Source organism: Vidua chalybeata, chromosome 2 (genome assembly GCF_026979565.1).
Source record: "Vidua chalybeata isolate OUT-0048 chromosome 2, bVidCha1 merged haplotype, whole genome shotgun sequence".
Classification (NCBI taxonomy): Eukaryota; Metazoa; Chordata; class Aves; order Passeriformes; family Viduidae; genus Vidua; species Vidua chalybeata.
The window spans coordinates 59703289-59768582 of NC_071531.1; the positions used below are offsets into that span (position 1 = coordinate 59703289).

At 45.9% G+C, this 65294-nt stretch overlaps 2 protein-coding genes and 2 long non-coding RNA genes across 11 annotated transcripts; 2 read left to right on the forward strand and 2 right to left on the reverse strand.

Moving 5' to 3' along the window:
• Positions 1 to 33686: 33686 nt before the first annotated feature.
• LOC128783883 (somatotropin-like) lies at positions 33687 to 38887 on the forward strand. 3 transcript variants are annotated; one of them, XM_053935034.1, is made up of 7 exons: positions 33687 to 33736; positions 34620 to 34783; positions 35403 to 35519; positions 35742 to 35819; positions 35893 to 36054; positions 37481 to 37625; positions 38610 to 38765. In XM_053935034.1, the coding sequence occupies exons 1-7, from the start codon at positions 33727 to 33729 to the stop codon at positions 38669 to 38671; spliced, it is 738 nt and encodes a 245-aa protein (XP_053791009.1). In that variant the 5' UTR covers positions 33687 to 33726; the 3' UTR covers positions 38672 to 38765. The 3 variants fall into 3 exon arrangements, with proteins under 3 accessions (XP_053791009.1, XP_053791011.1, XP_053791010.1); XM_053935035.1 differs by lacking the exon at positions 33687 to 33736 and adding an exon at positions 33903 to 34031; XM_053935036.1 differs by lacking the exon at positions 37481 to 37625 and having other exon boundaries at positions 38610 to 38887.
• Positions 38888 to 40032: 1145 nt separating this feature from the next.
• LOC128784827 (uncharacterized) lies at positions 40033 to 43780 on the forward strand. The gene is made up of 3 exons (XR_008429638.1): positions 40033 to 40267; positions 42940 to 43010; positions 43692 to 43780. It is a non-coding gene; the product is annotated as an uncharacterized LOC128784827 (long non-coding RNA).
• Positions 43261 to 49777, reverse strand: LOC128783885 (uncharacterized). 4 transcript variants are annotated; one of them, XR_008429260.1, is made up of 4 exons: positions 49673 to 49777; positions 44172 to 44292; positions 43908 to 44090; positions 43261 to 43812 (listed from the first exon to the last, which is right to left on the reverse strand). It is a non-coding gene; the product is annotated as an uncharacterized LOC128783885 (long non-coding RNA). The 4 variants fall into 4 exon arrangements; XR_008429258.1 differs by having other exon boundaries at positions 44166 to 44292; XR_008429261.1 differs by lacking the exon at positions 49673 to 49777 and adding an exon at positions 47676 to 47765 and having other exon boundaries at positions 43726 to 43812; positions 44166 to 44292.
• Positions 49778 to 58165: 8388 nt separating this feature from the next.
• Positions 58166 to 60375, reverse strand: LOC128783931 (uncharacterized). Of its 3 annotated transcripts, none has more exons than XR_008429289.1 (2): positions 58563 to 60375; positions 58166 to 58455 (listed from the first exon to the last, which is right to left on the reverse strand). XR_008429289.1 is itself a non-coding variant. In XM_053935108.1 (2 exons), exons 1-2 carry the CDS (start codon positions 60373 to 60375, stop codon positions 58452 to 58454), a joined length of 1221 nt encoding a protein of 406 aa, XP_053791083.1. In that variant the 3' UTR covers positions 58166 to 58451. The 3 variants fall into 3 exon arrangements, 2 of the variants coding, with proteins under 2 accessions (XP_053791083.1, XP_053791082.1); XM_053935108.1 differs by having other exon boundaries at positions 59159 to 60375; XM_053935107.1 differs by having other exon boundaries at positions 58166 to 58893; positions 59159 to 60375.
• Positions 60376 to 65294: the final 4919 nt, after the last annotated feature.

Sequence of the window (65294 nt, forward strand, 5' to 3'; positions counted from 1 at the left end):
GCATTCCACAGAGAGTAAGCCTTATTATGAACAGGGCACTCTGCGAAGGAGGCCAGAGACATCAGCTACAAGGAGGCAGGAAAAACAGGGGTTTATATGGGAAAGGCAGGGGGCGGGGGAAAACACGGGAGTGAATGGGATGAGATTGCGGGGGCAGAGCAAAGGGGAAAGGCCAGTGGGGTAGAAGAAATCAACATACAGTTGCAAAGGTCTCTGGGGCAATTTTCTTGCTCTTCCTAACTGAAAGGGTTGTAGCTCAGGGGTTGGCCCTCCAGGGGAGTGCAGGAGGCTTTCTCTTTGCCGGTTCTCCAGCCCCCACAAAAGATATAGTGGCAATGTTGGTAGGGCAGATGTTAAGGTACCGTGGGGGAGCTGGAGTCCAGCAAGACATTTCTGTCCTGGCCCCTTCTGTGTAGGAGGCATTGTTGGATATAGTCAGTACTGAACGTTATTGGTATTACCAATATTGAGGATGGGACGCACCTTAGCTTGTCTGGCCCCTGCGGCTGAACCAAATAGCAGCAACTGTGGTGTTTCACCCCAGAGACACTTTCGGCTAGCTGGATGTTGCTAGCTGGGCTCAAGGAGACAAGTCCAGACAGGCCGGAGCGCCGGTGGCAGCGGGATGGAGCTTCCTCTCGTAGAGGGTCGGCTCCCTCAGGTTTCCCTCTGCCGGAGAAGCTTTTAAAGCAATAGTGAAGGAAAAGAGTAGATTCTGATAGAGGGTTTTAATCCAGGGGTTTTATTCTGGCCCACAGGCTTCTGAATCCAGCAACTACTCCAACAGAACTCCCGGACTGCATGGTTGCTCTCCTTTTTACCTGGGGGAGGGAAGGGGGGAAGGGGTAGGGAGCCCACCAACCAAGTATGGGAGAGGAGGTCTCAAGGGACAAAGGACACCTGGATGGCCCAATGCCCCCCAGAGGTGGAAGGCATCTTTTGAATCTGCTCAATCACTCGATGCCCTTCTGGAATTCCAGGAGTGACAGACAGTGCTCGGCAGGGGTCAGGGTGGGAAAAGGAGGAGTGATTGACACACATGGGAGGAAATCTTCAGGGGAGAAACCTGGGGTTCAGGGGTGAACCATGAAATCACACTGCAACAGGACGTGGTATGCAGCTTTCACTTGCTAACTTACTGAATGAAACGGCATTGCTTTCTCATGGGAAGGAAAGATCGTAGCCCCAGTGTTGGAGGTGCAGATAAGAACCTGTGTTGTGCAGCTCGAGGGCAGCAGCAGCTTTCTGTCCTGGCATTGGTTTGGAAGCACTGACTCAATTTGTACAATCAAGAAGTTGGTATCCATCTTTGGAAGACGGTCACCCTCCTGAAAGAATCAATTTGGCATGTGTTTTCCACTTCTCAGAGGTAGCCTTGTTGAAATTCTGCCAGCACACTTCTTTTGGACAAGGTAAGCAGCTATGCTGAGTCTTGGTGTGCAGTGTATATAGTGCTTCACACAGCTAATACCCAATACCAGTGTTCTGACTCCTTTGTATAGGACTTTTTTTATTTTGGAGAAGGAGATGCCATTTCTTTTGAGATGGGCTTCTAGTTCCTCTCTTTGGCAAAGAAAGCAAGTTTGGAGGACACTCTGGGTGGTTGCAGTGAATTTAAAGGCTTTTCCCAACAGGAAGTTCTCTGGGTTCGAGCTGTTGAACTGTCAGTTGGAATGCTGTCATGGTTTGACACTGGCGCAATGCCAGCGCCCCCATGAAAATGCACCTTCCCCAAATAAATGCTGTGAGATGTTATCAGGAACAGAGCAGAGCAGGACCAAGCTTAATAACAAAGGGAAAAAAAAAAAACTTTATTAAACTACTACTACTACAGAAAACACATAAACTAAATCCAGGATGAAGACCTTTTAAAACACCCCTCCTCCTCCCAATTTCCAAAAACACCCACCATGAAACATCACCCGGGATTCCTGATCAAATTACCACCCTTCAGATAATCAATACTCAAGCTATCAAGGGAGACAGAAGTCTCTCTTGCACCACAGACCCCCCAGGAAACACAGTTGCCACCTTCTGTGTTTCCCTGTCACACATGGCAACCGCCCGGAGAAAATCTGCCAGTGTGACACTCTCCTTTCCATGTCACAGTGCTCTCACCACCGTGCATGGACAGACTGCTCATAGGGCTCCTTTAAGGATGCTTTGCCATGGACCCAAAGATACAACAGTTCAGCTTCTCATCTTGGGACTACAGTCCCCCCCATTTTCCCCTGGGGCCAAGGGTCCGAGAACAGAGATCATCTTCTTTCCCGAAGACAGAGGGCATCACCATTCCCTCCTCAGCTTTCTTCTGTTCTTGCCATTCCTGTGCTGTTAGAAGCTGAAGCAGGTCTCCTTGGGTCACCACTGCATCCCCCTAAAATGCAGTCTCTATTGCAGGAGATTTTGGTTCAGTCCATGGCTAACAAGAAAAGTCCAGCCAAAAGCTACTTCATCATCTCCTCCCACCTAAATATTTCTTCTTCTAACATCTCAGGTCCCGGACTGTCTCTCTTCCACTACAAATCAAGGAGGAGTGATATTTTACAAAGCCCTCATTTCCTGGAAAGGGTTAAAAGTTCAGACTCCCTGGACAGCTGATATCTCGGCCCAGCATCCCGTTTCCCACGCTGGACATCATCTCCCCCCGCTTCTCCTTCTCCTCTGCCGGCAAATTTCCAGGTGCCGCCAGGCTCTCTGTCACTTTCCCTCTGTGCGGGGGGAACAAAGACATCTCCGCTTCTCTCCACCCTTCCGTCCGCAGGAGCTGGCTCAGTTCCAGACCCTCAGCCCCCTCGGCCTACCTGGACAAGGCCGCGTGGCTTCCCCTCCCCCACCCAGCCGATGGCTGGGCAGGGGAGAGTCTGCACTCTCTGACGACCGGAACCCAAAGAGACAGTTCCCCTGGGAGTTCTTGCTTTTAACCCCTGTGTTCTCAGAGGTGTGTCCATACTTTCAGTGGTCACTCCAGGTGCCAATATCCAAACCTGACCACTGATTGGTTTGACCCAACTTCCTGAAAAAAAAATTCACTTCCATGTCAAACCACGACAAATGCAGATGCCAAGCTGTGGAGTTTTTGTCCTTGTAGCTTTACTGTGAGCAGTCTCTGGTGCCATTCCATTTGGATCCTGACTCAGTGAGACTGAAGACTTATGATGGTACCTAGAGCTGAGAAGGAAAGTGGCAATAGCAGGGTGTGTGCTCGTAGTTTGATGGATGCAGTTGAAATTGTAGGCAGCAAAGAGCTTTCTCCACCAACAGTTTTGTGAGCTTTGGCAGATATTTTCAAGTTTGTTGCCAGACTCTAGGAGAGTGAAAAAAGTTTGTTAGGGCAGAGGAGTTGGTGTTGGCCTTTGAGTGTGGTACAATGGAAGCATCCACTTGGGAGGGGAAGATCAGCAAAATCTTTTTGTCCTGACACAGTTGATTTGAAAGCAGGGATGTTTCCAACTTGGCTGTGTCCTGGGGGTGGTTTCAAGCTGGGCTCGGTGTGTGTCATTGTTTTGTGCATCGACAACGCCATGGTGTGGTTATTTTGATGAGCGCTGACAGTGCCTAGGAAGAAGACAAATGCTTTTCTAGCCCGGTCCCATTTGTGTGGGAGCAGTGTGGAGCAAGAGCTCTGCTGTGGATCCTGGCTCTTGAGAACTGACAGAATGTGATCCTGCATGTAGAGGAGAAGGAAGAGAAATCATGTCATTGTTGGCTGTGCGGTTTATAAGCTGCAAAATAAAAAGCAATTGTAGCATGGCCTCTTCCTTTTAGAACCTTTTCTGTGCCATCAGCTGCTCAACATGTAACTTCAACCCACTGAACTGCATCTACCTCCCTGGAGATATGCACTTTCTCTCAGGGTCTATGTGCCGCCTTGCGCTCTAACTCTTGCAGATCCCAAACCCTTTCAAAACGTCTAGCAGCTGCTCACATAGAAAAAGTTCTACAACAAAAATGCAGTGCTGGCCACAATAGTCTCTTTGCAGTCTGTCAACTAAACAAAACACACTAGTGATTCGCACGTTCCTTCTCAACTATATGTATAATGTCAGCACATTCTCTCAAAATGACAGAGTCTATCATTACAGCGAAATGTTTCCAGCTGCAGTTCAGACTGATAGATGTGCCAGGACAAAAGCATTTGCTGACCTACCCTCTTCCCTGTGCAACCTGACATTAGCAGCACAAATATTTTCACACACTTCCATTGTTACCATGTCCATAGAGCTAGAGAATACAGAGATGGAATTGTCAAGAGGGAAGATGTTCTTAAAGTACCTCCTATTCTTAATAGCTTTTAAATGCTGTGTATCTTCTTCCCCAGATAGACCTGCTGTCACGTTTTTTCACTCTCATGTCTTCGTTGCAAGCGTCCAGCAGCTACTCTAATAGAAAAAGGCTCTAGAAGTAAAAGCCAGTCCAGGGCTGCACCTTCTGTGTGCCCCACATAAACCACACTAAACTCACTGGTGCGGTCTGTCCTTCCCTTCTCCACTGCATCTACCATTGTGTTCTCTAGATCTTGGAGTCTAAAGGTAGACACAATTGTTTCCACAGAGGGGTTGGCAGAGGCATAGGTAGCAGCACAAATAGCTCTTGCTGAATTTTAATCCTTATGATTGCCACGGTGAATTCAATTGATAGGCCTGATGCCTTGGGTTTTAGCTTTTATATTTTTCAGACTCTGTACTGCTTTAGTGCGTAGTTCTGAGCTTCATATTAGGGCATAGCAAGCTCTCTTCATAATGTAGGCAGACAAAACAATTCCTTCTCTAGCTGGGGACCAAGGACAATAAAATCCAAATCTCAGGCCAAAGAGCATAAACAATAGAGGAATGAAGAGAAGAAAAACAAGGATGGGACTTCATAACCTAAAGCTATAATTGGACAATTAACTCCAATATGCTAATGGACTAGAACTTACAGATGTGAAGACCTTGTGACTGGTCATCCATTTTTGTGACCACTTTGGGTTCATCTTGGGTGTAGCCCTGGCTGGGCTCTTGTCCTGCATAAGCTGTATCCATTGAGGCCTTTTAATAAATACCTACTTTATTCTTTAACTCCATTGAGTCTCTGTTCTAGGTCAACCTTCACAAGGCATCAGGCCAGTGACAACCATGGTCCTTTTACAGCTGGTATGCTGCACCTACCAGCCTGGTGATCTGCGGCTTCGTTCTTTGCCTCTTGTAACCCGTAGTGCTTTTATTCTCCTGGAGGTGAATAGGTGTCTACTTCTTGCTATGAACACTGTACCGGCAGTGAAGGGCTCCAGTGCACTGCTTCTGCCGAAAGATGCTCGGGCCAGGCACTTTCCTTCTCAGCGCTCCTTAGCCCTGTATTCTGCATCTCTTGTTGTCTTACAGAAAAGCTTTTTGACTACATCTCACAAGGAGAAATTGTGCCAGGACAACAGATTTGCCCAGAGCTTGCCCCTGCATCTTTTATTTGCTCCACAATCAAGGGGCAGTCTTCTTTCCTATACAACCTGCAAATTGCTGTAAGATTGTGGTGCTCTCTGCCTGGTCCTTCTCAGCTTGTTTTACCAGTGTGCACATTACAGCCTCCCAAGGACAAAAGATCTCAAGAGATATCACAGTGCATGCATGTAGCACAGACACTGAAAAGCAGCAAAGCTGAATGCCTCGGCTGAGCATCAATTTTGTGCAGATCACAGAGGCACCGCGTCTTGTGCGCTGTTTCAAAGCTCCTTGGAGAAGGATGACTTTAAGGACACCTTGTGTTCCACAGAAGACTGCAGCACTGAAGGTGTAAGAAAATGCTTATCTTCATGTTTTGTCATGAGGTCCCACAGCTCATGAGAACAGCAAGTGTATTCTCAGCTGACTCTGTGAATGAGCTGTTGCTGGACTTCTGTAATTTGGTACATTGCTCACACAAGCCCTCTGCTCTGCTGCTTCATTCTTCACCTTTAGTGATCTGGACAGAAGTGAAGTACAGCGGTGGCATTCCACTTTGATGCTTTTCAGCACGCATACTGCAGACAACCACTGCATGCTGTGCACAGTTTTCCTCAGCTCGAAGCTCAACGGGCCATATAGCTCTTACATTGCAAAAGAAGCCAGAAGAGAAACACTTTTGCTGGATTAGTCGTTCCCTATCCAAGACTTTCAACAGCACCACAATCTGGGCGATGAGAAGGGGACATGAGAATGCCTTCTGTATTGATGCATGCTTCTCAGTGATTAATAGTTGCATAGCCTTTGCAGCAGTGAAGGTGTAAGAAAGTTCTTATCTCCACGTTTTGTGATGAAGTCCCATGGCTAAAAGTGTATTCTCACCTGACTCTACAAACAAGCTGTTGCTGGATTTTTGCAATTTCTGCACACAAAATCCCACTGGTCTGCCATTTCAATTCTTCACCTTCTGTGATCTGCACAGACTCACTGCACAGAAGCTCAGCAAAGACATTCAGTTTTGCTGCTTTTCATTGTCTGTGCTGCACGCCTGTACTGTGAAATCTCTTGGGATTTTTTATTTTTGCAAGGCTGTAATGTGCACACTGACACTTCAAACTGAGAAGGACTGTGCAGAGAGCACCACGATCTTACAGCGCTTTGCAGGTTGTATAGGAAAGAGGACTGCCCCTTGAATGTGATGCAAATACAAGTTTCCACAAGTTCAAGGGCAAAGCTCCAGGCAAACGTGTTGTCATGGCAAATTTTCTCTGTGTGAGACGTAGTCAAAATGTTTTCCATCTAGATTTATATGTCAAGAGGGCAGATCATGGGGATATGCAGTGCTGAGAACATTTGCATGGTCTAGGCGTCTTTTGGCCGATGCAGTGCGCTGGAGCCCTTTGCAGCTGACAAAGTGTTCTGTGGAAGAAGGAGACAATGAGTTGTCTCTGGGAGAATGAAAGTGCAACAGCTTCCAAGAGGCAAAGAACGAAGCCACAAAGCACCAGGCTTGTGTGCACAGCATTCAGACTGCTAGAGGAGCATGCATGCCACTTCCCTACCTGCCAAATTCATGTTAGCATTTGTATGGAGGAAGTTCATGGCCAGCTTTCTGGTGCTTCTACCTAGTACTCTTACTCTCAGAGGAAACTAATGTGCTTCCCTTTAGTCTCCAAGATGCAGAGAACCCTATGACAGATGCACTGATGTGTTTGATGTGGATTAGTTGCGGAAGAGGGAAGGCGTAGCCCAGCGCTGGCTTTTACTTCTACAGCTTTTTTCTGTGGGAGCAGCTGCTAAAAGTTGCAAAGAGAGTTGTGAGAGTGAAAAATGGGATGGCACTTCTCTATTTGAGGAGAGTACAGAGCCACAGTGTGTTGTGAGCAGTTTCAAGGCTGCTTAGAGAAGGGGCACTTCAAGAACGCCTTTTGTCTTGATGTGTTCTTGGTGATCTCCAGCTGCAAGGACTTCGCAACAGTGAAGGTGGAAGAAAGTGCTTATCTCCACATTTTGGGATGAAATATAATGGCACGGTGTTACTTTCCCAAGCAGCAAGCGTATACTCTGATTCTTGACATGCTTTTGCCAGAGCTTTGCAATCTAATACACTGTGCACACAAGCCCGGTGCTCTGCTGCTTTAGTTTTCACCTTCTGTGATCTGCACAGTATGGAAGCCAGGCAATGACACTCAGGTTTGCTGCTTCTCTGCATGGATGCTGCATGCATGCACTGTGATATCTTTTGGGATCTTTAGTCCTTGCAAGGCTGTAATGTATGATGGTACTTTGAACTGAGAAAGACTGTGCAGAGAGCACCGCGATCGGAGGCTGTAAATGAAAGGGGACCACAATTTGATTGGGGCGAAAATATACTTTTCTATGAGTAAGTGGCAAGCTCCAAGCAATCTTCCTGTCCTGTCACCAATAACTTCTTTAGTTCGAGTAATACTAGAAGACTGGTAGAGCAGAGAAGGAAAGTGCATGGTACAGGCATGTTTCCACAGAAGCAGTGTGCTGGCACAGTGTTCTGTGTGAAAAGGGGTGGGCATTTCACACTTTGGGAGAATGAAAGCGCACCTCTTCCCATAAGGCAGAGATCGAAACCACAGAGCACCGTGCCTGTGTGTGCAGGGTACAAGCTGCAAGAAGAAGCAAGGCTGCCACACGTTTGCTTGCCAAATTGAAGTTAGCTAATGTAAGGACAAAAGTCCAAGGCAGCTACATCTTCCTATCCGAGCCCTGTTTGGAAGCACTTACATTTAGTTTTAGATGCCAAAATTAAAAAAAATATTTAAGGCAGAGGAGATTGAGAAGGAAAGTATATAGCACAGAAGTGGGTTTGGTGTGGCTGACATGCAGCAAGGGGAAAGTGCAGACCAGTGCTGGCTTTTTCTAGAGCTGTTTTTAAGGAAGCAGCTGCTGGATGCTTGCAAGGGAGCTGTAAGACTGAGACCTGTGAAGGCACATATATGTGAGAAGGAAAGTACAGAACTGCGGTCTGGTAGATGCAGCTAAATGGTTGCTAAGAGAAGTGGATAGTTTAGGAATGCCTTCTGATTTGACACTTGCTTCTCTGCGCACATAGAGCCACTTGGACTCTACAACACTGATGGTGTATGAAAGTGCATATCCTCAACTTGTGCAAGGGAGTTCAACAGCTTAGCTGTGAGTTCCATGGTGTACCAGCAAAAGCATTCTCAGCTGAGACTGTGAATGAACTTTCAGCTGGACTTTTTCAATTCCGTCTCTGGGCTTCAAACAACACGCACTAAGAACTGAAAAGGAATGAATGTAGACTGATCCTGAGGTGTGTAGCTGAAAAGCTGCAAGGAGATATGATTATCCAGCAACTTTTTTTTCCTGGCATGGGAATTCTTCTAGCGCTTGGATCATTGCGCTAGTTAAGGCTTACAAATAGAAAGGGGAAGTTTCTTGTAAGGGTGTGTTGAATCTCACTTGCCCAGAGACCTTCAGGATCTGCTGCCTTAAAGAATACCTCCTAGAAGAAAAGAGGCAGTGCTAGCTTTCACTTTTCTTATGCTGCTCTGAACTGCACAACACGTTTGTATTACGCTTCTTGATTTCAGCTGCATGGGCCATTAAGGTTTTGCTCCCTCTCTGTCTCCAGCTCCATGATTTTCATCTGGAAACAATAGACCGGGTTTCAGAGTCACTTCGAAGGACAGCAACATTATGTGAACTGGGACTACTAGCTTTTCTTTCAAACTGAATATAGGATCACATTTTTCTTTCAATCATGCAGCACTCCTGAACCTGGACCTACTCAATCAAGCGTAAATATTGGCCACAAAAGGGGCCTGCACAGCATGCTGTTACTGACTCTACTTTAACTAGTCTTCTGTGAAAAGCAACACAGCCCCTGGAGTTATGCACTTTCCTGCTCAGCTACACATCCTATCACTTTCCTTCACTGTTGCAGAGCCCACCTTCAAAACTTACAACATCCAGCTCCCATACCAAAGCGCCTACAGCAAAAGTAAGCGCTGGCCTTCACTTGCTCCCTGCCTCTGCTAAAGTGTAGCACACACAGGCCTGTGTGCTCAACTCTAAGCACCCTCGTGCACTTTCCGTCTCACAGAGTCCAGTTACAAAAGATGAAATGATCAGCAACTGGTCCCACAGAAAAATGTCCTAGAAGAAAATGAGCCGAGCTAGAATTCCCTTTTTTTTTTTTGCAGCCTACCAGCTGCACAGCCAACAATTAAATTATTTGTCTTCCTTCCCAGTGCTATACGCTATCATGTTATTTTGGTCTCAAAAAGCCGGGATCCACAGCGGAGATCTTACCCTAAATGCTCCCACACTAACGGGACAAAAAAACGCTTGGCTTGTTCCTGAGCGCCATGAGCGCTCATAAAAATAATCACACGATGGCGCTGTAGACTTAAAAAAAAAAAAAAAAAAAAAAAGGACGTACATCTTGCCTAGCTTTAATCCACGCCAAGTGCAGATCCAAGTTACAAACTTGAACATATTGGGCAAAAAACACAGCTCATAAATGTGTCAGCTGAAAAAGTTCTTGCTACCTACAACTTCAACCAAACCCAGCCGAACTGCATCCATCGAAGAGAGGAACTTCTCAAAGCCCTTCTCAAAAGAAATGGCATACCCTCCTCCTAAACAGTCATCTTCCAGGGACTGATCCCATACAAGGGTGCCAGAACACTTGTTACCAAGCATTCCCTGCCCCCGAGCCTATATCAGCTGCATACCAAGACAGAGCATGGAAAGTGCTTACCTTGTCCAAAGTAAGGGCACTGCCAGAATTTCAGAAGACTGTCTCTGAGGAGTGAAAAGCACATGCCAGATTCAATCTTTCAAGAGACCTTCCTAGCCCTTTCTTTCCTGGCCTTGCCTTGCCTGCACCTCCTCAGGTTTTTCTAGATTTGTTTATCCCAACCCTGCATTCCCTTACTTAACCCTCAGTGTCTTTCCTATGCTCTTCATTGCACTCCATTGCTTTGCATTGACTTGCTCACCCATCCCCTACTATGGTTTGTCTACCACTTTTTTCCTCTCCTTGCTGTGCATTTCCTCTTCCTCTTAGGACACTCACTGCCTTGCTTATCTAGCATGTCCCTTACCTTGCATACTTACACTTTTCCTCACCTTGCACTGCCTAACATTCCCCCAGTTGGCTTCCTCACCTGGCCCCAACCTTGACTTCCCTACCACTTTTTGCCTGGCCCTGCCTTGTCTTGCTTGCTCCTCCTTTGACCTGCTGCCCCAACTTTGAATTGCCTTACTGACACTGAGACATCCTTCCTTCACCTCTCCTACCACTCCTTTGCCTTGCATTGACTTGCTCACTTATCTCCCACCTGTACTTTCTTACTCTTTTTGTACTCTCCTTGCTTTGCCCTGCAGCATTCTCATTTGACTTGCTTTCCTTGCCTCCTGCAATCTTGCCTTGCCTTCCATTCCTTTCCCTTTGTCAAAGTGGACTTGAATGCTAAACTTCCCCTTTTGTCAAATAAACCTGGGGGTTTTCTGGGGTAAAAATGTACATTATTGGAAATTGGCTGCCTGGCTGGGGTGGGAGCACACAAATAGCTTCCTGGGGACACAGGTGAAATCTGGCTGTGCAGCTCAAAGATTGGTCCCATTGAAGTGATACATGGAATAAATAAATAGACTCCACAATCTCGGGAAATTATGAAGTGGGTATGTATGTCAGCGCCTGGCACAAGTGAGATATCTCTCCAAAAACTTGTGCACCGAGCCTCAGTCTGACCCACACCTTTATTCACAAATGTGTTCTATATGCCACACATTACCCAACTTTTCTATGTATATTCAACCCCTGGCCCTGCCTGTCTTTGCCTCTCATGCTAAGTAGGTCTACGCCCTTCTAGGCATACATGGTTTGCTGTGGTGGCCCTGTGGGGGTCTCTGGTGGTCTCTTGAGGCTGAAGATCATGGTCTTCCTCATGATTGAACTTTTGAACTTTTCTCCTTTGCGCGTGCGCTTCTGGTCCTTTGGTGCTTATCTGAGTACGTCTGTCAGCCTCAATAGGCTTGGAGAGAGAGGAGCCTTTTTATCTGGGTTCTTTGCATCCTTGGTCCCCGCTGGTATTGTTCTTTATGTGCAAGAAGCTTCAGAAATTTGCATTTTCCTATGCCCTTTGTACCATGGCAGAAGTTTCTTAAGTAAAAGATTAAAATTCAACACATAACTCTACAAGCTAAAATATGAATGCTTAATTCATTTTGTTAACTTAAGTGAACTCCAAAAATCTCCATTTTACCATCTCTGACTTGGAGGAGGCCAGGATTTCTCTGTGAGAAAGAAAAAGTGGGGAAAATAATTCTACTTCAGGTTGTCACAATACAATTCAGATAGGAAACTGAGGCACATAGCCTAAGAATGAAAACATTTTCTCCAGTTCTCAAAAATCTTAAAGAGCTCCAAGATCCACTTATCTCAGCATCTTAATATGCCACGCAAATGCTGACAACCTCTGCTTTGTCCATTATATGTTTTGCACCAGACAGGGGTGTGGAATCCAGCTGGTCACTAAGAACACCTCATGAAAGCCCTTGATAGACTCAAAAGTATAACCTTATGGGTTTAAACTCTGCTTGGGTCCCCCTGTGCCTCTAAGTCCTGTTTTTTCCCTGATCTGGAAAATCAGTTTTGAATACTGACATTCCCATGCATGTAAAAATCTCCCTGGACTCTTAGAATCATTAAGTGATTTTGGTTAAAAGGGACCTTAAAGACCTTGTTCTACCTCCCTACCATGGGCAGGGACACCTACTAGACAAGGTTGCTCAAATATTGTCCCTCTTGATATTTTTTAATGGTTCATTCTTTTCCCCTATTTTTTTTTTTTTTTCTAAATCATGCACAATTGGTTATTTGTTCTCTCCTTGCTTATAGCTTTTCTGGAGCAGGAATCCCTGTTCTGTACAAAAGGTGACCATCTATCCTCATTGGACAGTATGAGGATGATTGCCCATGCCTAGGTCTTTTAAATATTCTGTTGGTAATAAAATGAAATAATCACTACAAAACCACCATAAACATCTCTGAAGATGGAATGGATAGGCAGTTCCAGACCAGCCATAGGATGAAATTACACCTGCATTCACTTTTTAAAAAAAAATTATTTTGATGTTCCAGTTAAATCTGGTATCTTTTAAGGACACTTTGCACACTTAAGGTTATTCCAGAACACCTTAGCTGCAGTCTTGCTCCACACCATTGGGTGTCATCTTAACACCACCAGTCCTGGACTCTCTAGCTTTATCCAGGCTGTATTTCAGTCTATTCTTTCTGTGCTTTCCAATAGGAATTTCTCAAAAGGGTGCTGTCCTCTTTTCCCTACTGCTATGGGTATCATTAAAATGTCAAATGCAGGCAGAGGTCCAGCAGTCTGGGTTTGTACAGCACGGAGCATGGGAATAAGGAGCCTTGTAAGAAATGGAGGCAGAGATTTTATTGGACCTGCAGTAATAGAATAGTGTGAATGGTTTTAAATGGCAAAAGGATATATTCAGACTAGATATGAGGAAGAAATTTTTTCATTCTGAGGGTGGTGAGGCACTGGCACAATTTGCCCAGAGAAGCTGTGGCTGTCCCATCCCTGAAAACATTCCATGTCAAGTTGGCTGGGGCTCTGAGCAATCTGTACTAGTTAAAGGTGTCCCTGCTCATTGTGTGGGGTTTGAATTGGGGGATCTTTAAAAGTCCCTTCCAACCCAAACCATTCTGAGATTCGATAAAACTCACAGTAATGGCAGCAAAAGTCTGGAAATGGCTGCTGGGGAAAGAGTGTGTTTGGGGCTTTTTTTTTTTTTTTTTTTTTTTTTTAATTCCAGATGAGGCTTTGTTCTGGTTTGAAAGTAAAACCAGTGAGTGACTCTAAGTCAGAAATACAATTTATTGGGAAAAGGGAAAAGAAACAAAATACATGTAATAATACAAAAGGAAGACCACTGACAAAGTTAGAATACAACCTGACACCCCTTTGTCTAGCGTGTTGGTAGCAGTCTAAATTGGAGTGGCTGCAGTCTTCTTGGAGTGGCAGATGTGGTTTCTGTTGGAGCAGTGGTTTTGTAAAAAAGGTGTAGTTGTCCAGTGGAAACCCCAGCTGTGTCCTCTTGGAAACCCATGGAAAGGCTGCCTCTCTGCCTAAAAATCCCAGAATATATCTAGGTGGGAATGCTTAGCTCGTCCCCCCCTGGGTGGAGCATCTCACAATGGGCTGATGTCATTCTGAGTCATGCGGTGAGTCTTTGATCACCTGTTAAACAGAAAGGGCTCCTGGAGGGAGTTATCTCTGAGTCATGTGGTAGGACATTGATGGGCCTATTAATAGGAGATAAGGAAAACTGCCCAGAAGACTACTGCTACACAGATGGTAATAGAAAAACATCCTGCTTCTCAATCTCAGACAGGTTTGTTTTAAACAAACTTAGGTCAGAGGTGGCTTTCCTGAAGTAGAACCAGTAGCGGGGCCAAGACACTGGAGTCTGTTTTAATCCAGATTACTGGGTGGTGGAGAATGGTCTACATGTGAATGTAAAAACCCTTCATGGGTGCCCTGTGCTGTTTGTACAGAATTCTCAGTACAGAATTCTCTGTATAGCATTTTAGCAGCTTGAGCAGAAAAGTTTGAAGCAGACTTATGTCCGTGCTTTGTAGCAGATGGGTGCCTGAGAGCATGGATGTACTATGGGAAAAAAGAAGGGTCAAAGCTGGTGTTTGATTGCAGCCCAAATATTGAACATGATTCTTCCAGATTCTTTACCAAAACCAAATCAAGTTCACCTCTGGTTACATCTGTCTAAAGATACGTAGAGCTGAACACGAGAGGTACATGGAGGGGAGGAAGGGTGGCTTTTGGGCCCCTAGGAGAAGCACTGAAGCTCATCACCCAGCTCCACTACAAATCTCACCTTGGTCGACACTCTCAGCCTCATTGCAGATGGGTCCTCACCTGCAAAAAAGGGACTGTCACAGCAGCATGTAGGCATCTCGCAGAGAAGAGGATCTACAGCTCAACAGAACCTCCTTCCTTGAAAAAAGCCTCAAGTTTGTTTATGATAGAGGTTTCATGAAAATAAATACCCTAACGGTTGAGGTGGGACAAGTCACAGGACAGAGAGAGAGGCAGGGAGGTATCTCAGGACATGACATCTGCATCTGTTTTTGTCAGCATCCCACTGAAGGAAGAGCCTCTAATATACATCTCACTGTTTCTTGTCATGGTGTTGCCTCTGCTGAGGCGTGCCAACCTGGTTCGGGAATAGCACGGCAGCCACCCCAGACTGCTCGGGTCAATTACTCGCAGACACCAATGTGGTGGACGGCAAATGGCATTTATTTCTGACTTGCACAGCCCTATATAGCCTGGGGCTGCGTCACTTCCGTCGGCTCCTGCCGCAAGCTGCTCGTTCTCAGCTGGCTCAGTAAATAAACAGCAATGCTAACAAACAAAGGAAAGATCCTATCTTTCCGTACAGCACATAATCTTCCGATTGCCAATCGCTATCTCTCCACATTTCCCCCCTTTTCCATGCTTAATGAAATGCTGTAACATAACCAGGACAAACATTATGGGTTTAACACTATTAACCTCTGAGTTATTAAGCTACTAAAGCCATTAAAACTTGAACTAACAAACTGTAATGTCACTGTTAACTAGGACCCACCTAAATGGCTGGTGAGGGTAATGCTCAGCATTAGCTGTACTGACAAGCCCTAAAAGCAGAATAATACAAAGGTACCGTTGCCATTTCCCTTTCAACCATACAGGGCTCTTGGGTGCTATCGGGCTGCCAGATGGCTTGCTGTTGATCTGTGGCCCTCGAAGTCCTAGGTGTCGCTGGGGCGTTTTATTTTCTTCCGGCTCGCGGGTATATGGGCTAAGAGGGCGACCGCAGATCCAGTCCTGTAAAAAGAAACTCACAGCTTTCATTAGCTCGATTCCATAACTCCAGCTTAATGGACTTGACTGGACACCACTTAATCTTATTGCCTTTTTTAACTGCAGCATAGCCCCGTCCCATTAGGACTGCTTTCCACCCTGATTCCCATTCTCTAAGTTCGTTCTTGATAACCACTGGCAGATCTTCTTCTAATGCTCAGGTAGCCCAATGTTTTTGGGCTGGGCTTTTTGCCTCATCACCTCTAGAAAACTGATTTAATGCTAACATTGCAGTGGTTAGCACTCGTGCTTGGTCTCCGGGGGGAATGGCATTAGTGAAACACTCTGCTCTGGCTAATACCTCTAACTTATTTTTTAAGGTCTGGTTGGCTCGCTCGAATATGGCTTGCCCTGTGCTATTGTGCGGAATGCCATGTACTAAGGTGATGCTCCATTTGAAAGCGAATGCTTGGACGGACTTAGAGACAAAGCTTCAGCCATTGTCTGTTTTGATTTGGTTTGGAAGGCCAAGCCATGCCATGGCTGTCAACCAATACTGAATAGCTGCTTTGGAATTAGTTTTGAGGTGTTGTGTGGCTACAATCATCCCACTGTATGTGTCTACGGTTACTGCTAACCAGGCTCAGGGCTTTAACAGTTGGCAAAGGGTAAAGTCTGTCTGCCACACTTCTGCGGCTTTAAGGCCCCTAGGGTTGACACCACTGGACCATAGTGGGGTCTTCTGGCAGTGCGGGCAGGTAGCTACAACATGCTTTGCGTCAGACATGGGGATTCCACACTTCTTTGCTAATGCCTTGGCTCCAATATGAAGTGTTTCGTGTAACTGATGGGTGTCTCTGAGTGTCCACAGCCCTTTTGCAGTGGCATCTGCTTTATCATTGCCAATTTGAAAAAACCCTTTAATTGGGACATGGCTATTGATATGGATAACTGATATGGTGCCCTCTTGAGAGTATAGTGCTTCTTCAATCTTCACTGCCATGGCAGATGTTGACACACCTGGTCTGGACATGGCTAGGCTCAGCTTTGCAACGAACATCGAGTCGGTCACTATGTTAAGATGCTGCGTTGTAAACAGTCCGCATGCCAGTACTAGGGCCGCTGCTTCTAATTGTTGAACAGAGAGTGCAAGATTGGTCATTTTCACGCAGTGCCATTGTTCTCCCACTTGCCATACTACCGCTGCAGTCAAAGTCGCAGAGGATGCGTCAGTAAAAACCCTTGGCCCTGGCAAAGGTCGATCTATCACTTTCTGTGGGAGATCAATGTCTACAATTCTTAATAGCTTATTCCATGGAGGCTTTGTGGCATATCGAAGCTCACCAACAAACCCAAAGAGAGCTAAGGCTAGGTGTTCTGACATTGCTGTTGAAAGAGTAGGAAGCTGCTTGCGGAAAGGTAGGTATATTCTAGCAGGCTCGACGCCTAAGTAGCTCAGGGCAAGTTTTCTACCTTTCATGATGAGGTTGCCAAGACACTCAACCCCTGGGGAGAATGTTCGTAGCGGCTTTCCTAAAACTACCCACTGTATGGGCCTGGCTTCATTAGGAGTTCCTTGAGCTAGCACTTCTATCCCCCCTCCTTCTGTAAAGTGGACGTACAGATCAAGCGGTACACCTGGTTGCCATCTTGAAAGAGAGCCCGAGGACATCTGACGCTCAATAAAATCAAGCGAGCTCAACGCTTCTGGGGTTAAAGACTTTTTCTCCCATGGCTGCTTTCCTTGCAACAGAAGACATAACGGGGACATGATTTCTGGGGGAATCAAGATGATGTTGCGGAGCCATTGTAGAGATCCTACTAACTGTTGTGCATCATGGGGTGTTTTGCTGTCCCTACGGATTTTTATTTGTGGAGGGGTTATATAAGAGCCTGTGATTTGCACTCCCAGAAAGGTCACGCAGGGTCCCTTCTTTATTTTTGCATCTGCAATTTCAAACCCATTTGCTTGCAAGGTCTGCGAAACAGAAGACACTAATCGGTCTACTTGACTCGCCGATGGTGCAGCGATGAGGATGTTGTCCATATACTGAATGATGGTAGCAGTGGGATCTTCACCTCGGACTGACATCAGTGCTCGATCTGTGGTGATTTGGCAGATAGTGGGAGAGTTGACTATACCTTGGGGTAACACTGTCCATTGGAAGTGCAGGTTAGGGCGCTGACCATTTGGGAACACAATGGAAAAAGCAAACTGCTCTCTGTCTTCTTTATGTAGCGGTATGGATTAAAAACAGTCTTTGATGTCAAGTACTGCACAAGGCTGTCCTGGTATCATGGAGTTTGCAGGCAGTAGCGTTTGGACAGGGCCCATTGGTTGGATTTTCTTGTTCACTTCCTGCAAATCATGAAGGAGCTGATAGCCTTCTCCTCTTCTTTTAGGAATTACAAAAACTGGAGTGTTCCAGAAACTAGTGGAGGGCTCTGTATGGCCTTGTTACAACTGATGACTAAGTAACTCAAGAAGGGCAGTCAGTCGAGGCTCTGGCAAGGGCCACTGCCTGACCTACACTGGGCCATGGGACTTCCATGTCAGCTTGATTGGGTAGGGTGGGTAAGCGGCAGTGGCCCTCAGGCTAAATTTGTCACCCTAACTTTTATATTTGAGCTAGGGCATCTCTTCCTAGCAAAGGTGGAACTCCTGACATGACATACAGGAAGAGGGTGATGGTTTTTTCAGGTCCTTTTTCTGTATAAAGTGTTATGGCTATTAATTGAGCACTCTTTCGGGCTTGAAACGATCCTCCGACTCCGTTTACTGAGGGAGCTTCTTTCAATTTCCAGCGTGAAGGCCAGTTTGCTTCTGGGATAACTGTGACGTCTGCTCCACTGTCGATCAGGAAAGGAACGTTGATGATAATGTTATCAGAAGGGGACATCTGGGAGAACTTATGAAGGCAGCAACTTCCCCACACTATAGGACGGTTATTGCACTCTAGGGCCAAAGCCACCCAGGGGTCCCGTTCCCTGGGAACGGTTGTTGTAGATTCGAGGTTGTTCCTGAATTTAGTTGAGCCATCGGGTAGGTAGAAGAGCTGGTTGCCATTGGGGGGGGGTGGCAAATCCGATAGCCCCCCGTTCCATTCAGGGTAGGCATGGTTGGGCCGCTTCGCATCCCAAGTGGGAGGGGGCTGCACACAGCCCACCCGCCCCCTCCCCTTCCCGTTTCCTTGCACCTTAGGTCTGCACTCTTTTGCAAAGTGCCCCTTTTTTCCACAGGCCCAACACGGTCCTCTAGGTCGATTTTGACGTGGGGGTAATGGATGGTCTGGAGCTGGTGGGTGACCTGGGAATCGCGAGTCATCCACTTGAGGACAATTCAACGCAGCATGGCCTGGCTGACCGCACCTGAAGCATACCATCACGTTAGCTATCGCTATACAGACAGCTACCTGAATTGGTGCTAAGTGCTCTTCTTTTGTAATGTGTTTGATCATGGTCGCGAGGCTTGCTCCGGCCGGCAGTGAGCGTAGAATTTCTTTGGTGGCTGAATTGAATTGTTGATGTAAGCATTCTTGCACAACTGGGCCTTTTGCTTCTGCAGGTAGTGCCAAGGAATGGATCACTGCCTGTAGGCAATCTATGAATTGAGTGAAGCTTTTGCTCTCAGCTTGTTTTATGGTAGACCATGGTGCCGGTTTGGCGACTACTCTTCAAGCTATGCGGATAGCTTCTCTGGCTGCACGAGTGGTTGCTGCAACTTTAGGAGCCCTTAAGTGCTGAGCTTGCGCCTGAGGTGTGATCATTGTTGGGTCAGTGCCCATTAGTCGCTGTAAGCTAGAGCCATGCAGCACGTGATCTGCACCAGTTACTTGAGCAAGCAGCTTTGTGCAATTATCCTCCCACTCTTGTTTGAAAGCGATCATTCCTGCTCCATCAAAAATCATTCTGCACGTTTGTTTTATGTCAAACGGGAGCATGTCCTCATTCCCAAAGACACTGTCCACGAGAGTGGAAACCATGGCAGAGTTGATTCCTTTATCTGCTATCGCTTTAACGATCGCCTGTATATCTTTGGGGTTCAGAGGGGTGTAGGACCTTTGCCCTCCCTCCATGACACGAACTGGGAACGCCAATGTGGCAGGCAAAGCCCAATCGGCACAAGCTATCTGTATTTTTTTCCAGTCTGTGAGTGGAGTACCCTCGCTTGTCCCCTTTCTGTCGGTGTATGAGAGTTATTACTTCTATTTTTATTTGCATTAATCCTTTCATATTCTGAATCTGAATTGGTGCTGGATTGGTAATCCAACCACTCATCCCGGCTGGTGTCTGAGTCAGAGGTGGAAGTCGAGTGACTAGACAGCTCCGGGCTCTGGTATCTTTTTGCAGAACTCTGCCCTCACTCCTTCTTATGACGGGCAGGCTGCTCCCTTCCCCTACAGTTACTCCGCCCCTTCCTTCTGGAAGGCCTAACCATATAAAGGCATGTTCTGTGGTGCATGCTCTGATCAAGCTTATCGCCTTTATTCACACTCTCCACCCCTCCGCGGCTATCCTTGCTGTTCCCCTTTTCGCGAGCCTCCTCCCACTCCCGCTCACACACGCTCACCGCACTCAATGGCCCCTTTTTCTGCCCACCCGCGGTGCCTGAGCCCCACCCATCAATCTGCCGCGCGGCGCCATTTTTCGGCGGATATGGCAGGGGTCTGTCCCGCACCTCCTCTGACTCTACGTTATCAGCAGCATTTCTGACTTTGTTAAGCAGGTCATCCCACAAAGATTTTTGCTGCTCTATGGATGGGGACTTGGGAGTGGGGCTGGATGGGGGTGGCAGCGACAAGAGGTCGCCCCACTCTTGTGAGCTGCTAGGCTCAGTCAGCAAGTCGTTGACTGAAGTCTGTGTTGTTGCACCAACCCCCAGCTTGGGGGTAGCGAGCAGGCAGTCTTGGGCAGTGGTCTAAGTCTCCTGCTCTTGTAAAGCAGTTCGCAAAACCTGCATGACTTTACCCCATGATTTAAGGTATTTCCCACTACCGGAGGACATAGTGTCCTCTGCTAAGGCTTTACTGCACCTGTCCCACACGTCTGAGTGGAATATATCCACCGGGAGATCAATGACACCTAATTGCAAAAGCTTAGTAACAGCAGAAATAAATTCTTTAGGCCTACAATTGATCCCCCATTGCCTATGTAATTGTGATACAACCTTTGCGAGGGCTTCCATTCTTCTCGCTGGTCTGGGAGGGTCCTCCCCGCCATGCTGGTCCTGCCGCTCTGGCTGCTGTTCACCCGTCCAGGCGAATCCCGATCCCCACTTCCCGGGTTTCGGCACCACTTGCTGCCTCTGCCAAGGTGTGACGACCTGGTTTGGGAACGGCACGGCAGCCACCCCAGACTGCTCAGGCCAATCACTCGCAGACACCAATGTGGTGGACGGCAAATGGTGTTTATTTCTGACTTGCACAGCCCTATATAGCCTGGGGCTGCATCACTTCCGTTGGCTCGTGCCGCAAGCTGCTCGTTCTCAGCTGGCTCAGTAAATAAACAGCAATGCTAACAAACAAAGGGAAGATCCTATCTTTCTGTACAGCACGTAATCTTCCGATCGCCAATCCCTATCTCTCCACATTGTGGAAACAGCTGAACCAGGACCATGAGCAGGTAGATGAAGCAGTGCAAGGCGATAATGCTCAGGTACAGCCAGGCCTGAAAATGAAAACAAAGCCCAGCATGCTGGGCACCTGGGTGTGTGTTGGACTACTGTCCCTGGTAAGGAGCAGATAGTTGGAAATACTCAAATACATATATAATTTCTCTTTTTCTCCCAGGAAAGAATTTTTCTCCCAGGAAAGGGAGAAAAAGAAAACAAGCAAACAAATATTGGAACACTTCTCTATTTCTTTGACCCTGTGGCTTTCAATGAAAGCTCAGAAGCGCTCCATAGCAGAATGTGGATCTTCCAGTGCCATCCCTCAAACAGAGAGGGTGCCCTGAGCATCCTAGAAACGGTGATCAGAAAAAGGAAAAATGAAACAGGAAGATTAAACAGGAAGATCAGTGCATGTATTACCCCAAACTCCCCAAGTATTACTAGAAAAGCATGAAGTCAGCCCAAAGATGTTTGGAAGCCTTGGACCAAGGATCCTCCTTGACTTTCTGCTTTCCCTCCCCTTCCTTCTCTTATTCTGTCACATTCAGTGGTCCCCATGACTGCCTGGATTTTGTAATGATGATTAATGAGGATATTTGCACTGTGGAAAGGCTGCACACTTTGTCCTTGTGCTTGTTGTCTCTGCGTGACCAGCCTCCTCCACAACGGGACATTTTTTGCCTGGTCCTCTCTTAAAGTTAATGACAGAACAAACTCTGGGCAAAGAGTAAATGACACTACTGGGTTTGGACAAAAGCAGGTCCTCATCCTTGAATGGAAAAATGTAACAGGGATCCTTCCCCTCTGGGGAAGAAAGCTGTACCATGTTTTGTTTCCCTTGTGAGCTGGCTCAGACCATGTTTGAGAATCTATGGGCCAACTCTGGCAGATATCTGGCTCACAAGGACCCAAAACTGCAAATCTTGGGCACTGATCGACCTCCCATCCATACAAAATCTCAGGAGCCTTGCAACCCACAGGTACTTCAATGGTGATGCCCAAGTCTTTCAGCAAAGATGCCCCGGCAGGATGCAGTGGAGCTGGCAAGGAAAGCAAGCAGATGTTGGTTTCTTGCAGCCAGGAGGTGATTTCTGGACTAAGTACAGGATCCAAATTTGCAGGAAGGTGTTTTACCAGGGAATGTCAAGGGGAAAATGCTGTGCTATCGCAACCCATCCTGATCAGTGCTGTGCCAGCCTGCTTCTTCCCAGCCTCTATAGCTGCATCCCTAGAGGTGCAGACTGGTGTCCTCAAAATTCTACCCAAGCCACCAGGAAAGGAGGGAGTTTCTTCATCCCTGTATTATTTCACTGCAATGCAGCAAAGGCACCTGCATTAGGTTTTTCCGTTAGTCATCCCTCAATTACACCTTGACTGGCTGACTCCTCTCTTCTGTCCATTCAAAAGCACAGCATTAACAAATGAGAGACCAATTGCACTTCACCTAAATTCAGTCACCTAATTTCAGAGAGGAAAAGGAACCTTTTCCTGTGCTAGATTTACTTCCCTGAAAGACCTCTCTCCCCTATCCTCACCCCCCTTGCCATCTGCTCATGGCAAGTGCTCTCAAGCTCTCCTTTCATCCACCCTCAGCCATCTTCATCTCCATCAGCACAGCTGAGCACAACACATGAGATCTTGTGCTCTGTAGCCCATGGAATTCTGATTTCCTAACAATGGAAAAAACAGAGATAAAGGGGCTGGAGGGTAGGGAGTGTGAAGGTAACTTTTCCTCAGATACCTGTTTCTATCTGTAGGGCTTGCTACAGAGCAGGCCAGAAAGGAGAAAATCAGGAGAAAACTGGAGCTTTTTTTTTTTTTTTTTTTTTTTTTTGGTTCACTTCTATGACTTTTCAGGCTTTGGGAGAGGATTTGTTTGAATTAGATTCTTGCACTCAAAATGAGATTCCTGGTGCAAATATATGATCCAAATTAGGGTTTATACATTGGTTGAAGTGGAAGGGTGATGTGGGGTTGCAAGTGAGCTGAATCCCGCTGGGATGAGAAGTGAGGACAAGGGGTGTGCAGGGATTTTAGATACAGGGCAGTAGTAGTTGCTGTCAGAGACTGAAATAGTTCATATCTCAAACATTGATAGAAAGTTTTGCTCATTATAGCAAAAATTGTATAAAGAAGCTAAAACTGTAAGTCAAATGCTGAGATTAGATAAAGAGAAACCCATTCTTCAATCACCTCAGGCCTGGGAAGAAACAAACAAGTAAACAAGGAAAAGAATGTGAACCAAACACAGCAGCCATGCTAAGAATTATCTTTGCCTTTCTTCGGGGTGGGGGAGGCAGTAGCCCACAGACCCTTTTGCTGGGAGCAAGTTTGCACAGATTTCCGCCTGAAATGAGGTGGGGGAGGAAGTTTTGGCATGTTGTAACCTCTGCTCAGGGGCAGTGAACCCATCCTCCCTTATGCAAACTGGCCCAGCTATGGAACGCCCAACACCACGTGAGAGTCAGCTGAGGGATTGTCATAATCCATCAAAGACCTCCTGAACTGCCCCGCCCCCCACCCCACCCCAATTAATTCCTAAAGCCTTGCACCACAGAACTGCATGTGATGCAACAAACCCAGAGTCTGTTGTAAGAGACAATTGCAAACTCCCCGCTCCCCCTCCAGGGAGGTGCCTGGGTTTTCCTACCTAGCCTGAGAGTATATTAACCCATCGGATTCTATGCATTCTGGGGAGATGTTCACCACCAAGACCAGCTGGAGAGGATCAACAGAACATTGTTGGGATCCACGGAGTGGTGATATTTTCCTTGCTCTGTCCCTATCCCTCTCTTTTTGCTTCTCCCTCCCCCCTGCCCCCCCTTTTCTAGTTCTCTCTCTTTTTTTCTCTCTCTATTTCTCATATTTACTATCAAATAAAATCCAAACTATTGTCACTGGCATATGGTTTCATTTGTACCTTCATTTGGGCAAAGGCATTTCTAATAACTTTAATAACTGTATCATAAGAGTTGTGTATCCTGTTTTGAAGGGATTTCTTTGAACCTGAAGAAGAAACTCTCTGCAACTCTGGTGTTAGCCTTTCTCTTGGGTCTCAGTCACTCCAAAGAGAAGGAAACTACCTACCAGTAATTTTTCCTCCCTCTCCCCCCACTTTTTTTTTTTTTAATTTTTGACAACTGTGAAGGGATTTAAATTTCTTAAGCAGCAGAATCTTTTAACTCTTTCTGAATAAGGTGGTATCTTTTTTCCCTTGAAGAAAATACTTGCTGTCTTCTAAATAATTGTAGTGAATCATGTGCCCACCCAGTAGGCACCCCTCAGTGATGTCACAACACATCTCACCCTCAAGCTAAAGCCATAATTTTGTGGATCATTTATTCTGTGGTCCTCATCTGGCCAGCAATGATGATATGGAATATCTAGGACTTTATGTACCACATCAAAACCAGGCCAGCTCCTGCAATGCAAAAAACTTATTTTTTCTTCACAAAAACTCAGAATGGTTTGGGTTGGAAGGGGGACTTCAGGATCATCTCATTACAACCCCCTACACAGTCCTTCTCTTAAGCTTGGCTAGCTCTCCTTTGGTTTTCCCTTTAATAAGTTCCCCCTTAGGGCATTGCCTCTTCTCCTGTCCAGATTATCACTTCCTTCATGATGCCTGTGGATTTTATCCCTTTATTTATAGAGTTGATCTATATTTCCTTCCATCTCCCTAACTTCCCCATATAAATTAAATATAAAATTTTCTGGAGTGTTAAATACAGAATGACGAAAAATATTATGGCAGGGGGTGGTAGTTAGGATGAGCCCTACATGTGAAGGTCTGTTACATACCCTGGCGCAGAACATCAGCATGCCTAGGAAACTTGCAGTCATGTTTTGGGAATGGGCAGGGTGAGACATAGAGATTAAAAGGCTCCTTTCCCTGTGACTATCAAACCAGAGGAACAAGAAAGGAGAGGGAAGAGCCCATAGGGGTGGCTGGGGTAGGTGGCTCTAAATGCTGATGCAGCTGAGAGGGTATTCCCATTAGCAGCTCTGCTTCACCAAGAATCTCCAGAGCTTTTCCAGTTCAGGTCCCAGACCTTTGCCATAGCATTCTCTGCAGAAATCAGGAACACTGGGCAGAAACTGAGCTGTCTTTCTGCTGGTTTTTTTTCTACAGAGGAGGGAAAGATGCAGCCACACAGTTGCCAAGAGGTTCAAGGATGCATGGGAGAACATACTGCCTCCTCCTCACATGATGGGCATGACTGCAATTTTGGGATCATCTCTACAAAGGTCTTTTCAGCCATCAAATTACTGCATTGCACTTTTTAAAAATGTATCTTGGAGCTTGCACAGGCTGTTTGAATTGTACCCAGGAACAAGCACAGGTATCTCATATGTGAACATGAGTTTAGAAAGCAAACAGGGAGCAAGCCATGGCCTCCAATAGTTATTTAACCCACAAGTTCATCAATGTTTAAGCCCCATCCCAGGTACAGATTGCTCTCAGTTTTACTATGATGGGGAAGATAAATGGAATTGTTCTCAAATACACCTGGGAATCCTGAAGCATCTGCAGAGGGAAACCCACTGAAGAAGAGATCTTTGTGAGCATATTTGGTAGCAGGAGTATGCTGAGAAATGACACAAGGCAAAAGAGGACTGTTGATGGCATGTTTTCAAAGCCACTTCTTTTTTACTTTGTTTAGGACAGTTTTTATCGCTCATGTATTTATTCTGGATAAGTAAAGGATATGGGTGTAGTTTGCTAGTGCTCTCTGACAGCAAAATGAAATTAAAAGTGAGAGAGGCTTTGGTTTCTTATGCCACTAGTTGGTCTAAGAGCAGTCTAAATAATAATTTTCTGGGGACACTGGAAGGAGCTGATGAGGATGGACTAAATTCCAGATTAAAATCCAGCCCCTCCTGGGCAGAGACCTACTGTGACCACCACACCAGCACTCTCAGGGCAACCCAGGCTGCTGGGTCTGGACTGGGTGGTCTTTAAGGTCCCTTCCAACCCAAACCATTCTATAATTCACTTGCATGTGTCTTTACCCTCAGGCAGTGTTTCTGCAGGGATGATTTCCAGAGAAACATTATGATTGAAACTAACTCTGTGGGAAATTGTAGGAAAAAAGTGGGATGGCAAGAAGATGTTCATTGAGGAAAGTTGTGAGGTGATAAAAATAAAGCATGGCACAGTTAAGAAATGGGTTTTTAAAAAACCCATATAAAATGTTATTAAAAACCCTATATAAAATACCTTTAGGAAAAAATATCTAATTTAAGATGAAGCTTAAATTGCTAAATCCAGCAAGGCAATCTGTCTGATGAGGGATGGCAGGTTTTACTAGAAGCCAGATCTTTCTAGATCTTTTGCCTGCCTAGACTCCCAGCTTAGATGGAGCTGAGAAGCTGTAATGGGAATGAATTACAGCTTTGTTTTGCAGCCAGTTATGAGTTGAGGGATGAGAAAACATCTGTCCATTCCCCATCTGACACTCATCTCCCCCCAGCCTCCAACAGATGTGCTGAATTATAAATTCACAATGCAATCCTGTCCAGAAGAGCCATGATAAATGAGGACAATTAGACAGTTATGTCAGCAGAAATGACCAAATACTTAAGCAGCTGACACAATCTGAATAGATTTGTATTAGGGGACGGGGATGGAAAGACCATGTGGTCCACAAACAAATCAGAGGGCTTGTTACATGAATTTTCACTCTGAATGAACAGGGTTATTCATGGCTGTTGCTGTAAAAAGACAAATCTTGTAAATACAGGCTCTTTGGGGAAATGTTTAGACAGCACAATCCAGTTTCACCCTGACTTTCCAGCCACTAGGTGTGAGTTGGCATTCCCTTTCCATTTGATCACTGTCTGACAAGATGTTGGATGCACAAACAAGTCAGCAGCAGCTCCCAACCTGCGGCAGTCCCAAGGGCCAAGTTCACTTTTGCAAAAAATCCTGCCCTGCTTTGTCAGGTAATAAATATGTTTCCTCTGGAAAAAATTAGGTATTAGATTCTTGGTTTTCCCTAAGACTCTGCTGGGTCAATGCCTCCCTCCTGCTTTCTCTTGTGGTGGTAAAAGCAACTCAGACTCTCCTTAAAAGGGAGGGGAAATCCTGACTGTAAAAGCAATGACCATTTCAGCCATTAAAATTGTGAGTGATCAACTTGCAAAAAGCATCGTAAAGGTGTCAGCTGTGCTTAATAGCATTTGGATGGCTTTATGACTCTGTTCTGACACATCATCAATGAAATTACCCTAGAAAAAAGCAGATGTGAGCAGAAGTATCTCATGTGGTAAAGCACAGGCTCTGTTGCACTGATCCAGTGTTAATCTGTGGTTAATAGACCACTAGTGAGCTATAAAATGAGGTGTTTCACAGAACAGAAACAATGTGTGTTGTATATTAATACATTACTGAACTCTGGAGACATCATCAATGGCTGTTCCTGACTATCATCAATATCTGAAAGCTAATGTAGAATTGTACCAATGATCCTTATTTAATTTATTTTTATAGTCATCACTGTGTAATTGTGCTTTTCTAGAGCAATAAGCTTATTTCCACGAAGGGGGAATATTCTGTTTATTCTCCCCAAATTCATCCAGATTATTTCATTGGTTGCCAAACAGCAGATACAAAGTGCAGTGTATGTCCAAATTGCTTGGATGCTCTTAAGATTGAAAAGCATCTGGGAAATCTTTAATTCCCTTATAGAACATTTTGAACAAAGCACCTTCTTCCACCCAGCCTGAGTGAGTGTCACAGTTGGGACTTAAAAGAGGGATCAATAGGTGAGAGAAGTCAGTGGCATGAAGTCCCCAAGCAATTTAGTTGTCATGTCCAGAGGAAATGAGCCGTGCATGTAGGATTCACAGTGGGAGTAGGACATGTCCATAGCACATGTGCCATCTCTGGAAATATTAAAGACCAGATTGGTCAGGGCCTGGAACAACCTGGTCTAATGGAAGGTGTTCGTGTCCATGGCAGGGATTGGAATGAGATGAACTGTCATGTGCCTTCTCACCCAAACCATTCTGTGATTCCATGGTTCCTTCAAAGATGGCATCTTAGAAGAATTCAGCAGCCAGGGTTTCCTGAGTGATGCAATATCTGATGCAAATATTGTGGGTTTCCCAAGAATTTGCCAGTGTCATGGAAATTCAGATAGCTTTTCCCTGTGGAGACTAGTGGTTGTAATTGCAAGATTTTAGTACTGAAATTAGAGCTGCACATTGAAATATTGATGTGCAAGGAAGAGAGAGGAAAGCAGCTCAGGCAATGGTGTTTGAAGTGCAAGGCAGTAAAACAGGGTGTTTTCCTTGCCTCTTCCTGGGGAATGGGTTAAACATTGGGTTGAAACTCACAGCAAAAATAAAGACAATTAAAGGTCCTGGAAATCTCAGCTAAGGATTTAAATGTAATAAATAAATAATGCTTTAAGAGAGGAGCAACTGAGAGTTCTTGCTGCACAGGATCTGGCTGGGTGCATGAGAACCCTGAGGAGTCAGGAAGGGTCAAATTTTGAATATGTCACATTCTAAACAGCTCAAGATTTTCATTCAAGCTTCTCCCTAAGCAAAGAATAAGAAAAATCTCATAGTTGCAGAGAGTCTTGCTAATGGAAATATTCAATAACCATAATTTGAGCTTGGCTTTCTCATAAATTGAAAGCAATTTCCCCATAATATCAGGAGAATATATGGCCTTTCTTTAGGCAGCAGAAACACAAATAAATCAAATTTTAAATTCACTTGAAAACATTCGCCAGCATTTCAGATTTAATTTGTCTGATGAGAAAGAGTCAGATTGAAAACAGTGATGCAGGGAAGCAAGAAGAAAATCAGAACAGAAAACCAAGCAGATATTAGGCCATGAATATGCATTAGTGAATCATAGCAACAAAAAGGAGTCACAATCCTAATGCCCTAAGAAGCAGTCTACCCAGAACACAGCTTGAAGGACCAAATCTTTGACTTTTGTGGTTTTTCCCTAAAAATGTACATTTTAATAAATGGGTAATATATTACTACCTCTGAGCTTGTTGTTGTAAATGGATTGAGAAATGCACAGAAGTCATGTACGTGGTCACACAAGATCCTTTCCATCTCAGGGCTGATCCAATACACCCCTTGAACATCCTAGGAAAAGGGTTTTTCCTAACTCTGCCAGCTGGGAGCTGAAGCAGTGGGGAATGTTTCTGAAAGTGAGTCTTCTTCAAAACCCCGTTTCATACATGGGGAAACTAAGGCAGGCAGTAACATGACTTTCCCAAAATTAAATTACAAACTGTGTAAGCCCTTTCACAGACTTATAAAATTGCAGTTGAACCATGCTGACAGTCTCTGTATTTGCTGACCACCCCGAGTAGCACCACTGGAGTAGAAAGTGCCTTTTTTTGGAATGGAAGCCACCAAAATCAAGCCAAAACTGAGCACCTAGCAATCAGCAGATATGTGACATCTTGTGCTGAACACCCTAAGCCATGGAATCACAGAATGGTTTGGGTTGGAAGGGACCTTAAAAAACATTATCCACCCCCGTGCCATGGGCACACTTTTCACTGTCGGAGATTACTTCAAGCCCCATCCAGTTTGGCCTGACAATTCCAGAGATGGGGCAGCCACAGCTTCTCTGTGAATTCTGTGCCAGGGCCTCACCACCATGGCAGACAGGAATTTCTTCCCAGTAATCCCATCTAACTCTGCCTTCTGTCAATGTGAAGCCATTCCCCCTTGTCTTGTCACTCCATGCCCTTGTCCAAAGTACTTCTCCAGGTCTCTTGGAGCCCTTTTAGGCACTGGAAGGGCCTCTAAGTTGTCCCCAGAGCCTTCTCTTCTCCAGGCTGAACAATTCCACCTCTCTCAGCCTATCCCCAGAGTAGAGAGGCTCCGGTCCTCCTCATACTGTGCGCGTTGGGATGGTTCCTCTCCACACCCTACATAAAATCCTTCAGCAGAAGCTGTTTTGGGAATCTCCATGGGACTGTGGCACTGCTAGAGCTGGGGCTTGACCTCAGCACCTTCCCTGTCCACCCCACTGGCATCCCATAGGACAGTGCATTCATTTGGAGAGGCACTGACCAAGCAATTCAGCCCAGGAAGGCTAAGGCTGATGGTTCCTGAGAGGCAGCTCATGCTGGGAGACACATGATGATGTCAGATCCACTGGTGGAGAGAGAGACTAAAAAATGGGAATTAATTACTCTTCCCGGAGTCTATTTTTATTCCCTGCTGCTGCCTGTTCCTGGACAACTTGCTGTTGCTGCATTTCAATTTAAAAGACTTATTAAAAAAATCACTGGAAAGGGGCAAAATTGACTGACTTTGCTTTGTTTTCAGCAGAAGAGATGAGATTTTTTTTTTTATTTTACCTGTGTTTCTGCAATCATTACCTGCTTTCCAGCTGTGTTGCTAATGAGTGTCAGGACCATCATTTTACTAATGGAGAAACTGAGGCATGAGAAGTGATTGTGACATTCCCCAGGACATAGGTAGGGATTATTCCTGGAATAATCCCTTTATCTTGTTCCTGTGTTGCAGCCTCAAGCCAGTCACATGGAAATTGCACTTCATAGATAACAGTCTTACTTTTGCACCCTTCTCTGTATATGATTTTTCTTATGAGTAATTATTATGGAAAAACAATTGCAAAAACAAAGGAGAGGGGTAATGGTCCATGTGGCAAATGAGCATGAGCAGTAGATCTCCAGGCTGACTGGTAAAGCAGAAAACCAGCATGTTTTAGATTGGTTTAGTAAGGAAGCAGGCCAAAATCTCCAACCAACATTTATGAATGCAGAAAACAGGAGGGTTTTCAGGAAAAATAATAGTAAAATACATTTCCACATGTTGGAAACTACAATCAGGGCTGCTTGAACAAGAGTGGGTGGTTTTGCATAGACTGAGTTGCAGTCCTGGACCTCTTTAACCTAAAAGAGACTACAAGAAGGATTGAGAGAGACTATTTACAAGTAGGCAGTGTAGTGACAGAACAAGGGGGAATGGTTTCACGCTGACAGGACTAGGGGAATGGCTTGACACTGACAGAGGGCTAAGTTAGATGACATATTGGGAAGAAATTCTTGGCTGTGAGGGTGGTGAGGCCCAGGCAGAGGTTTCCCAGAGAAGCTGTTGCTTGGAAGAATTCCAGGCCAAAATGGATGGGGCTCGGAGCCACCTGGTAGTGGAAGGAGTTGTAACAAGATAATTTTTAAGGTTTCCTCCAATCCTGGTCATTCTATGAATTTATGTTTCTAAAATCTTTCCAAATGGGTTCAGTGAAATTGCGCAGTCCTACCTCCAGTAAGCAAAACCCATACATTCCTGAAGGGATTTACCTTCTGAGCAGTGAGCTAGAAGAGGTATCAACTGCCACTTCAATCCTCTGTCAATCATGTTGTTGCCTTCCAATGTACAGATACTAGACTGTGGGCTGGCAGTGGCTCCTTACCAGCTGTGCTTACCCGAGAAGGTCCAGGTAAGTAAGGCTGGGGTTGGAAGGGAAGGTCAGGCTGGGAAGGTCCTCTCCACACAGCCACCCCAAGATGGGGGGTTTCTAGGAATCAGGGAGCACATACACCTGCAAGAATAGTTTAACTTCTTCAGTGAAACTTGTTAGAGTAGTTGATGCTCAGGATAAGATGAGTGGATGTGTGAACATGCCAAAGAGAAATGGGGTTTTTCTCTCTTTCAAAAAAGAAAAGGAACTTGGAAATGACATGTGATTTTAAGAGATACTGCTTTAGGTTGCAAATGCCTATGTCTGAAATCTAGAAAATGCTAAATTGAGATTTAAGAGCTTATGCAACTATAGTTTTGCCAGTGGTGTGCTCAGCCCAACACTTCAGTCATACTGCCTTCCCCACAATGCTTCTTTCTCATTTAATGCCCAGAAATGATTGGGGACAACCCAAGGCTCAAGGGAATTGCACAGGCTGATCATCCCAGCATCTCCATGCTTGGCTACAACATAAAAAATGTTGACTTAGCACCAAGCTTTCACTAACAAAACTAGAGAGCCAGCCAGTGACTGTGAGAGGCAGTAGAACATAGGTGCAAAGTGCTGCAGTGTTACATTGTCATCATTCACAGGCAGCAGCTCGTGGGTTGTGTTGAGGTGCTGCTGCTCTGCTCATCTCTCATTAAATATTGATATATTTAAACATAATCTGGAGTAGAAAAACACAAGCAGATGTTGCTGGCTTTTGGGTGACAGGATACCTGATAGCCATTCCCACTTCTCTAAGGACTGACATTTACCTTGTCACACCACTACATCTCTACCCCAGGGGCTTTTCAGAGTAGACCATACTGTCCACAGCATGTTTATTAACCACCTCTCTACCTTATGCTCTAGCTGCCCCAGGGATGATGCTGCCTCTTGGAAACTGGACCCACAGTGAGAGGCATGGCTAATACAGGGTCTGGGGGAGGCATGGCAAACACAGGGTCTGGGAAAGACAAATCACCACTTGACCAGAAAGAAATAGACCCTGAACTCCAACAAAAGTTCAGATCAGTGTGGTTTGGGGTAATCAGTGCCTTATGAGGAGTAAAAGGCCTTTAAGACAACCCCCCACCCCCACCCCCCCCCAGCTGCCCATCTGAGGTTCTGTTTCATTTTGCTCAAAAGAAAGCATAGGTATGCTGTGGGGCCAGGCTGGAGTGGGCTTGGAGCAACCTGGTCTAGTGGAAGGTGTGCCATGGCAGGGGCTTGGAATAAGATAAGCTTTAAGATCTCTTCCAACCCAAACCATCCCATGATTCTATGATTCTCTTCCCCACCTTTTCTTCCCTATCTCTTCTACCTCCTTTCCACAGCAACCCTCTGCTTAGTCTGTTTAGGAGCAGAAAGATGTTCATAACCAGATCTTCTCACAGACTGAGGAGGAGAGAAACCTCCCAGACCTCTGGCAGTTGGATTTGCAGTGGGCAGGCTAGAACCCAAACAAGCACCTAGGCATGACAGCTCTTTGTCACACCCACAGCAAACTAGCTCAGCAATACTATTTGCTGAGTATTTTATATTTTTGTAGACATTGAAAGAAATAGGATTAATCTGACAACATCCATCCAGCTCTATCCCCACTAACAATAAAGGGGAAAACATCATAGGATTCACAGAATTCTTTAGGTTGGAAAAGCCTTATGAGATCATCGAGTCAAACTGTTCCCCCAGCACTGCCAAGCCCACCACTAACCTATGTCCCCAAGTGCCACATCAACAAAGCTTCTGAATCCCTCCAGGAATGAGGACTCCACCACTGCTCACGACAGTCTGTGCCAGGGCTGTACAACCCTTTTGAGGAAGCCATTTTCCATCATATCCAACCTGAACCTTCCTGCACAACTTGCCATTTGCTTTAAGTCAGAAATCTCCCAAAATGGTCAGTCAGGCCTGTGAATTGTGAGCCAAGGCTGTAAAGCCAGACAGGAAAAAGCAGGTGGACAAAGCAAATTCCACCATATAAAAGCATTGATATGACTTGGGATGGGTATTCCAATGACCAGAAAACTTCTATTTGCGATAAACAGCAGGATATGGTAAAATCATTGAGCACTGATTTTATCCTTCCAGCAGGATAACAGGAGGCAAACAACCTTCCCAACTTGTACATTTGTGTATAAATTACTACAATGAGGCATCACCACTGTGAATACCTGTGCATTTATGCATGGAGAAGATGCAGAGTTGTGATCATAGACACACAGATCCATTTTAAACAGACTCCCTGCTATATAAAGGGTGGCTCAACAGTTCCCCTTGCCAGATGAAAGGAGGAAATATTCACTGTCAAGCAACACCTGAGCAACTCACCAGGCAGAAATGGCTCCAGGTACTTTTTATTACAGTTTAAAAGGATTTGTCAATGCTGCCATGTGTGTAGGCTGAGAGGAGATGATGATGGGGTGGTATGTGGTGGGATACACACACTCTGTGATAGCCCTAACTTACAGTATGGCAATTTATAAACCAATGAAAATGAATACCTTTCCCTGCAATGTGACTTTAATTCATCAATTAATCTTTAGTCTAAACAGGCCAAGTCCTACAGTCTCCAGGGCATTTCTCCTCCAAGGGGTATGTGTCTGAGATTAAGTTTGTGGTCTTCGCAGCAGACAGACACTAGGGTGAGTCAGATGTCAAAGGCTGAAAACATTTACAGTTGACAAAGATTACCAAATTCTGCAGTCATATACCAGAGAGCCAGTCAGAGCACAGGTAATGTCACCATCTCTCACCCCAGCGAGGCAGACAGCCAGCATCACATCAGCAGTACAGCATAAACCATGGCAACAGTGAGGTGCTCCCAGACTTTCACCTGGCATTCATCATCCCCTGCTTGCTCATGTAATCAGAGTGCACCATGCTCTTTTCACATGGGCAAGGACTCATGAGAAAAGAAAAACCATGAGTGTATCAGGGAAAAACATTGGGACACATACTAATTTTCATGGAGAAACCATGACTCCACCCAGGAAGACACTGCTGGTAACACTAGGACAAGCACAAGCTCTTGGTGGGGGCAGGTGTTGGTGAAATGGTTTCAAAGAATTTTGTAGAAGGCTAAGTTTACTCTTGGTGCCAAGAGGCACCAAGGAAGATGAGCCTTCAAACAGCATGGACCGAAGAGACTGGGAATTAATTCCCAGGTGCCACTCCCTCCTCAAACCAGTTTCTTGAGGACTACTAACACCTTCCGCTGTGCTTTGCTGCAGGGTCATGGTTCTCTCTTCTCACCATTGCCATGATCACTCTGGGACTGCAGTGGCCACAGCAAGCTGTCACCTTTCCAGCCATACCCCTTTCTAGCCTGTTTGCCAATGCTGTGCTGAGGGCTCAGCACCTTCACCTCCTGGCTGCCGAGACATACAAGGAGTTTGTAAGTGGTGTGGTCTCTGGTCAACACCTCCACTTCAGTTTGATGGCTTCAGGACTGTGTAACAGACACCTTTCAACTATTGGTGTCTCCTTTGTCCTCTTTTGATGAGGAGAGAAGGTGTAAACAGGATAGCATAGGTTACGTCCCATCAGATTAGACCCTATTTCCTCCTCTTAGCCCTCTGCGCCCCTACTCTGATCCTGCTTATCCCCCCCTCTCAGGACTATGGCTGCACAGGTTCAGCTGGGACATGGCACAGATATGTGACAAGACTTTCCTGTGTTCGTCAGCTCTGGTCCTGGGAGAGTCTGAGTGCTTAAAACTAGCTAGTTTCTTCTGCCGATAGGAGCTGGCATGAGCTGTCCTTTGGGGTCATTTGTTCCTTGGGAGAACCTAATTCAGATATGGTTTCTGTTCACCTCAACACCTTGGCTTAGGAAGACCTTTAGGCCCAGTAGCTATTGTGCCAACACCATATTCCTACCTGCCAATTCTGTCCAAAAGAACCTCGTCATTTATTTATTGCAAAGAGTAACCATTCAGAACAGCTTGGGAAGTGTCTGAGGTCTTCTCCAGAACATGGGCAATAGATCTGTGTGTATTTGGGATGTCTCCATAGGAACGCACCTATATTCCAGAGGACCAAAGACACACAAACAAGAATTCCCAGGTAGCATTTTGTTACTCGGAAACCATCCCTGCTCCCATGAAGAAGGATGATGTTCAGCAGAAATCAGTAAGTTTTTTTCACCCTCAGGGCAAGCACAGACCTTCCTGAAGAGCCCAGCTGTGCTTCACTGCAGGAACAGAGGGTTTCCATCTGTGAACACTTGAGTGATTCATTCCTCTCCTCCCTTTTTGATTACTTGAACCCTGCATAAAGAAAGAAATACATTTCTGGGCTACACTGTAAATCACATTCCCACCCCAAGCATGAGAAAAACTATTGTCTGCACAGGACACAGGTCTGGGTGGTGCTCTTCAGCCTGAAAACTTTGTGTCTGCTGAAGCTGTAGGAGTGGTGGCACATTTCCAGGTATTCTAGAGGGAGCAGGACTTGCTATCAAATACCCCTGCACAGCTTTGACCCTTTCTTGTCCTAATTTCAGGACATTGAGCTTCTTCAGTTTTCCCTGGTTCTCATCCAGTCCTGGCTGACCCCGGTGCAGTACCTAAGCAAGATGTTCACGAACAATCTGGTTTTTGGTACCTCAGACAGAGTGTATGAAAAACTAAAGGACCTGGAAGAAGGGATCCAAGCTCTGATGAGGGTAAGTTGCAGCATGTAGCATGACTATAGAATTGCAGAGATCTCCCAGACAGAGGGCACTCAGCTGGCATGGATCCTTGAGAAATCTCACCACCTTCCACTCTGAAGACCAGTGGCAACCTTAGGACTTTGTCTGCCTTTAGATAATGAGATCATGATACTGCACATTGGGTTTCATCACTAGGGAGGATAAGAAAACACAGAACAGATGTTAACGCACATCGCAAAGTGCTACTGCTCAGGAATTCAAACAATTCACATCCAAAGTCTTCCCAAACCCAGCAACAAAGAAATATTCAGTTGTAATAACAGCAAAATAATATTTGCTACATCTCCATGCAAAATACTTTGAAATGTGGCAAATTTTTGATGATTCACAACATTTTATAAAAACATCTATGTACAGATGGAAATCTACACTTTGGTGTTTCCCTCATACATCAATGCATCCAGAGAGCTGAAAGCTGTGGGGTGATCCTCTTCAAGGAAGAATTAATCATAGATTCACAGAATGGTCTGGTTTGGAAGGGACCTCAAAGCTTGTCTTGTTCCAACCCCACACCATGGGCAGGGACACCTTGCACTAGACCAGATTGCTCCAAGCCCCGTCCAACTTGGCTTTGAATACTTCCAGGGATGGGGTAGCCACAGGTTCTCTGGACAACCTGTGCAAGGGCCTCACCATCCTTAGGAAGATTTTCTTCCTAATACCTAATCTAAATCTCTCTTTTAGTAAAAACCATCCCACCTTGTCCTGTCTCTATCTGTCCATGTAAAAAGTCACTCTACCTTTGCTCTACATCCCCTTTATAATCTACTTAATTTTTGCTTTGTTGCTTTAAATGAAGTTGTGTATTATCTGCCAGGACACCTTTTCAGTTATGTTTATTCTGTAATTAAGTTTATCTTGCAGGCTTACCCTGTAGCTAGAGCTCTGAGACCTGCAGCTGTGAGAAATAAGTCTGGAATATTGTTTATATCTTCCAGGATTAAAATTACTCTGAAAGTCAGGCTCAGTGTCCTGGCACTTCAGCAGGAGAAAGTAGGGATAGGTATCAGTACCACATCCAGATTTTTGTGTGGGTGAGAAATTCTTTACTGTGAGGGTGGTGAGGCCATGGCACAGGTTGCCCAGAGAAGCTGTGGCTGCCCATCTCTAAAAGTGTTCAAGACCAGGTAAAATGGGGCTTGGAACAATCTGGTCTAGTGGAAGGTGTCCTGGCCCATGACAGGGAGGCTTCAAATTAGATGGTCTTTAAGGTCCCTTCCAACCCAAACCAGTTTGTGACTTCACAATTCTATGATTTTGGTCCCCATTTGATATGTGCTTGGGCATTAGGAAATGGTACACAGAAACCAGCCAAACAATCATATTTCACCCATTTGTGGGTCCTTTTCCTTAACCAAAACTTTCCTGTTTGTGGCAGCTGGTGACCACAGCAAGGCAGGAGGAGAGTGCAGCTCTCAGCTCCAGATGTACATGGCTTGGGTCTGGGTTAGAGCTTTGTTTTCTGGCAAAGTGGGAGAAAAGAGAGAATTATTTGCCCGGTTCCATCTCCTTGACTGGAAGAGGTACAGAGAGACCCTGCAACTTACTCTTTATTTTAAGACCCCAAAGACACACCCTACCTCCCTGCAGCCCTGTGCCCAGCTCCCTTCTCACTGTAGCATCACCCCTGCATCACTGCTCTTCCTGCAAACACATACACTCAAAAATATGTTTGAAATATTCTTTAAGACTGGAGGGAGCAACCCCTGACCTCATTTAAAGTTCAGTGGGAACTGTGGCACTAGGCCTGTGGAAATCTTAGAATCACTGAGGTTGGAAAAGACCTCCAAGATCACCAAGCCCATGACTGACCACTACCTTGTCAACCAGACTAGAGGACTGAGTGCCATGTCCAGCCATTCCCATAACACCTCCAGGGACAGTGACTTCACCACCTCCCTGTGCAGTCCCTTCCAATGTTTAACAATCCTTTCTGTGAAGAAATTCTTCCTGATGTCCAACCCGAAACACCTCTGGCACAGCTTGAGGTTGTCCTGTTGTCCTGTCACTTGTTCCCTGGGAGCAGAGCCTGATCCTCGCCTGACTCCATGGTCCTATCAGGGAGTTATAGAGAATGAGATGGTCCACCCAGAGCCTTCTTTTCTCTAGTCTGAGCCTCCCCAGCTACTTCAGCTGCTCCTGGTGCTCCAGACCCTTGCCCAGCTCCATTCCCTTCTCTGCACATGCTCAAGCACCTCAATGTCTTCCTTGTCAGGAAGGGCCCATAACTGCTCCTGAGACTGGAGGTACTCCAGCAGTGCCCAGGACTAGAAGGCCATCAGTGCCCTGGTCCTGCTGAACACACTATGGCTAATGCAAGCCAGGTGCTGTTGGCTTCTTGCCCACCTGGGCACACATGGGCTCATGTTCAGCCACTGTCAACCAGTACTCTCAGGGTCATTCCCAGCCACTCTGACCCAGCCTGGGGCACTGCATGAGGTTATTGTGACCCATGCCCATTCCCAGGCCCCCACCACCTCCACCAGCACCTTGCAATCCTCTTGCAGGATCTGCAGGACCGAAGCTTCTGGGGTCCCCAGATCCTCAAAGCTACTTACGAGAAATTTGACATCCACCTGCGCAGTGAGGACGCACTACTGCAGAACTATGGCTTGCTCTCCTGCTTCAAGAAGGACCTGCACAAAGTGGAGACTTACCTGAAAATGATGAAGTGCTGGCACTATGGAGAGGGGAACTGCACCATTTGACACTGGTGACAGTTCCATTCCTGCTCCAGCCTCTTGCTGACCATGGCTGCCCTACTCCTCTGAAAGAAAACTGGAGAATAAACCTGCTACTACCAACATGTCTGCTTTTTGGGGTGGGACAGGCTACTGTGAGGGGCTGGGAGGGAGGAGTGACCAATGGAATAGGGTGGATTTGGGTCTTAGGATGTTGTATTTGGTATTAAAGAAGCGTATTTGGAGTTTGGGGGATAGGGGAAGCAGATTTAGGGGTAGATTTGTACTGGGGAGTAGGTTTGGGAATGTGGGTAGATTTGGAGCTGGGGAGGAATTTGGGAGTAGATTTGGGGCTGAAGTGTGGATTTGAGTCTGAGGAGGGTGGATTTGGAACTAGGGGTGCAGATTTTGAGCTGGGGTATGGATTTGGTGCTGAGGATCGATTTGAAGAGGTGGGTTTTGGGTTGCAAGGGATAAAGTTGGACCAAAACACGTGGAGGTGGTACTGATGGTTGGATTTAAGGCTTGAAGGACCAGAATGCAATAAAGTGCAAGAGAAGGCAGAATGGGCTTGTATCCCCAACTTTGCAGAGACATTTGTTTGGAAAAGGTTCTGGGCAAAGGTCCTCCTGTGTTTTATCTTTATTTTTCAGTATGAAGGTGGTGAAGACATGTCAAAGGTACTCAGAGAAGCTGTGATTGCCCCATCCCTGGAAGTGTTGACAGCCAGATTGGACGGTGTGGATATTCTCAGCTCAGTCAGAGAGAAAGAGAAAGGTTTTCTAACCAAGCAAGAGCCTGGGAAACAGTTGGGAAAGAATGTAAATAATTCTCTAATCTATCTTGTTATTCACATTGTTTATAGATATGCTCTGCCACTGTGCGTCATTCACTGCATACCAATGGTGTGACATGTTTTCACTCTAAGACCAATGAAATTAGTCTTCTCAATGTTCTCTATATATAGAGCGGTACATTTGAAATAAATCGGAGCTCATTTTCTTTGCCTTCTGATCTGGAGTTCTCTGTTCCCGTCCTGCTCGACAGCGACAGGACGGGGCTTGGAGCAACCTGGTGTGGTGGAAGTTGTTCCTTCCCAAGGCAGGGGGGTGGAATTGGACAATTCTTCTTAAGACAGACTGTTGTAGGATTCTATGCTGTGGTTCTATGAGTATGACATAGTCTCTTGGTGATGGACATTCTCTCCTCAGAGCCCCAGTCCTGCTCCAAGCTGTGACATGAGCACCACCACAGCAATGCCTGTTACCAGGTGACTCCAGGCAGTCATTGTTCAGACCTGCTCACACATCCCATGTGTGTTCTGCTCCTTCTGGCCTTGCTACTAGCAGTGGACCCATGCCCAAGGCACTCCTAGAAGCCCTTCCAGCACCCCTGGTCTCCCCATGGTGTCAGCTGCTTGACTGCTGCCATGCTGGCCTGACCACTGTGCCCCCAGACACCAGTGGATGGGATCTTACCATCTTGTAAGTACCCACCTATTGGGATACACAAGACAGATGCTGGACTTTGGACCTGGTTAGCGTAAGAGATTTGGTAAACAAAATGCCTTGGCAAGAACAAACAGCTTTCAAGATTGCAAGGATTAAATCAGACAGACTTACAGGAAAAGAAAAATTACATCAAGCTCTGCAAGCAAGAGATGTAAAATGTGTAAGTTTGTTTATGTGATGATTAACCCAATCATTGTAGCAAAACATTACTAGCCTTCCTAAAATAGTATATAAGCATTTGTACTCCACAATAAATTCAGATTCTTTAACCATCTCAAAGTCTTTGATGGAGGGACAGATGACTCTTCAACTAATTAAAGTTGAAAAGAAGGGTATTTATTGCAGCATGCTGGACACGTGGAATAATTTCCAAATATATGTGCAAAGAGTTGCAGACTCCTGCTCTCTATTTATACAGAAAAAGTTTTACATATCCAAGCGGTTTCTAAGGACACATAATATATAATCATTACCTGCCTGCTTCGTATTATAATCAGCTGAATATCCATTACAGCTGCACAACTGTACTCCCTTAATTGGGTTGGTGGGATTTTGAAATAAGGGAGTGGGCGTATGGGAGGAAGAAAGCCATCTGCGTCATGGTGAACTCTTCACCCATGGCCAGTTGGCAGGACTTTTGGATCTGCTGGTCATGGGCCAAGCCTCTCCTAACTGTTTGATAATTCTTAAGGCAAGGCATTTCTATGGTCTCTGCTCCTTCACAATTCTTCTATCCATGTCACTCCTAGCTTTTCTTTCATAATGTATTCATTACTCTTTAACTAAGGTACTTGATTCTTGCCACCTATTTACTAACTTAGCTTTTTAACTAATTTTAAAATCTTAACTAAAATATGCAATCTTCTACTATCCCAATTATATTCCCAGCTGGCCCTTCAACTCATCTACAGTTTTCAATTATCCTAAATATATTTCCAGCTGACCCCTTGGCTCATCTTCCCCATCTCTCCAATCGTCGATACCCACCAACCCACAGAGCCCCTTCAAATTCCTATACTCAGCTTGTTCTTGCTGGTAACTCCTTCTGGGACAGTCGGGAGAACCTCGCAGAAGACTTGCTAGTTCTGGGAGGCTTGTGATGCACCACAAGGGAGAAACCAGGCTGGCCATGCTATGGCATTTCCAGGCAAACCCTGCTTCTACCTCAGCAGCCGAACTTGCAGGGAAAAGGGTTTTCCTGAGGGGCAACAGTGTGAATAATTTCTTTGTAGAGATTTCAGTGATGCCAGAGACTGAAATCATTCAGGCCTCAAACACTGATATAAAGTTTTGCTCATTATAACAAAAACTCTATTAAGAAGCTAGAACCAAAGAAGCTTCCCTGAAGATATCTGACTGGAACTTTGACCTTTAAGTTAAACTACTAAGACAAGATAAAGGGTAAACCCATTTTTTAATCATCACAGGACTAGGAAAAAACAAACAAGGCTGAAGGAGAGTAATGCATCCACAAGAAAGCCAAATACAACACAGATTCTTCCCTGGCTGAGTTTGGGATGTGGGAGACCATAGCCCGCTGAAGCCATGTTTTCACTGACTGCCCCCAAAACAAGGCGAGGGAAGGAGGTTTTGCATGTAACCACTGGTCAGAGGCAGTGAATACTCATCCTCCCTTACACAAACTGGCCCAGCTGTGGAACGCCCAACCCCACAGGCCACATCCATGGGACCTGCACGTGAGAGGCAGTTGAGGGTGTGTCATAATCCATCAAAGACCTCCTGAACTGCTGCCCCCCCACCCTTCCCCCAAGTCATTCCTGAAGCCTTTCATCACAGGACTTGCATCGTGTGCAACAAACCCAGAGTCTGTTGTAAGAGACAATGGCAAACTCCCCCCTGCCCTAGGGAGATGCCTGGGTTTTCCTACCCAGACTGAGTGTATATTAACCCGTTGGATTCTATACATTCTGGGGAGACCTTCACCACCAAGAAGACCAGCTGGAGAGGATCAACAGAATATTGTTGGGATCCATGGAGTGGTGATATTTTCCTTATTTTTTCCCTGTCACTCTCTTTCTGCCCCCTCCCCACATCTATTTTCTATTTATTTTCTTTTCCTATCTCTCTCTATTTCTCATATTTACTATCAAATAAAATCCAAACTATTGTTACTGGCATATGGTCTTTTTTGTGTGTTACTTCGAGCAGAGTAATTTCTAAGAACTTTATTAACTGGATCTTGACAACTGACAATTCTATTTCTACTTTTGGAAAGCAAACATGGAAGGAATACCAGTGGACTGAGAGCTTGTAAGTACCCTCCAGCATCTAAAATGTCAGGACTTCAAGTATTTCCTATCCTTTTGTCTGGTTTTTGAGTACCCATGCAACCCACTTCCATGTGAATTCAAAGCTGGACTGCTCAGCAAGGAGGCTGTGAATCCCCAGGGCTTCCTGGGATAGCAAGAAATGCTATGCTCTGTGAGTCGTGTTCCATCCTACTGGATCTTCCCTGTGTCTGCTACCCTAGGGATCAGTTTATGGTCAGCTGCCACCATCCAGGAACAATTCCCTGCAGTGACCCAAAGAGATGTTCCAGTAAAGCTGCTGCAGGATATCATATGAAAATTCTATTTCCTCCCATGACAGAGCTGGTGTAACTAAATCTGTTTGTGTCATTCTAGAATCCTCAAGGACAATGACTTAAAAGCAGTGAAGCACCATTCACTGGAAGGCTGTTCCTGCTGAAGCACCTGTAAGCACAGTGGGCTGCTGCCTCCCCCTCCCTTTGTCCCCTGCTGCTCAGCCCACCCAGCAAGTGGGCTTTATCCCTCCTGGGTTTCTGGATGCTGTCAGAGTAGAACTGGGCTCTTGGTGCTGCAGTAGCGTCTAGGGGGGGAATTCCTTTTTTTTTTTTTTTTTTTTTTTTTTTTTTTTTTTCTTGAAACATTTCCTTAAAATGTTTCCAACATTTTGAGGGGTGAGAACCAGAGAACCACCTTGAGCAAAGCAAGATCCAAGCATGCCCTAAAATAATTTTGGTGGAATGAGAGCTAGAACAAAAATCCTGGAGGTGAAAGTCCCTATTGGGCAGGAGGGTCATCACAAGTTCCACCACTGCAAACTCAGATGAGAAAGAAACACTGTGAGAATAATCAGAGACAGGGAAGATGCTGCCAGCATCAAAGCAAATGAAAGTAAACACAATAGTGCAAATGGAATGAACATCTGGTGTTCTAATTGTAACAGGAATTTATCTGGCAATAAGATCAAGCTGACTGAGGAATGTGCCTTTGAGGCACTGCCTTTTTTTGCAACATCTGGGAGTTATAAACGTTTCTAGTATATTTAGAGAAGCCTTTTTGCATCTATAACTCTTTATTTGTTAAAAATAACAGGAGTATTTTCTAGAAGTGACTGTTTCTCTTGCTAAAAGACAGCTGAGCTGAAGGGAACAATGCAGGTGGCTGGATGATCCATGCCAGAATAACACATCCTAGCAAGGTTGTCCATAATCAGCCAGCACAGAAGACCTCTCTTGAGAGCTTTGCTGTATCCTGAAACAAAAATAAATAAAGCACCTGTGCCCTTCATTTCCTTTTCTGGACAGTTTAAAAAGATGGAGAAAATGGAAAATGCTTCCCTATTCTACCTTGGAAATGCAAATTTCCTGCAAGTGGATACTACTTTGCCCCAGCTTCCTGTAGGACTCATTTCTGTCATCTTCTCTTTCTCCAGAAAACTTTCTGGGAATCACCTCACATAGATCCACAGAAGCACTTTCCAGCCATGGCATGGAATGTGGTTTCTACAAGACCTGTAAGTGTGACAGGGTCTAAAAGCACATCAGAGTGAGACTCTGAAGGACAGTGGGGAAGAGCATGTTTGCTCTCTACTGTAAAGTACTGACTCCTACTGTGGATAACATCCATGGCGCACAAGGAGCCTGCAGCTGGGAAGCCACTTTTTCCTGATCTGCTTATCTTCTCCAGTGCTTCCTTGAACGAGCATCAAGTTCCATCAGCAGCAGTGGTAGCCTGGGATGATAGATAAAAAAGAAGAGAGTAGTGGCAGGGTGACAAGGGTTGTGGAATGTCACTAAGATTTATAGCCAGAAACTTCACTTTGTACTTAAAAGTGAAATACAAAGACAACTTGTGTCTCCAGACACCAAGTTTCTTTTAGACGTAAAGGAAACTTGGTGTCTGAAGAAAACCTGGCACAATACATGGAGGGCTCTATCAAAAAGCCCTTGATCTTGGCTTTCCACACTCGTGAGTCTACATACATAGGAGGACACATGGACAGGCCCTCCCCACATGCTGCTACCCACACAGCTCACGTCTTTCCCATCACCCCCTGTGTCAGGGACCAAAGACGCGTCAGGGACCAAGGATGGCCATACGTGGTCTGCTGTTGTGCACATCAACAACATAATGTAGAATACCTTATTGTTGGTTGGTAGGACTTTAACTTTCAGAAATGAAACTATGTATTGGTCACCTGGTGGGATTCAACCTGTGAAACGGGAATAATACACAGTAAAGCTGTTGTTGGCACGGAGGCTGTTGTGACCTCATCGTATGTGCTGGCCCTGCATGAGATAATGTTGTAACTGGCCACTCCTGAGCAGGAGATATAAGATGTGGTCCTAGGGTGGAGAAGCAAGGAAGGTAATGGATGCCAGCAGGGTTCAGCCTGCTTGGAAGGAGCTTATTGTGGCATCTGTCCTGACTGCACGGCTTTGCTTTGCTCTCCTGCCTTCAGCCATGCAGCAATGATAACAGGAGAGCTCTGAGAATTCTGGTCATTCCAGAGGAATCAGAGAATGACAGAATAATGAGGTTGGAAGAGACCTCTAAGATCATCAAGTCCAACCTATGCCGTAACACCTCAACTAGACTATAGCAGCAAGTGCCATGTCCCGTCTTTTTTTAAACACATCCAGAGATGGTGATTCTACCACCTCCCTGGGAAGACAATTCCAGTACTTTATTATTCTTTCAGTGAAAATTTTTTTCTTAATATCTGACCTATACCTTCCCTGACGTAGCTTGAGACTATGTCCTCTTGTTCTGTCAGTTGCTGCCCGGTGGAAGAGGCTGACCCCACCTGTCTACAGCCTCCCTTCAGGAAGTTGTAAAGAGCAATAAGGTCACCTCTAAGCCTCCTCTTCTCCAGGCTAAACAACCCCAGCTCCTTCAAATGTTCCTCTTAGGACTTGTGTTCCAAGCCCCTCACCAACCTTGTTGCCCTCCTCTGGACGTGCTCAAGCATCTCAATGTCCTTCCTAAACTGAGGGGCCCAGAACTGGACACAGTACTCAAGATGTGGTCTTACCAGCACCGAGTACAGGGGAAGAATGACCTCCCTACTCCTGCTGGTCACACAATTCCTAATGCAGGCCAGGATGACATTGGCCTTCTTGGCCACCAAGGCACATTGCTGGCTCATGCCCAACCGGCTGTCAACCAGCACCCCCAGGTCCCTTTCTGCCTGAAAGCAGCCACACTGTCCCCAGCCTGTAATGCTGTAGGGGATTTTTGTGGCCAAAATGTAGAACTTGGCACTTAGACTTATTAAACTTCATGCTGTTGGACTCTGGCCATCCATCCAACGGATCTAAATCTCTCTGCAGAGCCCTCCTTCCTTCCAGTAGATCAACACAAGCTCCCAGCTTAGTGTCGTCTGCAAATTTACTAATGAAGCACTCGATGCCCTCATCCATGTCGTCTATAAAAATATTAAATAGAACTGGTCCCAGTACAGACCCCTGAGGGACACCACTGGTGACTGGCCACCAGCTGGATGCAACACCATTCACCATCTCTCTCTGGGCCTGGCCATCCAGACAGTTCCTAACCCAGCGAAGAGTGCTCCTGTCCAAGCCGTGGGCTGCCAGCTTCTCCAGGAGTATACTATGGGAGACAGTATCAAAGGCCTTGCTGAAGTCTAAATAGACAACATCCACAGCCTTTCCTGCATCTACCAGACAAGTTAACTGGTCATAGAAGGAGACCAGGTTGGTCAGACATGACCTACCCTTCGTAAACCCATGCTGACTGGGTCTGATACCCTGGCCATCTTGTAAGTGCTGTGTGATAGCACTCAGTATGAACTGTTCCATTATCTTACCTGGCACTGAGGTCAGGCTAACTGGCCTGTAATTACCAGGATCCTCCTTCCTACCTTTTTTGTAAATGGGTGTCACATTGGCCAGTTTCCAATCACCTGGAACCTCACCAGTGAGCCACGACTCCTGATAAATGATGGAGAGCGGCTTTGCAAGCTCATCTGCCAGCTCCCTCATCACCCTAGGGTGGATCCCATCTGGTCCCATTGATTTATAAATATCCAAGTGTCCCAGCAGTTCTCTGACTGCCTCCTCTTGGATAACAAGAGGACCATTCTGATCCCTAGCACCACCTACCAACCCCTGAGGACAGTTGTCTTGAGGACAAGCTGTCTTACCACTAAAGACTGAGGCAAAGAAGGCATTAAGAATTTCTGCCTTTTCCTCATCTTTAATTACTAGGTTGCCTGCCTCATCCAATAAGGAACCGAGGCTGGTTATACCCTTCCTTTTACCATTAATATATTTATAAAAACTTTTTTTATTATTTTTAACAGAAATTGCCAAGTTCAAAATGAGCTTTGGCCTCCCTGATTTTTTTTCTACATGCCCTAGCAGCTCCCTTAAATACTTCCTGAGAAATCAGTCCCTCCTTAGAAAAATGATACATCTTTTTTTTAAAGTTCCTTCAAAACCTCATTGCTCATCCAGACTGGGTGTTTGCCTCATCAACTCGTCTTTTGGCACACAGGGACAGTCTGTTCTTGTGCCCTCAAGATTTCTGCTTTGAAGCACACCCATCTCTCCTGGACTCCTTTGTTTTCAAGGGCTGTTTCCCAAGGAACTCTCTGAATAAGTCTCTTAAATAGGCCAAAGTCTGCCCTCCGGAAGTCCAGTGTAGAGATCTTATTGATATTCCTCCTTATTTCACCAATTATCGAGAATTCTATAATTTCATGATCACTGTGCCCCAAGCGGCCTCCAACCTCCACATCACCCACCAGTCTACCTCTGTTTGTGAACAATAGGTCTAACATAGTCCCTCCCCGGTGGGCTTGCCCACCAGTTGTGACAAAAAGTTATCCTCCACACACTCTAAAATCTTTCTAGATTGCTGTTTTCCTGCTGTATTAAGTTCCCAGCAGATGTCTGGTAGGTTGAAATCACCTACAAGAACAAGGGCTGATGATCCTGAAACATTGTTCAGTTGCTTATAGAATAAGTTGTCCACCTTTTCATCCTGGTTGGGTGGACGATAGCAGACTCCCAGCAGGGAGTCAGCCTTGTTGGCCTTCCCCTTAATTTTTACCCATAGGGACTCAACTTCATCATCATTAGTTTCAATACCTATGACATCCAAAAGCCACCTAATATAAAGGGCCACCCCTCCACCTCTTCTCCCTTTTCTGTCTCTTCTGAAGAGCTTGTAGCCATCCGTGCAGTGCTCCAACTATGTGAGTCATCCCACCACGTTTCTGTGATGGCAACTACATCATAGTTTTGCTGTTGCACCATGGCCTCCAGCTCTCCCTGTTTGTTGCCCATGCTACGTGCATTGGTGTACATGCACCTCAGCTGGGCTGCTGATTTCTCCCCTAACAGTCTTACCATCCTTGGGCCTGCTTCCAGACAGCCCAGCTGCATCCCCTTCCCCCTTCAGACATAGTTTAAAGCCCTCTCAACAAGGTCTGCCAGTTCATGAGCTAAAAACCTCCTGCCCTTAACAGAGAGATGTATCCCATCTGATTCCAGTAGAGCAGGTGCCATAAAGGTTGCTCCATGATCAAAGAATCCAGAATTTTGCCAATGACACCAACCTTTGAGCCACTTTTTAATGATGTGAGTTCTCCTATTCCTTTAATCATTTTTCTCTGCCACCAAAGGGACTGAGCAGAACACTACCTGTACACCTGTCCTATCAACCACTTGACCCAGTGCCCTAAACTCCCTTTTAATCGCCTTGACACTCCTCTTTTCAATCTCATCACTGCCAGCCTGGAGTATCAGCAGTGGGTAATAATCAGAGGACCGAATCAGCCTAGGAAGTCTCTCAGTGATATTTTGTACCTGGGCCCCAGGGAGGCAGCAGACCTCCCTGTGGGATGGGTCAGGTCGACATACGGGGCCCTCTGTCCCCCTCAGAAGGAAATCACCCACTATGATTACCCTTCTTTTTTTCTTGACGTTAGAGGTGGTAATCCATTTTTTAGACGAGTCATAATTGGGAGGCTCACTGGGCAGATAATTTTTTTCTAAACCATCTGGCTGGCTCTCTAGATCGAGGGCCTCATACCTATTCTGAAGTGGCACCTGGCTAGGGGATGGGGGGCAGGAGGGATTTTTTGTTATTACCACTCCGAGCAGGGACCCATTTCCACTCCTCATCATCTACCAGGTGCCCCTCTATTGCCTGAGAGTGAGAGGCATATGAGTCCTCTGATTTTTGGTGGGCCTCCCTTAAAGATGTAAAGGCTGAACTCCACCAGTCTATTTCCTTTTCACTATCCCTGATACTCCTTAATCTTCCAACTTCGTCCCTAAGCTCGGCCACTAGCGAAAGGAGGTCGTTCACTTGTTCACACCGTAGGCAGGCCTTCTCCACAACACCCCCTGAAGCCACTGATAAGCTCAAACACTCCAGGCAGGAATGGGTCTGTACAGACACATCCTTTATGGAGGGTGTTGGGGAAGATGAAATAGCAAGGCCCTATAAATATGATGGCCTGGCAAAAGAATCAGAGAATACAGATATCGAGATGAAAACAAGGTTTGAAATACCAAACCTTCACTACTGAGCATCCCAAAAACAATAATACAGCCAAGCTGAAAGCAATCCCCCCTTTCTGATAGATCCTAAGGTCAAATGGAATGTCCTGTCTCACCCCCCAATGTATGGTTCATCCCATACCTGTAACCCTCCCCTGAAGTATCCGATGTCTGTAACCCCATTGGCCCAAGTCCTGTCCCAGCCCACCTTGAAGCCCCCTGATAAGGTGTGGCCGAGGGACCGGACGCTCTCTCTCTTGGATCTTCCTGCTGGGACACCCACCTGGCACCATCTCTCTCTCTCCATCTCTCTCCCCCCCGCTCTGCCCGGGCCTGCCACGAGTTGCGGCTAGCAACTCTAAGCAGGGCCCTTCATCCTTTACAATAAACCCTATGCTCTAAAGACCGGGCCTCAGAGATCCTTCGTTAGCACCCATCCAAACCGTCCTGGAGTCCAGCAGTCCCCACAGAGGGCTCTACTTGGTCACATACACTTGTACCAACCACAGATTTTGACCGGGTTAAAACCATTGCTTAGGAGAAAGCCCAAGATCAATCAACCAATAAAAACATCTCACCAAACTAGCAAGAACCTGCAGCCTTGCCTGCTTGCCCTGCCTGCACGAACTGCTGCGCAAACTGCTGTGACCCTGTTTGCCTGCTCCTGTTCGCCGCACTCCAGGTCGCCGCGCTCCCCAGAGGTCTCTTATAATGAGTCACTCAGGAACAAAGGAAGCTCCTGTTCCTGAATGGCTCACAATGGAAAGGAAAAGTAGGTAAATTGGGAAGGGAGGAAGGGCTCTCTGAAAACATGGCTGCTGGAATGGCTGCCACAGACTTGTATAGAATGGGGTGGGTTGGAAGAAAAACCTTTTGGCCTCCCTTGTTTTGCAGAGTCTGACAAGAAAAGGCTGATGTTATAAGTCTCTCTCCCTCCCCAGGTATACTGTCCAGGTGCTGCAGATGTTTTCCAGCCACAAAACATGGGGAAATCATGGTACTTTCCCATGTTCTTGCCCAAAATTTTCAAGAGTATTTCCTTCGCTTGAAATGAACATAATTTCCATTACTTGCCATAATGGTCAAGCATCCAGGATAAATTATGGGAAAAGCCAGGGAGGAGACATTCAAGAGGTTGAAGAAGTGAAGGAGAAGTAAATGTAATGGCAGCACTACCTATGCTTGTTCTCCAGCATTTGTTCTGATATAGGAAGTGCTGGGGCTTTCCTTGGATGCTATTTCCTTGACTGTCATTTCCTTTCTGTTGCTTCACAGAAAGTCAGGGAAACAGCAACAGTGAGGGTATGTCACCACCCAAAGACAAGATGCCTCAGCCCAGTCACTCCACTGGACCATAAGGAGGATGCTGTGAACAGCCAAGTCCTGGGGACACACCCTTAGTTATTTCAGCCTTTTCATCACCCTTAGGGACAATGTATCCCCCTGCATCCAATTGTCCTGTTAGGGTTTTCCTTGGTGAGAACAACCCCCATATCTGTCAGAGCCCTCGTAGGCCTCACAGTCCCCATAGATCCAGGGTTTCTTCTCCTGGGGATTCCTCCTTGTTTTTGGAGGTTCTCACCCGAAGCTGTTATTTTGTTCTTGCACAATTAAATTATTTGAAGGATCCAGATATCTGAGGCTGTGCTATGGGAAACCAGGGGCTGAGCCAGTAAGGAAACTCAGTCTATCTGTGTGAGTGTGGAATGTAGAGCTGCCAAGGGGCCTCTGTCCCAGCTCAGGTGGTGTGAGTGTGACTGGGGAAACAAAAGGCACAGAATGACCGGACACTCGAGACACAACAGGAGCCCATGAACCCGGACTTTCACACTTAGATGTGAATGTAAAAAGCTTGGAGTTTCCTTTGTTCGGGCCCTTGTCCACAGTCACTTTCCAGCTCTTTTGGAGACCCTACATGCACTGGAAGAGGCACTAAGTTCTCCCTGGAGCCTTCTCTTCTCCAGGCTCAATAACCCCAGCTCTCCCAGCCTGTCTGCAAAGCAGAGGTGCTCCAGCCCTCAGAGCATCTCTGTGGCCTTCTTTAGACTCACTCTTGCAGCTCCATGTCCTTCTGATGTTGGACCTCAGAGCTGGAGGCAGCACTATATGTGGGGTCTCACCACAGATGGACAGAATCCTCCCTTCCCTGGTGCCCATGCTCTGTGATCAGCGCAGCATGAGGGGTTTCAGGGTGCCAGTGCACACAGCTGGGCTATGTCCAGTTTTTATACACTGGTCCTTCTCTGTTTCCACTTTATTTTTTGCCTGCCTTCCCTCCTCTCTGTTTCTAATGCAGACCTTTGCAGAAAATAAATCTTTGCTACCAATTTGCCTTCCTCCACAGAGAAAGAAGAGGGACAAAAACCCTCCAAGGGAACATTTCTTGTGCTTTAGAATGTTATAATAGATATTTCACATTTCCAAATAGATACATACATTGTGGCAGGATTCTGAAATCTGACTTGTGGTCAGGGGTCCTCATTTTAGCCGATATCTCTGGTGGTCAGAGTGAGAGATTATAAAGGTTCCTGTGGATACTAGGACTAGTTGCTCATCCTTTGCAATAGTATGGGTCCTTCAATTTTGTTGTGGCTCGCTGTTTTAGGGGTTTTTTGGTGCTGGATTTGGTGTGTTTCTTCATTTGCATACTGCCTCTGATGTCACTTCCTCCTCACAACTCTGGGTGCTATTTTCTAGGAAGCAGCAGGGGTGAAACCCAACCCGACTGGGAGGGATTTCTAATGGGATGAATAACAGGTAATTAACAGGGGATGAACAATGGGTAATTAACAGGGGGGGAACAACAGGCAATTGCTTAACAACAGGCCATTAAGTAACACTCTATAATCCTTTAAGAAATAAGCACTTTCTTGTTCATAACACCTGGGGCAGCCGATCCCAGTGCCCCTAGCAGGAGTCTTGGAAGCAGCAGGCTGGAACGGCAGGGATGAGCAGAAATCCTGGGACAGTGGACAAGAATGTATCAAAACTCCATAGCAATAGCTGGAACCTGCAGGATGTCCTGGCAGGGCAGGGGGATGCAGGGCTTAGCACCAGAAGAAACGTTCCCCACTGGCAGTGAACGCCTTTCCTCAAGCAGCAGATGCAACCATCCTCTTCCAAAGCCCAGCAGGGACAGAGAGGCTGCCCCCAACCCCGTCTCTTTTTACCTGCCCCTCATTCTCATGGTATCTCTGCCCCACCCCCCACCACCCCGAGAGAAAATTCCCAAAAACCAAAGGAGTTCCCCTCCCTGTCGTCTCAAGCACCCAGCCATTGGTGCTTCTTAGAAACTCAGTGGGGAAAAATTCCACAAGTAACAAGGAAAAACAGAAAAAACCCAACCCACAACAGAATAGCAGTGACAACTTAGACTCAAAGAAGATGTGAAGTTTACTTCACTCCATTGAACCCTTCTTCATTTTGTGGTCCCCTAAAATCAAACTCAGTCTGTTCTTAAGAAGGAATATATGTCCATTTTCCTGCACTTCCAGCCAGGTTGTCCTACAGCAGAAGGACAGAAATCTGTAGAGGGCCCAATCTGTAGAAAGGCAGAACATCAGGGTTCAAATTCAGTAGTGCAGATACCAACTTAACCATGGGCCAAACCAGTAACAACTGTCTGCTTGCAGAAATAATTGAATCTACAAGGCTGGACATTGATTGACAGCACAGAGGTGCTTGTCTGGATTTTTTCTCCAATGACTTTGCTCACGTTGCATGCACATCTGAAATGGTCTCACTGGAGAAGAAAGCTGTTGAGACTCCTTTTGTCATAGATAACACAAAATTACTTCAACATCTGAAGTGTGCAGATGGGATCTCCAAGCATAGCAAAGCAGGGCTCCACTAAAATTCAGAGGAATATGAACAAAGATCTTCTTCCTTCACTCTTTTAATCCAAACTTCATCTATTTACAGCAAGTGTAAGGAAAATAATATATAAACAAGCAGTGGGTTGGTTATTTTTCCCCACTGGAAATCTGGCCTCAAATTTTTCTTTTAAGTAATAGGCACAAGAGATTTCAGACTTAGAAATCCAGCATTGAAGAACTGGGGTTTTTTTAATGCTGGAGGTGAAAGCCCTTAATGCTTGATGTGTGATATTTTGGGGGGAAAACAGTCTAAAAGGAACACTGCAAAAATAGCTTATCGTGAGAAGAAATTACTACTCTAATTGAAGCAAGAGCACCTATTTACAGGTCCATAAAGGTATACACAGAAAAGACATAGACTTGTTGGAGCGAATCCAGAGGAGACCACCAAGTTGATCAGAGAGATGGAGCACCTCTGCTGTGAGGAAAGGGAGAGAGAGTTGGGATTGTTCAGTCTGGAGAAGGTTTAGGGATGACCTAATTGTGGCCTTCTGTGAAAAACAGGACCACACTCCAGGTACTAAAAGTGATTTCAGCATTTATTATAATAAAGAGGCCTAAAGCAAGGGGGGCTCGTGGGCTGAGCAGGAGTGTTCCCATCAAGACCCAGCACCAGCTGGGTCTTCCTGAGCAGTGATGTCCCTGATGTTCCAGGTAGAGCGGCACCAATTCACTGGGTCAGATGCCTTTTTTATCCTGGATTGGTTTCTGTTTGGATCCTTTCATTTGCATGAAGGTTTAAGGCACTTGATTGGCCCATTACAGTTCTGTCCAGGCTGGCTTGTTTCACTGGGGAGGGTGGTGCACTTAGGTGTAATATGGTACATTGAGTACTGTATTTCTTATAACTATCCTTTTAACCCCTTTACAATATAATAACCAAACTAATAGTGTATGCTTAACAATTATCAACTGTTTTGCAGCAGTTTCTAACCTATTTTTAACACTTCCACTAATGAAGGGAGCCCACAGGAAAGATGGAAGGAGACTGTTTACAAGGGAGTGACAGGACAAGGGAGAATGGCTTCCCACTGCTAGAGGGCAGGGTTACATTGGATATTAAGAGAAAATTCTTCCCTGTGAGGCTAGTGAGGCCCTGGCACAGGCTTCTTAAAGAAGCTGTGGCTTCCCACATCCCTGGAAGTATTCAAGGCCAGGTTAGACAGGACTTGGAGCAACCTGGTTTAGTGAAAGATGTCCCTGCCCATGGCAGGGGGTGGAATTGAACAATCTTTAAGCTCCCTTCCAACCCAGGTTATTCTGTGATTCTGTGATTTTGTGACTTATGAAGTTTTCTAAGGTTCTGACTCCAAAGTCTGTTTGGAAGAAGTGGTGAGCACTGTGGGGAGGGTGTATAGATAAGGATCATCAAGTTCTTCCCATATTCTTTGTAGGACACCTTTGGTTTAACCATTTCCCTGCATTTTTTACTGGGAAATCCAGCGTATCATGTACATAATGTTACACAAATTAAGACAAATGCAAATGTTGCTGAAGTAATTATTAATAATTTGTGTGTACCTAGACTTAAGCAGGAAGTCCATTACTCACTCATTTCTAAGGTTGGAATGTGCCATAGTTATACTATACAAATGCATGAAAGTAATTAAATTCTTTTTGATTTGGTTTTCTTTTTGTAAACAAGCAAAAAAAAAAAGTGTCTTGCTTTTTCCAGCATCAGAGTAGATGATGTAATGTTGTGTTAACAGATGGAGCCCTGGCATTGCTTGGGGTTGGTGTATGTATGTATTAAATTTAGATGCTAAGAATTCACATTTTGCTATTGTAGGAAGGCTTTGTCCTCCATTTTTTGTGCAACCCTTTATGCAATGCACACTTCATGTAAGATGTTTTCAGACTTTTGTGTATGCTTCTCTGGGTCACGGGATGCCAACACTAGGGAGTTCAATTCCCTGGACATCAGACGTCTAAATATAAAGTATTTGAGATTATCATCTCTGGCTCAGTTCTCTGGGACATGATTCATGCAAGCTATTTTTACCATTTCCCTTAGGATGAATTGTGTTGTTTCCTGGAAGTGCTTGTTTCTCTTCTTTGGCTGTGAAGAAAGCTGGAGTGAACATCATGGGTGGTGTGGACTTGTGTACTTGGATAAATCCCTCCTTGCAATTTCAAATCTTCTGCCCTTCTCTTCTGCTGCCAGTCTCCCAGGTCACTGCTTGGTCACTACCTGGGTCTGCTAGGAAATCTGTCTCTCTTTCCACCTCCTTCCAGGCTGAGGCTGGACCAGACATCCTTTCAGGATGTCCCCAGTCACTATAATTCTGAGTGAAGCTCAGTAGAGGCATCTGTGGTAAACTTAGAAGAATCTGAACAAAATATGGCTCTGGTGATTCTTTCAGCTCCTGGTTGCCTTTACTCATGCGTACAACTATAGAACCATAGAATCACATAATTGTTTGGGTTGGCAGAGACCTTAAAGATCATCCTCTTCCAACCCCTGCCATGAGCAGGGATGCCTTCCACTAGACCAAGGTGCTCCAAGCCCCATCCAACCTGGTCTTGAACACTTCCAGGGATGGGGCAATCACAGCTTCTGTGGGCAGCCTGGGCCTGGGCCCGGGCCTCACTATCCTGAAAATTAAGAGTATTTTGCTTGTGCCTTATAATTGGTTGTGCCTATTAAGATATTGCATGTGTGCATTTGACTTCTTAATCAACCCTTCCACTGGAAGGGTCTGGACCAACATCCTCAATTCAGTTTGGTGCAGTAGTTCTGATGCTGAGAAAATGTCCTCTCAAACCCTTGTTCCTCTTTGTAGTGGGTTGACTTTGGCTGGATGCCAGGTGCTCAGCAAGCCACTCTATCACTCCCCAGCAGGACAGGAGAGGGAAAATAAGACAAAAAGACAACTAGTAGGTTGAGATAAGGTAGTTTACTAAAGCAAAAAGAAAGCAAATTCTTTTGCATGCATAAGCAAAGGGGAAGAAAGTTTAATCTCTACTTCCAATGTCACTTCCCCAGAAACAGCACTTTAGCATGCATAGCAGTTGCTCTGGAAGGCAAACATTGTAGAATAACGAATGCCCACTGTTCTTCCTCCCTCCCTTAGCTTTTATATCTGAGCTAAGAGCATATGGTGTGGAATATCCCTTTGGTTAATTTGGATCAGCTGGCCTGATTCTGGCCCCTTCCAGAATCTTGCCCACTCCCAGCCCCCTGGGGAAGGGGAATGTTAGAGAGATAGCACTGCTCAGAAGTAGCCAAAACACTTTTGTTATCAACACCTTTCTAGCTACCAATGCAAAACACACTACTGTGAAGGCTGCTATGGGAAAATGAACTCCATTTCAGCCAGATCAAATACACTCTTCCAATAAAAGAAAAAACAACTACCAACCTTGCCTCACAGGTATCCCTAGATCACCAGGACTATAGCAGATGTCCCATCACTATGAATGAGGGTCATAAGCCTCATTTACATCTTGTGATCCATTGGACCAGCTTGGGGAAATACGCAGCTCAGGAAAGGTAAGTAATGGAATTCTGAGTGGTTTTGGAATCCTGAGATGTGTGAATAAGATTTTATGGCAAAGATGTTTTAGGTCTTTCTCTTTAAAGTAGTTCATCTCTGTGCTGCTTAGCTCTGAGACAAAGGTCATCAGTGAAAGTATTTCAATGGTTCACATCTGTCCTGCTTTTGGCTGGGATAGGGATAGTTTTGTTCTTAGGCTTTTGATGTTCTCCACTATAAGGCAAAGTACAGGTGGATCCATTCCTTTCTCTTCTAATCCAGGCCCCAAACATGAGCATCTTCCACCCTTCTCTTTCCCCTGAATCTTGTGGCTTATTTTGCACCAAAATACTATCTGGAGATAACAATCCAGCCCATCTCTGCTCCTTTACCTCAACATGGAAAAGCCATTTCAGGACGGTGATTTCATAATACTTCTTTATGTTGGATGAAATATTAAAGCAGATTCATACAAAATGAAAGACATTTTACACAGGAAAGTCCTGACAGTAACCTAGATATGCCACAATAATTGACTCCACCAGTAGGAAAACCTGCCCCTTGCCAAAGCAAAGTAGGGTAAATTATGAAAGGTGCATAAGGATGTAAGGAGAAATGAAGTGACTGGAATGACAGAGCAGAAAATAAACACATCAAGGTAAAGGAAACAAAAGATAAAAGTCAGTGGAGGAAAGGGGGAGTAAATGAGGGTTAAATAATTCAGATTAGGATTTATAAGAGTCTTGAGGAAACAAGGGACCATAAGTCGTCTAGGAATCACTGGTGGAGGGGAGGGAACCAACCAAACTCAACATGATATTCCTGGCATTAAAAGAGCTATTGGATATTCTGTGCCTTGAAATTGAATTGCCCCAAACTGGGCCAAGAGACATTTCCGAGACAAAGTCCAAGAAGCAGGTATTTGCTTTATTCAGTGTGCTGGGTGTGCAGGGGATATGTCCCCCTAATATGCACACACCGGTACACAGCAGATTACAGTATATGGTTATAATTCATGCATATTCATTGTTTTCCTTAGAAAAGATTGGTTAGGCAAACTATTTCTTAGAACTCATCATTTCTTTAGCATATGTAAAGGGCAGGCGTAATTCACCCTGGTGGTCACACAGAGGAAGGCTCCACATCTTCCTTGGTGGTCCTTTGATGAAGGCTGGACATCTTGTCATGCCCTTTTCAACCTTCTCCTCTAGGCATGCGCCATCTCTTGTTAGCTGTTTCAGTGATTTCCTCACTGGTTTTAGCAAGCTTTGTCCTCCATTTTTTTCAAGTTTTGTTCCATATTTCTTCAAGCTAGAAGTTTCATCTAGCTTCTATTGGTTACAGTGTATCTTATTCTTGCCCAAGAATGCCTAGACACAATGCCTTAACCCTTTCAAAATAAGGAATTTCTTTTACATAAACAAGCAGAAGAAATTAGCATAAATAAGTAAATAAGTACTTAGCACAAGTATACATAAGTGTTTAGCATAAGTTAGCCTAAGAAAGCCTGGCAGACCTAGCTGGACATGACTATGACTTGACAAAAAGTTCTAGACTTAGTATACCAGAGTAGCTAACAGGCAAGTAGGGTGTCCTGGTTCAGGGCAAGTCTGGGGAAAGAATTCCCCTCCCCCCCACAAAAGGGTTCCTTTAGGAAAGCAGAGTCAATTGGCCCCTCCCCCCAGCCGGTTCGGGAGAAAATACCTCTGGAGGAAAAAAGTGGAAAAAAACTGTTTATTACACAAGAGAACTTAGACAATATTAAACAATAAGACTTCTTGCCACTCCAAGAGAGACAAATTCAGAGCAAATCCCCCCGGGCTGCAGCTCAGCTCACTCAGTCTCTGATCAGTCCCTCCGGCGCTGGCAATGCCGCGGCCCAGGCCCAGCCCGCTGGGCCACAGATGTGAGCTGCTGATGCTCTCCTGGTGTTCAGTCCAGAGCAGGTCCAGAGAAAGGGAAAAAAACCACAGTCCAGGGAACTTCTCTGCCTCAGCTAGCTAAAACTAACTAGAAAAAGCAAAGGAGAGCTCTGTTTCGCTGTCCGTCCGTCTGCAGACAACAACCGTCCCGGAGCCGGAATGTGGAGGAGGGAGTGAGTTTTTTTGAAAACAAACCCTGAGCTTCTTCCCTCCTCCTTTCACTCTTGGAACAAGACTTCAACATAAACAGGGCAGACGATTGGGGATAAAGGCATCATACAGCCACCCTAGGACATTCCACCCCTTATCCCCATATCGTCAGCTTACTACTAAAACTAATATATATATTCAAACCCTATAAATAGATACATTATACATCTAATATACAACTATACACAGACAATGGCAGCAGTATTCAGCAAACAGTGATATTTATACATAGTTCTCACCCAACAATCAGATCTCCCTGAGGTACACATCGTGTTCTTCCATCTCTCTGCATTATCCACCATGTACAACCTGGTCCCTGAGCAAAGACAATCCCACGAATGGGTTTGTCCGTACTTGAGGCAGAATTGATCCACACTGTCTTTCCTAACAAGACTCTAACATGCACTACTGGGACTTTGTCTCCATCTACTATATTCAAAAGCTGAGACTGGGCAGGGCCCCATCGACTGGTAGAGCCTCGGGTGTTAACTAGCCAGGTGGCTTTTGCCAGATTCTGTTCCCAATTCTTGAGAGATCCCCCACCCAATGCTTTCAGTGTGGTTTTCAACAATCCATTGTACCTCTCTACTTTTCCTGCAGCTGGTGCATGGTAGGGAATATGGTACACCCACTCAATGCCATGTTCCCTAGCCCAAGTGTTGATAAGGCTGTTCTTGAAATGAGTTCCATTGTCGGACTCAATCCTCTCAGGGGTACCATGCCTCCAAAGAATTTGCTTTTCAAGGCCTAGGATGGTGTTACGGGCCGTAGCATGAGGCACAGGGTAGGTTTCCAACCATCCCATGGTGGCTTCTACCATTGTGAGCACATAACGCTTGCCATGGCGTGTCTGGGGCAGTGTGATGTAGTCAATCTGCCAGGCCTCCCCATATCTGTACTTGGACCACCGCCCACCGTACCACAGGGGCTTTACCCGCTTGGCCTGTTTGATGGTAGCACATGTCTCACAGTCGTGGATTACCTGAGATATACTGTCCATGGTTAGATCCACCCCTCGATCTCGTGCCCACTTAAAAGTGGCATCTCTACCCTGATGGCCTGAGGCATCATGGGCCCATCGTGCCAAGAACAATTCCCCTTTGTGTTGCCAATCCAAGTCTATCTTTGATACCCCTATCTTTGCAGCCCAATCTACTTGCTGGTTGTTTTGGTGTTCCTCATTGGCTCTGCTCTTGGGGACATGGGCATCTACATGACGAACTTTCACCGGTAGCTTCTCTACCCTGGTGGCAACGTTTTTCCACTCATCAGCAGCCCAAATTGGTTTTCCTCTACGCTGCCAATTAGCTTTCTTCCACCTCTCCAGCCACCCCCACAGAGCATTGGCTACCATCCATGAATCAGTGTAGAGGTAGAGTTTTGGCCACTTCTCCCTTTCAGCAATGTCCAGGGCCAGTTGAACCGCTTTGAGTTCAGCAAATTGACTCGATCCACCTTCCCCTTCAGTAGCTTCCGCAACTCGTCGTGTGGGACTCCATACGGCTGCTTTCCACTTCCGTTTCATTCCTACAATGTGGCAAGAGCCATCAGTGAAAAGAGCATAGTGTGTTTCTTCTGCTGGCAGTTGGTTATATGGTGGCACTTCTTCAGCATGTGCCACTTCCTCCTCTTCATCTGCAAGACTAAAGTTTTCACCTTCAGGCCAGTTTGTAATTATCTCCAAAATCCCAGGGCGATTCAATTTTCCAATCCGGGCGCGCTGCGTAATAAGGGCAATCCACTTGCTCCATGTGGCACTGGTGGCATGGTGGGTGGAGGGAATCTTTGCTTTGAACATCCATCCCAGTACTGGCAGTCAGGGTGCCAGGAGGAGTTGCGCTTCTGTACCGATCACCTCCGAGGCGGCCTGAACTCCTTCATAGGCTGCTAAAATTTCCTTCTCTGTTGGAGTATAGTTGGCTTCAGACCCCCTATAGCTTCGACTCCAAAATCCCAGTGGTCGGCCTCGAGTCTCACCAGGCACTTTCTGCCAAAGGCTCCAGGACAAACCATGGTTCCCGGCTGCAGAGTAAAGCACATTCTTCACATCTGGTCCTGTCCTGACTGGGCCAAGGGCTACTGCATGGGCAATCTCCTGCTTGATCTGGGTGAAGGCTTGTTGCTGCTCAGGGCCCCAGTGGAAATCATTCTTCTTGCGAGTGACCAGGTAGAGAGGGCTCACGATCTGGCTATACTCAGGAATGTGCATTCTCCAAAAACCTATGGCGCCTAAGAAAGCTTGTGTTTCCTTCTTGCTGGTTGGTGGAGACATCGCTGTGATCTTGTTAATGATATCTGTAGGAATCTGACGCCGTCCATCTTGCCACTTCACTCCCAGGAACTGGATCTCTCGAGCAGGTCCCTTGACCTTGCTCTTCTTGATGGCAAAACCAGCTTTCAGGAGAATCTGGATGATTTTCTCCCCTTTCTCAAATACCTCTGCTGCTGTTTTCCCCCACACAATGATGTCATCAATGTACTGCAGGTGTTCTGGAGCCTCACCCTTTTCCAGTGCAGCCTGGATCAGTCCATGGCAGATGGTGGGGCTGTGTTTCCACCCCTGGGGCAGTCGGTTCCAGGTGTACTGCACGCCCCTCCAGGTGAAAGCAAACTGAGGCCTGCATTCTGCTGCCAGAGGAATGGAGAAAAACGCATTGGCAATATCAATAGTGGCATACCACTTTGCTGCCTTGGACTCCAGCTCGTACTGGAGTTCCAGCAGGTCCGGCACAGCAGCGCTCAGCGGTGGAGTCACCTCATTTAGGGCACGGTAGTCCACTGTCAATCTCCATTCTCCTTCGGATTTACGCACAGGCCAGATGGGGCTGTTGAAGGGTGAATGGGTTTTGCTAACCACCCCTTGGCTCTCCAGCTCACGGATCATTTTGTGGATGGGGATCACGGCATCTCGATTCGTTCGGTACTGCCGGCGATGCACTGTCGAGGTCGCAATTGGCACTCGTTGCTCTTCTACCTTCAAAAGTCCTACTGCAGATGGGTTTTCCGATAGTCCAGGTAAGCTGTTCAATTGCTTGATGCCCCCTGTCTCTACAGGGGCATCCAAATGCCCACCTGAGTCCCTTTGGGTCTTTGAAATACCCACTTCGGAGGAAGTCTATGCCTAAAATACATGGGGCCTCTGGGCCAGTTACAATAGACTGTTTCTTCCACTCATTTCCAGTCAGGCTGATCTCAGCTTCCACTGAAGTAAAGTCCTGTGATCCCCCTGTCACACCAGCAATAGAAACAGGTTCTGTCCCCACATAGTTTGATGGGATTAATGTGCACTGCGCACCAGTGTCGACCAAAGCTTTATATTCTTGTGGTTCTGATGTGCCAGGCCAACGAATCCACACCGTCCAGAAAATACGGTTTTCCCTAGCCTCTACCTGGCTAGAGGCAGGGCCCCTCTAAGCCTGGTTATCCTTCTTTCCTGGGGCATATGTCTTGGAGGTTCCTTCAAGGGGATCGAAAATATCGTCATCATCATCATATATGGCAGTTTGGTTATGGGTCACTGGAGCTGCTTCCCTTTTGGTGAAAATTCCTCTCGGAGTCTTGCTTCCCTTCAATTCACGCACCCACTGTGCCAGATCAGCAGTAGGTTTCGCATCCCATTTCCTCATATTTTCTCCACAATCGCGCAGAAAGAACCACAGCTCAGCTCGTGAGGTGTACCTTCTCTCCCTATCTGAGGAACGTCTGCGTTGGGTACCAGGACCTCTGATCTGTACTGCAGAAATTTTAAGAAGGTCCTCTTTAATCTCCTCCCTGAATCTCTTAAGATTCTCCTCTATCTTGTTCTCTATCTTTTTTTCTAGTTTCTGCACTTGTGTTTCTACTGCTGCAATTCTCATGTGTGTTGGGCCATGTACAGCATCTGCATATGCTCGGAGCTTCTTTGTCATATCAAGCACAGTCTCCTCACTGTCATCTTCCTTCATTATTGCTACAGCAGAAGCATATTCATCTGGCCCAAGTCTTACAAGTTTTCGCCACATCACAGATGTACATGGTACCAAGTCTGGATTTACAGTATCTAGATCATCCGAGAAGACAATCTCTGCCACTGCCATTTCCCTCAAGCGTTGAATTCCTTGCTCTATAGTCTTCCACTGGGTTTGCTGCATATAAAGATCATCTGCACACAAGTATCTTTGTGCTACACTGTCCAGAACCCGTGCCCAGAGGCTGCGAGGATTAGCCCCCCTCATCATTCCTTGATCAATGGCAGGATCATGTGACAGGGATCCCAAATGTCTCGCTTCGCTACCATCCAGAATTGTAGCCTCCCCTGCAGCATCCCAAAGACGGACCAACCAACTAATTATAGACTCATCAGGTCGTCGAGTGTAATCCTTCCTTAGGCCACGAAGGTCCTTCAGGGAATAGGACTCAGTAGTGGCTTCTGATCCTGCATCAGTTGCCTTAACTTTGGCTTTTGTGTCAGTAATTAGCTTTGAGGGTCCTTCTCCTGGATCATCAACATCAGTCCCTGGCTGGTCAGTTTTGCTTCTCTTCTTTCCCGCAGCAACTGCCAGTGGTTTAGGTTCACTGTCTGGTTTAGCTACAGCCTGAGTAACTGGGGGGTTGGCTGCGGACTGAGTGACTGGGATTGCTGCTGGTTTATCTCCCTGCCCCCCTGCTTCTGTCTGCTGGCCTACAGTATCTAGCAGTGTGCGATAAGCATAAGCCAGAGCCCAGCTTATTGCAATGATCCTTTTCTCCTTAGAGTCATCATGGCACTTCTCTTTCAGGTATTTCCCTACCTCATCTGGGTTCTGAATTTGTTCACTTGGAAAATCCCACTCTACAGGGTCAGAAAATTCCTTCAGGGTCTGGCCTATTTTCTCCCATTCTCCACACCACTTAGGATTTTCCACATCTGGATGAGGGGTTTCATCAGTCCCTCTGGATTTTTCAGCCTTCACTCTAGAGAAACTGCAGGCTGTATAAAGGAAGTTTCCCAGGGAGTTTCCCAGAATAAATACCAGAAAGAGTGTCTCTTTAACATTCAGGGGAGACTGAACATTCTCAAAAAATGACATAACAGATTCAAAAGAGAAGAAGGAAAGGAGGGGTTGGAAAACCTCATCCTCTGCTCCTCCTCTAACAAACCAGATGCAATTACTAATAAACTCCCAGAACATCCTACTGGAACTAGGATGCAGGGTAGGGTGAAAAAACCATAAAGCATACATATTTCGAACAGAATCCAGTATCTTTACAAGCGCCTTATAAATCACTATTGCCAAGGCCAGCACAATAGCTATTTTAATCTGTGCTCTTCTACTGTAAAAACCGCGTGTAAGGGACAATCCTAGTGACCAGAAAAGTACTAAAACCTCAAAAAGGCCTAGTGACCAGAACCACATGAAGGCCTCCACCCCAAGAGACATTATGGATGTAAGCAACATGGCTACCGGGTGCTTTAACCCACTACAAAACAAACACAACCAGCATGCAATCAGTGGAGGAATAAAGGTTTTTTCCACTTTCTCGAGCCCTACGTTGGGCGCCAAAATAATGTATTTGTCCTGGTTCAGGGCAAGTCTGGGGAAAGAATTCCCCTCCCCCCCACAAAAGGGTTCCTTTAGGAAAGCAGAGTCAATTGGCCCCTCCCCCCAGCCGGTTCGGGAGAAAATACCTCTGGAGGAAAAAAGTGGAAAAAAACTGTTTATTACACAAGAGAACTTAGACAATATTAAACAATAAGACTTCTTGCCACTCCAAGAGAGACAAATTCAGAGCAAATCCCCCCGGGCTGCAGCTCAGCTCACTCAGTCTCTGATCAGTCCCTCCGGCGCTGGCAATGCCGCGGCCCAGGCCCAGCCCGCTGGGCCACAGATGTGAGCTGCTGATGCTCTTCTGGTGTTCAGTCCAGAGCAGGTCCAGAGAAAGGGAAAAAAACCACAGTCCAGGGAACTTCTCTGCCTCAGCTAGCTAAAACTAACTAGAAAAAGCAAAGGAGAGCTCTGTTTCGCTGTCCGTCTGTCTGCAGACAACAACCGTCCCGGAGCCGGAATGTGGAGGAGGGAGTGAGTTTTTTTGAAAACAAACCCTGAGCTTCTTCCCTCCTCCTTTCACTCTTGGAACAAGACTTCAACATAAACAGGGCAGACGATTGGGGATAAAGGCATCATACAGCCACCCTAGGACATAGGGAATCACCCATGTGCAAGGAAGCAATAATGATGACTAGCAGCTTTATGTTATAAATAGAGGCGAATAATTTGTTCAGCCTTTCAAGAGTCAATCAGAAATTTATTGATTACAGCAAGTGATGGCAAGCAAACAGCGCTGGGTGCAGCCGGGGAGTCCCCGCTCCGCAAACGGCTCACACCGTTTCCCCCTTCCCGCAGTCTTTTTATACTCTTTTTCTCCAGGGCCGCGGTATCTCTGGGTGTACTCTGCGCTTGCGCCCTCTGTTGCTAGGGGGTCTTCTTCTACTCCCTGGTGGTCATTTGAGGGAGGCTCCTCTCTTCTTCCTTGGTGAAAGTCCCCGGCCCTGTAATGGTCTTTTCCATATGCACCTAAGTTCTAATTACACAACCAGCTTAAGTAATCAACATACTAACTAGTTTCTGTCTGGCGGTTTTCTGTTATCTACACAAAGCTTCTCCTTTGATTTTCTGTTATCTACACAAGGCTTCTCCTTTCTGTCTTGATGAACAAAGAGTCTTTTCTAACTTATCACATTTAGGCTATGTAGATTGT

Coding starts and splice junctions, on each gene's coding strand:
- LOC128783883 (XM_053935034.1), top strand. Junction 35,520..35,741: donor ATGATGTTCAGCAGAAATCA/GTAAGTTTTTTT, acceptor TTGTCTGCACAG/GACACAGGTCTGGGTGGTGC. Junction 35,820..35,892: donor GAGTGGTGGCACATTTCCAG/GTATTCTAGAGG, acceptor TCCTAATTTCAG/GACATTGAGCTTCTTCAGTT.
- LOC128783931 (XM_053935107.1), bottom strand. CDS start 60,375: ATGTTCAAAGCAAAGATTCCCTCCACCCACCATGCCACCAGTGCCACA. Junction 58,894..59,158: donor GCTGCAGGAAAAGTAGAGAG/GTACAATGGATT, acceptor GTCTTTGCTCAG/GGACCAGGTTGTACATGGTG.